Source organism: Physella acuta, unplaced genomic scaffold (assembly GCF_028476545.2).
Source record: "Physella acuta isolate Inbredline_101_S28 unplaced genomic scaffold, ASM2847654v3 ptg001463l, whole genome shotgun sequence".
NCBI classification, from domain to species: domain Eukaryota; kingdom Metazoa; phylum Mollusca; class Gastropoda; family Physidae; genus Physella; species Physella acuta.
The window spans coordinates 1-52424 of NW_026732978.1; the positions used below are offsets into that span (position 1 = coordinate 1).

Consider the following 52424-nt stretch of genomic DNA (forward strand, 5'->3'; position numbering starts at 1 on the left):
CACGAGCCGACTCGCGGCGTATCATATGCCGCTATTTAGTTGTTTTATTTTTTACTTTTCAGTAATTCATAATTTGTGAATTCGACAGTAGCACTGCTGTCACTGAAAATATTTTCTTTAAAACACCATCCGATACCACCCCACCCTCCTTTCCCCCAACCAGAGTTTCTTCCAGGCATTTCCCCCAACCAGAGTTTCTTCCAGGCATCTCCCCCGTGAAAGCAGCCTCCTCTTAGTTACCTCCCCTAAGTTTAAAATAGTTTCAAACTAAATTATCTGCCCCTAATAGCCGTCACTAAACCCGGCTCTACGATTGTAAACATTTAGCGTGAACCACAGCTCACCAGACCATGTGGGGGTGGGGGTGGTAGGGATATGCCTAGAGAGGAAGAGAGGGGACTGCAAGGCGCGCTTACAGCTTGGTGTTTTCTAGGGTATCCAAGAAGAGAATTATATATATATATATATATATATATATATATATATATATATATATATATATATATATATATATATATATATATATATATACTATAGGCAGAGTTTCTTCCAGGCATCTCTTCGGGGGGGGGGGGGCGAAAACATTCTACCGCCCCCCCCCCCCCTGAACGAAATGAAATTTATATAATTTATATAGAAAATATATACTTTTAACAGTGTCCGCCCCCCCCCCGAAGAAAGTCTGCCCCCCCCCCCCCCGAAACAGTCAAGTGCCCCCCCCCCCCCCCCGGAGAAAAAAGTCTGGAAGAAACACTGATAGGGCCGACTAAACTGAAAAAAAAATAATAAAGTTTGCCTTTCTTATCTCCGATTCCTTTTGATGTGTAAATTATAATACGAATTATGGATCGTCCATAAATGACGTCACACTTTTTGTCAATTTATAAATTTTTCTCCGGAGGGGGGGGGGGGGGGGAAGCACTTAAAACTTTCTGGGGGGGGGGATATTCAAATAAATAATATATTTGTTTCTATTTCGCACGGAGAAATGCCCGAAGAAATTCTGACCAAAACAAATAAGCCTATATGTGCGAGAATCCCAACACCCACATAAACTGCCATTTTATTTTTTTTAAATGTTACTTGAATACACGTTGAGCTATTTCCATTTAGATCTATATATTATAAAGTACAGTACACTGAACATGTAAATGTTTTTATTTTTTATTTTACAGAAGTGTCTTTTTATAAACGCTAAATTTTAATTAAATAATTGTATTCTAAAAAGTATAAATTTGCCGTCACAATTTGACGACCTTTCACTTATTAGATAAGTCCACTGCTCCCCTAATAGTGTGATAATATTTAGCTTATAGATTCTTGTTTCCAAATAGTCCTAACTATAGACTGTGGTCCTGCTATAAACCTTTTGTCTTATTAGACCTAATTTAAAGATAATAATCCTATTTTTTTTTAAATATGGGATTTTGGGTATATGTTACTATTATTACAGATATATTAACTTTTTGTGAAGGGGGGTGGTAAATCACCAAAACAGCGTGACTTCATCTATGTCCAATTAGTTCACACATGTCGATTTTTTCTCCCCCCCCCCCCCCCCCACACTCTATTGTTTTAGTATATATACGTCATTAAAGGATGATATCTAAATAATCGTAAATATGCTATCGATCTACAAATAGAAATATAATATAAATGGCATAGACTATTTTTAAGCTCTATGATTACATGTTATACGCGTCAGCTGTCCTGCGCCACCTGAAGAGATGGTTGAAAGAAACTATGTGTTTCCACGACTTTTATAATGTAACAAATTATATTACTACTTTTATTATTAGGTAATTAGTTAGATCTCTGGTTAATTAGGCTAGATTCTTAAAACAACAATTCAACCCTTCTTCATTAGCATATTGTGTACCTTATTTTAACTAGTATAATTAATTATACAGCTCACACTACCTAAATATTTCAAATAAGGTCTCTTGAGTGGATGAATACTTGTGTATAAAATATAAAAGCTATATAATATATCATATATATATATATATATATATATATATATATATATATATATATATATATATATATATATATATATATATATATATATACACTATATATTTATATCTTTTATATATTTATTATATAGAATAGAGGCTAAAATAGAATCAAATCCTTACTTCTTGACATATCAAAACTGAAACACATTACTTAATGAAGCTATAAAAACATTTTTAAAAACAACTTTGAGGGTAATATCTATTACCTAACCATGTTGGTTTGTGCTCATTAATAAGAAATAAAAGTTAATATGAGTGGAACATTTTAATTTTAACAGATTAACCAGTAAAGAAGACCACACCAATATGGCCAGTGAAGAGCTAGAAGAGGGTGGATATAGTTTAAATAACCACAGCGCAGCCAGTGAAGAAATTTCTAAATATTTTACAGGTATGATGTCATTTATTTTCTTATCATGTTGAAAATAAAAACTATACCTGTTTAAAATAAATTCTGGCACTAATAAGAGCAAGCATGCTCAATGGTTGATGCTGAATTTGTGTTGTAGCATTTATTTTTTACTGGTTGAGGTGACTATAGGAAGGTTTAATTATTTTTTTTTGTATTAAGTTGATCAAAGTTTAACAAATAGTGATATGGTTGAATTACTGAAACTTTCTTATCATCCTGTACAGGCACACATGAAGTACAGGAATGCATTGAAGGTCAAGGTGAGGTAGATCTACACACCCACCTGGCAAACTGTAAGAAAAACCCTGGCCATAAAAATTTTGTCCCTGTAAATGAGTTAACCATTGAACATTTTCCTCCTAGTTTCCATGACGACCTCCTGCTAGGCCTCACAAAAGTTGTAGCTGACCTAACTGTCAGGATAGCGGTTCAGTTCACCAGTCTAGGCAGACCTGAGTTCTTACCGGGCACTTCAGATCCATATCCTTGCTACAACAACAGGGGAAAGAACTCGATGAGAACAGGAACGGGGAAGGTGTGGCAGGTGATCAAACACACACAAGAAAGAAAGGACAGGACTTGCCCATGTCCTGAATGTGTTAACTCGGACACACCCAGTAAAGTCTGGTGGGGGGTTCACGTGCAAACGGCCAAACATGTAGTTTATGATTCAAGTGAGGTGATACAGTCAAGCTGTAGATTATGGTTTGATGATGATACAAGTCCAGTGGTCAACATATATGGGTGGAAGATGGAGGATGGGGTCACTGCATGGGACTTGAGTCTTTTAACTTATGTGACACATGACTTAGAGGTAGGTGACAAGCTGGGGCTGATGAAGAGATGGCAAGTTGCTCTATGGAGGAAAGTAAATCTTCTTCTTCTTCGTTCTTAATTATTAGTGTTGAAGGGGATCGAGATTTATCTGCCAGTGGGTTTGAGGCTTTTTTGTTCGAATTTATCAACCATGAGCTTTTTGCCGACTCGACCACACCTCCAACACAATTAAGCGTTACGTGTCAACTGGTTATGCGCCATTGAGGCCATTGACTCCGATTTCAGCCTGCTTTTCTTTTTGGATTTGCTTCCATAGCCTTTGTCCAACCAAGAACAAACTACAAGGCAGCAGTTGTTTAATTTTGGAGTTGTCTCTCCTAGAAGAGTGGCTGTCCCCAGCTAACGAGCCTCATCTGCCCGAGGGTTCGAACTCGAGACTTTTCGGTTTAGCAACCATGAGCTTTACCGACTCGACCACGCCGTCCCCGGAAAGTAAATGACAAATACACAATTCATAGAGATGTACACAAGCTAACCATTATAGTGTCACATCCTCATGGCTGTTCAAAGCACGTCTCTGTAGGTCGCTGGGTCCATAGACAAGAGGTGGATGGTAACTGGACAAGGTACACATACACAACTTGTACCTGTCCAGGTAGCAGTGGGGCTCTGGTCTACAGAGTGGGGTGTTTTGTGTCTGAGCATCCTCACAGTGGAGTTAACTCTGATGGATTAAACTATAGTGGTGTGTGGACAGACTAAGAACACTTGTAGTGTTGTAGTGGTCATAGTTACTTTAGTTAATGCTATTAAAAAGTTTTAAATCTATTTTAACCCCTCAAATTCGGCATAATTTTTGTCAAAGTTTATGCATTATCTTACTTTTATGATTAAAAATCATCACAGCAATGACTTCATAGGCATTGTAACAATCCATTTTTACCCCTAAGCGATTTATTTTTTAATTATACAGCCTTTTTGAGTGGTTTCCTGTGTTTTTCAGTATAGAGTGTATTAATCCCAAACCCCAGTATGGTCATGGTTTGCTATCTAATCTTTTTAAGTCCTATGATATATTTAGTAACCGCAACTGATTGGCAGCCTAGTCCATTCCTTGATGTCCTGCATCCAATTTGTGTGTGCTTATATGTGCAGAAATAAATATCCTTTAATTTTTCATAATTAAAAATTTAATCTTCAAAAATATCAAAGGCCACCAAATTCTTCACAGCAAATGTCAACAATCCATGGATATTGTTATGTTCAATTTTTGAAAATGTGTTGTGAATGTAACTCAATATTTTTCAAGTGCAATCTTCTGATTATACTAGTGTGTTTTAAACAAGTTAATCAACAGGGTATTTAAATACATACAGTGAAGAAACTGATAAAATTATGTTTCTACATCTATACATTTTTTTTTAGCAATTATTCAATTTACATTTTGTCAATTCCCTACATAATTTTGTCAAAATGTGAGATTATTATAAATACCAGGTGGTGGTATTGACTTTTGCCTTTTTTATTCTGATAAAAATGAAACTGAATAATTTCTGTGATTTTATGTTAACATTATGTGTGTGAGCTGAAGTGAAATATTTGACAGAAATAAAATACTGTGTAACGTAACTTTCAACTGTTTGAGGTGTATGATCAATGTAGGTGTCTACAATCTTAGATTCTTGAGTTTCTGATTTAACAGCATTAAAAAAGACTTGTATAAAATCACTTTGAGTACAACATGCATTAGCCCTAGTAAAAGATGTAAAATAATTTGGCAGATATTGATATGTGGTAACAAGATATCTGTATCTTAAGCTTGCTTACAGTAGTTAACACATTCTACATTTTGGTACAGATGCCTTAAGCATTAACTAATTACTGAATAAGACTATAATTTTTTTCTGTTTAACTTCTGAAGAACAGAAATAAAAAGAATACAAATTGTATTCAGTTTTTCTTTTCATATTTACTGATATGAAAAGGCAGTCCTTCATGTAATGCATTTTAAAAACAAAGAACACAGAGAGAAAAAAGTTATTAACAAGAACAAGATCTATTCACATCCAACTTTATTAATCAGAACATTTCTAAAATGTTCTGTTAATATAAAATGCACAGTTAACAATGGTCTCATCTATATCACACTGATAACAACCACTCATACCTTCAACAGTGAAAGTCTACCACACATACATTTTAAAATAATCAAATTGAAAAAAATCTGGTATCAAAACATACAGGCTTATAACGGTAATTATATTAACATAAATAATATAATATTATTATATTATAAATCACCACGAGCTCCAGAAGTATGCACACTTCAAATACTTCCAATCATTCTTTTTAAAGTTACTTCAACCAATGCTATCACTTCCATTTAAATAATTAAATAATTAAAAAATTCTTAAAATCATAAATTATGGTCAGGTTCTATTTTTACCTATCAGCATTAACAAATGTCACACAGGACTATGCATAGCTGCAGTACTGAAAATGCATGCCATGAGTATTCTCACTAAGAACCAAATATAAAACAACTGCCTAACATATCTTTAAAACATCACACAATGTTTGAAAAATAAATTAAAACATCTGAAACTTCAGTTTGAAATTTGCAGCTCCAATATAAAAAAGCTCTAGTAATTAGTTTTGGAGATTCAAGATAAAGACTTGTGCTAATGGTAAAGCTGTCAATTTGATTTTACTTTAATCATGTAGAAGGTACTTCAAAAATATTACTGCACTGACAGAATGTCATAACGGCTTGCAATGTGGTATTGTAATAATAATATAATTGGTAGCAACTGTTCATAAACCACAGAATACTTATTTTCCTGATGGTTGGACTTGCTGTTGCATCTTTTTCATGGTTGCTTCATCTTGCTGGGAAAGTGCAGTTAGTTTTTTTCCTATCCTATCATGCACTTCAAGATATTTGGCTACACATCTGTCAATACAGACAGCTTCACCTTTTGAAAGCTCAGGATCTTTGTATTTAGCTGGTATACACTTCCTTTGGCATGCTTGTGTCATTCTGAAATAAAAAAAAAAAAAAATTTAAATACTGTACATAAAAAATAATAATAATTTAAATACTGTATAAATTCAAGTTATCTAAAACAATCAACAAGTAATAAAATAAACAGCAAATAGACAGCAAAAAAAATGTTTGATCTGTTAAAACACTGAACAGTCTTGATCGTGGTTGACAGTATCAAATGCTTTGTGATTCATTTAGACTCATTTATAGTATTACATTACACATAGGTTACACAGAATTTAAAAACATGATAATCCATTATAATTTATAGTAAAACTAGCGACGTTGAATCTAATTTCATCCAGCAGCCCTTCTTACTACATTAGTACTTGTCACAATTATACAACATGACATATTGAAATGAATAATAAGATAAAAAAAAATCTTTTTGGTTAAATATGGATAAGCAGCTAATTATTGCTAGATGTATTGACTACGTTGGCTCATTGATTATTATAGACTTATTCAGATCTCTTTCCGCTGAAATTAAAATCATTTCGATTAGACACAAACATTTAGAGTATATTTAAACACCTATACATGTTCAATGGAAGAATTAGCTTCTATACATTTTCAACGACATTTTTATCATGTTAATATTGAATATTGTATTTCTTGTAATAACAGCCAGCAATCTCTTACATAGAGATCTAAAGTTTAAGAACAAAGCAAGAAGATAGATGTACACAATTTGATAGTTGCTGCAGGCAGGAAAAGAAATTCAGTAGAACGTCCCTTAGTCCACTCAGCTCTATTGGACGTTAGAGAAAGTAAAGGCTGCTGATCACATGATCCCTTCAAAACACTACTTCACTGTCCCCATCCAATGGACCGTCAAGTTTGAAAAGGGAACTTTTTTCACATTCACATTGTGCGCTGCTGCGAGCTCAAAAGAAAGGAAACTAACTTGTCCTTTTTAATATGGCAAATATTTCAGTGTCAATACAATTTTATTAATTTATACAAGTGTTTGTGGATACCCTACCATATACAGTTGTCAAAGGCGAAGTATCATCCAAATCTAGACATGCATGCCAAATTGACACTACTTTTGAGGTGGATTTCCTAAACAGGACACAATTCAAATAATAAATGACATCATACTTTTCCAGACGAATTCCCTTTCCCCCAATCGTCACTAAAAGCAAGATGATGATTTAATATCATATCGCAGTTCTACTATACCCGAACGCGTAATCACAATTTCCAACAAAAACGAATAAATTGTTCATCATTTTAAAAAATTTTTTTACCCCGTCTCATATTTTGAGTTCAATGTCATTTATGAAGAATATGGACGACCTAATAATAGACAAGTTCATCAGTACAAAAGGGATTAATAAATGTTGGACCTCCCAAAAGTTTGTGAGATCTTGGACTTGGATGTAGGCCTACATACATAGCCTTTATTTCAATTGAAATTAAAGATAAGAAGACAGCCCTCTACTACTTACATTAAACAAGACAGCTATGTATATTAAACAACAAAGTCAACACAATATACATACGAATAGGAAAACTACTCTAAATTTTATTTGGAAAGATGGCCGCTGTTTTTATCTACTAATATTTATCTCAAACACCTAGTTTAAAGTTAGATTCATGTAGGCCGTTCGATTCACAGCTTCCGGGTTTGTTGTTTTGACGCCATCTCACGGCTCATGCGCTTACCAAAAATGGCGACCAGTTTCGCTTTCACTAATGGGTAGAGGGATAAAACTAATGATTACGAAGCCATCATTAATTTAAGAAATCGGAACTATCCGTTTCTATTTAAGTCTGTTTAAGAATTTGGCCAAATTTCTTTGTCTCGCAAGCGGCGCCTTAGTGAAAGTAGCTCTATATAATTCTTATCTTTCGAATCAAATAACTATAAAATACCGCTGCTATTTTTAACCAGACTATTGCTATTTTTTACTTGAAAGCATTAATTTTACACACATTACAATAAACTGGTAATAATTTATTGTAGGCATGAGATAAGCTCTGTAAGAATAATAATGCCATTTTATTATAATCTTTTTTGGTGAACACGAAGCGCGGGAAAATGTGTGATGCGCAAGAATCCAATCATTTGGCTAGATTTATGACTTTTTTTTGTGTCACACCTAAAAATAGAATGTTTACTCTTTCTTCATTGATGATCGTTTTCGTTATTTTTTAAACTGAACAGGTTTTGTAACTTGATATACTTACCCTTTATCAAAACTAAAAGCATAGCATGCTGATTGTGAACAAATATAGTCATAAAACACAGAAATATAAAGTTACAAACAATGCGATGTCAGGATGTGCCACACCCGGGCCACACCCCCTCAAGAAAACACGTGTTTATTAAACTGTTTATCTCACTTTACACCAGTAATTAAAATTAATTTTCAAATTTTTATCACTTATTGGGTAAGATTAAGCACATGTTTACTAAAAATTAAAAAAAAAAAAAACAAAAGCAAATTCTGTTTTAATGAAGGTCACGGGTCAAGTTTTTTTTCCTTCTGTCAAGTTCAGTGGAGGGTGCCACAGGCTGACCTGACTTTGGAATTTTTTTCAGTAATAATGACTTTGCACAGAAAGTTAAAATATGCTAAATTGGCTAAGTTTACTAGTGTGCAAGCTATTATTGATACATTTTTAATACAAAAAATCATTCTGTAATTCTCATCAAAAAGCCTAGTTTCATATAGGTTGAATTATGGATTTTTTAAAATAAAATATTCTGTTATTTCAAATACACCATTAACTTCCTTACCCCTTAAGAGAACATTTGACACCACATTTAAATATCTAGCTTACTCGGTTGATGAGAAAAAAGAGAATTTGAAAATTAATCAAAAGTGGAAAATGAATGACAAAACAGTGTTCTTGGCCCTCGACCGGCATAACATGATGTCGTGGACTTGTGTACACGAGCTTTTAATTCCCGCCATGGTAATTGCGTCAGCTTAGGTAATTTACTCACCGGAAAATAACAAAAAGCAACTCGTTGATAATCAAACTAGATCTAGTTATTTTATTATTTATTAAATTCTACTCCACATGATATTCATACCAATTTAAGAAGTAATGAACACCTGCATAAATCAAATGACCATAATAAATATTTTTATATCAAATTCTAATTTTAAATAATAAATATGCTTAAAATAATATGATAGTAATAGTTATGATAGTTTATAAATACAAATACATTTTACACTCAATTCACATTATATTGAGTCAACAGCGTGGCAGCTGAGGTTCATACATGGTATTAGTGTCTTTTTTTTTTTTACATTACATTTTTTTTTCATCTTGAAAACATGACGTATGTGATTATTTTTTTAAAATAAAATCTCCAAACATCGTCACTCGCGTGATTGCTTGCTTACATTTACTATACTGTAGATGAAAAATCCCACCACGGTCGCGGGTCACAGTGAGTTCAGCAGGCCCATAGTACACGTCATAGATTGAACACGCGTACACGAGATGGTCGGTGTCTTCACTTCTCTCTCTCTTCTCCCCCCCCCCTTCTTCAATCAAATTGAAAAACAGACCTACTTCCCTACTTCTTGTCATTTTTTTTTAAAGTTCGGTAATTTTTTTAAAAGTTCACATATCAGGTATGCTAGACGGCCAGCTGTATAAAAAAAAAATTTAACTAGATCTACGTCTAGCTTAAAAAAATAAATAAATAAACGCTTAAAATGCACGTAAACAGATTATTTAGCGCCAAAAAAAAAAAAAGGCCGCTGAACGAGCATTTTTTAAAAATACGCAGCAATGAAAAAGGCTAACGGCCGATCAATTAAGTCTAAAAATCGCCCGTAATTAGGCCTAGCTCTGAAAAAGCCCACTGAACGAGCATCATTGATTATATAAACGAATATGCCACGCAGCGTTGACGAGGTTAACCACCGGTCACGAATTAAATTCAATGCAGCTACTGTCGGCCCACAGTGAAGAAAAAAAATCAATATACTAATAAAATTACTAATACAATAATAATGTCCATAATTTTACTTTTTCCGCACATGCTACAATTGAATTATAATTAAAATACTAGATTTAACAGTTCATTCCGCAAAAAACAAAAACTAGTTTCTGTGAGGTAACTAGCGTAACAATGACGTCATGATACTAAAAATAGCGGATAGAAATGTCAGCGTGGGTACCTCATCCTCGAGTGAGATTTTGGAAAAAGTAATCAAAAATACTGTAAATATACATGATAAATATATCAATTATATATTAATGTACAGTTAGTCGAGCCGTTTTCCCCGTTAGTCGGTCGTTTTTGGCGGCGGTTCAGTTTTTACGGAGAGTGCTCCACTAGAAATCCTCTCATTATTTACAACCACGAATCTTGCGATTTTTTCTGGCATTCTAAGGCATATTATCCATTTTATTAGCAATTTGCATTAAAATAATGATGAGAATTTGCGATATAAACAGTTTTTTCATTTGTCGTGGATGGGACCCCTAAAATAAACGTAAAAACCGTCAGAAAACGACGTGTGACGTTTCAGGGTCAGAGGTCAATCCTACCATCTAAGCAACGCGCCAGACTAATATTATCCATATTATTAGCATCTTGTGTTAAAATAATGATAAGAATTTGCGAGATTAACAGCTTTTTCATCTGTCGTGGATAGGACCGGACCCCTAAAATAAACGTAAAAACCGTCAGAAAACGACGCGTGACGTTTCAGGGTCAGAGGTCAATCCAGCCATCTAAGCAATGAGGCGGCCTATTATATAGCAAATCTTGCTCTCAGACACTGCTGTTTAAAGTTAATTTCTGGCCTATATCGATATATTTAGCCATTGATTTAGGTTTATTATTCATTTATCTATAATATTTGACACAAACATATCACAATATACTTCTATTAAAGCCTTGACAATGAGGTAACGTTTTCGTACATAAATAGCCGCGGGCGATTTTACGTACCCAAAACGATAGATTACCCACTTCTTCACTATTTTAAAATTATTTTTATTATTTTACCCTCATCCGCTTTCGTAGCCTACCTGTTGTACATATCAACCATCATTTCCATTTCTAATTCATTGACAAATTTTAATGCGGCATCGCTCAGTTCAGGTTGGCTCATTTTTAAAGTTTTATTCTATCCGACGATACAGCAACAGTAAAACGACTTGCGTTACAAAGATTTGTTGTTATGAGTGTTCCACGTGCAGGAAGTAAACAAGGTGACCTCCCTTGAAATACACAACTCTAAGAATCGAAAAACAAATTAATCTTATAAAACATTTAATCAATGAAATAGTTAAGAAATGCATCCCATATAGATCTAGATGTATTTGTAACTTTTTATTTATCATTTAGACATTGCTAATTTATTAAACGGATGTGTTTTAAAAAATGTAAATGTAGAAGGAGTCAGTAATTATTTTTTTTTTTTTTTACATTTTAGACATATTTGAGAAAACAAACTGAACGCATCGAATTGTGGGTATAAATAATGAAATACTTAATTAAGTCAATAAGTGGTTCTTAAAAACAATTTTTCAGGAAATTAAACTTAGCAAATTTTTTTACATCCCCTATTTAGAATTAAATTGGGGGGGGGGGGAAGGAGAGGTGCTTAGCGAAAAAGCATGACATCATTAATTTTTTTTTTGGATGGCGCTTTTAGTAAACATCGATACTGACCTAAAAGTTTAAAAGGGAGGTAACTCTTCCATTTTAAATGTGTCTGAACTTAAGAATTGTTATTTTAAAAATGTTCTAAACGTTGAATATTAAGTGAAATATTTTAAAAACTAATCTATTCATAATTATTAATTACTAACGTTTTTCTTATTAGTATGAATGACATATAAAGTTTAGACGGGTTTTATATTTTCTAAGCAATATTACTTCTGTCAAAACCTTAAAAATGTTACAACTAGTATTTACTTATAAAATTAAAATCGGCTCATTTCATTGTCTATCAGTTAGGGATAATTCTGATCTGTAAGGTTCCGTTTACGGGCCTACAGTTTAGAAAAGTGATGATAGCGGTTGATGACCCATGTGAGTTAAATCCGCGGAAATCAGGAGTAACGACCCTGATTTCTAATCTGACCCTCTGATAGACAAACGTTCAAAAAAATCTATAATCTAGTTTGAGAGAATAATTATAATAAGTAAATGATATGCCAATAATTATAAACAACATTTATGCTACTTGAAAAAAGACTTGTTAAACTATATAAATGAACTAACGCTCTAGTCATATAGCCGTTGACATTAGTTGTCACTTCATTTATAAATAAGGAAGCGAGGTCTAGCAACTGGGGGGGGGGGGGGGGGGGGGGGGGGTGTTAAGAAAAAATATAGCTTTTTGTTGACATATAATAAAATGTTTTACACATACAGTGTCGTAAAATTGTAGGCCAATATTGTTTAATGTGGTATATATAACACGCTGATTTAATGGAGAGTGGAGATTTTCTAATTGTGGTGTTACGTACTATGGGCATTAAACTATTTAAACATTGGCGTAATTTTTTTTCGACATTACCAAATGTAGGTTTCCTGATGTAACTCATACTACCCACTTAGTTACCCCTCCCTCCATACTATAAGTCTTGACGTCCCCTGTTTTGAATTATAATGTTGCATACAGAGTTTCTTCCAGCCCCCCCCCCCCCCCGAACGAAATGGAATTTATATAGAAAATATATACTTTTGACAGTGTCCGCCCCCCCCCCCCCCCCCGAAAATTGTTGTCCGCATCCCCCCCCCCCCCAAAAAAAATTTCAAGTGCACCACCGGAGAAAAAAGTCTGGAAGAAACACTGGTTGCATACACCCCACGACTAGGCTACATTTGGAAAACTTTTCTTTAATTTAAACATAGATCTACATCGATTGATGAAGGCTATTTAATTTTAAATGAAAAAAGTATATTGTATACACAATTATGTTTATTCTACTATTTATTCAACTTTGGGGTCGTCCGTAGAAGGCGGCACACTCTTTTTTAGGGGGCTGGAATTTTGTGATGATATGTGAGGATGAGGAGGAGTGGGTCAGAAAGATTGACGTTTGTTTATAAAATGAATTCAGCCGTTATTTCCCGTTTTAGAAAACTGTTTTGTAATTTGAAATAGAAACTGATTAATATAATCCGTGTTGACCGAGCTCAGTAAATATTTAAGAAAGTAAGTGATGTTAAAAAAAAGAACTGGAATGTTGGCTGGAGGGGGTGCTGACATCATTTTAGGAAGTGGGGTGTGAGGAGGAAAAAATAGTTTTAAAAGCCTGCCGTCGTTTATGGATATACCTTATAATAATAACATTTAGGCCTAATTAGGAATATTAACAACAAGAATAAATCACTTTAGGGCCTAAGATTAAGAAGTGTCATCCTTGCAAAGTTTTTGCTTGACAAATTGATATTATTTCATGCAAATACAGAAAATGCGAAACTATAATCATGATACAGTTCATAAGCGAATAGTAATCGTTTGGCTGGTTGTCAGGAAAATATGTCTTCCGTATTTACATCCGAAAATTAGTAATATTATTCATGTACATGATGCGATGGATACTGATTGTTGGATTAGCACTGATGGTAAACAACTAGAAGAGCCAATACGTGCTTATGGTTCAACTGGCTCCAATTTATCACCTGGTCCTAAAATACGGGAACATGAAGATCTTGATATCCAACTTCATGATTTCAAAGTGAGTACTTAGATAGATACACTGTACTCTCTCTCGAGTCTGTCTCTACACTCTACTGACTGAGACTCTACTCTCTACTGAGTCTCTCTTTCTCTACTCTCCGACCGACGTCTCCGTCTTGGAGATCTAGAATCTAGATATAGTATATGAACTCTACTTTACCTGCCCAATGGATTACTAGGTCAAACTAATATAAATCATTTCAACATCCCTTCATAATCATATTATACTATACCGAGATCAAGAAACATATGAACTCTACTTTACCTGCCCAATGGATTACTGGGTCTAACATAAATCATTATGTTTTTTTGCTTTTTCTTCTTCAGGGTACACATTTAAAAGAACCATTAATAGGGGACAATACTGCTACCGTTGTTACGTAAGTCATACAAAAATATTTTAGCTTCAGCAACATTGAATTTACTGCACTCCTTGTCTTTATCTTTTCCTCCACATCTCCCTTGGCCTTCCCTGTGTTCTTTTTCCATTTTAGTGCCATTCATGTGATGTCATATAGTCTCATCTTTAAAAAAATGGCCCATCCATTTCTTTTAATTCTGATTCTAGTTTAATATCAATAGTTAAATTTTAACTGTTTCCCTGTGCAGCGTAGACAGAAAAGTGGCAGTACGTCCCACATCCCTGCACTCTTTGTTAAGTAGCCACTCTAGTGATCGGCATAGCGGATACTCTGAAACATCTTTCAACCAACATGACAGGTCAGCACACTAAAAAGTTACAATATCTTTAAAAACTATAGTATTTTAGGAATAAATTGTCTATTATTTTGTTATTAAAATGGATTTGATTTTCCTTCATCATAAAGAAAAACTTTTTACAATTACTTTTACTATCTTTAGCCTGTTTAAATTATTTTTGTATTTTGTGTGTGTTGAAATTGAATTTATCAGCTTTTGTCTCTATGACCAAACACTTTATTATAACACTAATAATATAGCCCTATTTATTTGGTACATGTTACAAAGAACAGTAGAGTAGAATAGTGAAAAAACTGATTAAAACATGAGTTTAAGCTTCTTCAGCAAGTTTTAGTGACCTGTAACTGGTACTGTATATATTTTCTTAAACTTGATACAATTAGCATATTATATATTATTTTAAAATAAATAAAATAATTGCTTGTTTGATTGTGTGTAAAGCTGGATCAGACACCCAAAAGTGAAAGAAAACTGGAAGATAGTTCTAGCCTCAGCCTTCCTGTCACTACTAGGGATAGGTAAGTTCTGGCTTGTATGTTGTAGGAACACACATTTTTTAGAAAGGTGGTAGAACACAAGACTGCTAACCTGAAAGTCTCAGGGTCAGATCCTGGGCTCGAGTCAGTAGGGCATACTGTGAGTTCACCCATGTAAAGATGACTGGGCATACAATTGATCACACTATCCTTTTGTTTGAAATTCATCACACTATGCTTTGATTTGCTGAAGCCCCTGAAATAGGTCAACTCTACTTTACCTGCCCAATTGACCAAAAGCGTATCATTACTTATATAACATCCAGTAGGATTAGATATTCCACAGCACAGGGTTAGGTTTAAGGTTAGTTTGTATGGGTGATGCTTTAGATGCATAATAATGTGATCAATGGGGCGGTATTTTAGTTCTAATGATAAAGTGATTATAAATTTCTTTAAATGACAGCTAATTAATGAATACTTTTGTAACTTTTACCTTCTCAGCATTGATCTTTACTGGACTAGGTGTTGCGCTCACTCATGCTCGAGGTGAGTTTACAGGAAAATTTAATTTTTTTTCACATTGATTTCTCTGTCATCTAGAACTTCCTCTTTGACAGTCAACTTCTCTAATTTAAAAATGACCAACAGTGCGCCTTTCTACAAACATTTGATATTTAAATATGATTTTTTAAAAAATTGACTAAGTTAACAGACAGTTAATGTCACTAGCTTATAGTTTTCTTTTAATAAAACTACAGTTTCTATAATTTTGTTAATTAGTTTATTATATAACAAAGTTAAGCTAAATTTAAGGTTTATGTATATTTGTTGAACTTGTGGTCTGGCTAAACTCCTTGAACATTTTCTGAGGTTTATATTAGGAGATGGTAAATAAAAATGTGTAATTTGAAGATAGTAAGTTATCGTCTACTTATTTATGTAATTTAAATTTGAAGACAGTTTGGTATCGCCTACTTATTTATGTAGCTTAAAACATTGCCTACAAATAAATTCTATGTGAACGCAAAGTAACCATCCAGACTGATATTTGTTCAATGTTATCATAGAGCATGGATTCCCAGCATTTTAGAAATATGAAAGAGCTTTAACTGGAGTTAATGAGCTCAGTTTGTTGGAGTTCTTGAATGGAATTGCACACTGTCGCTCTTGTTTTAGTTTTTCAAACTAATTTTTTTTGTCAATGTTTTCCTATATGAACCTCAAAGGGTTGGTTAATATCCAGGGATAATTTTGTTCAGGATCCATAACTCAAGCTGTTATTGTTTTCAGGTTACCACTGCCTGATCTTTGGAATTATTGGATTACTCTGTGTTATTCCTGGGGGTAAGTCTGTTGGAACTCTTTAATGTTTAGTGTTTATCATTCTTTTTTAAAGAGGGAACTCTTGTGCGTTTAGTGTTTTTTTTTAAAGCTGGAAATTTTTTTTGGGTTAAATGTTTATTATTTCTTTATCAAAACTAGACTTTACATACTGAATACTATAGGCATGATCTTGGCACATGTGAATAATAACTTTAAATAACTTTAAATTTGTTTGCAATGTGCTCTGATATCTTTGGCAGATGAAGTAGAGTTTATCTGTAACCAAGGCAAATGTAGGAACGGGTGTGGTCAACACCACGGCCAGCCATTTTAAGTTGACCCTAGGAATTAAATTCTAGACAAAGAAATAGCCTGCCCAATCACTTAAACCATACCAGCCCATGGGCCTAACTTAAATAAACATAATGTTTTACATACATTTTTAATTTAGTATTTCTTTAATATGTAAGTAAATCTATTAACTTATTTTGTTTACAGGCTACCATTTTGTCTACATTTACTGTGCTGCTCTTGGCCGCCCGGGTTACGCTTTTGAAAATCTGCCAGTCCTGCGCTAAATCTATCAGATTTCAGCACTAGAATGAACATTTTTTTGGTCAGCACATTAGCATTACATGTAAATTAACTTATTGATAGAATGGTAAAAAGCTGCACAGGAAAAGGGAAAAACAAAAATAAAGTTGTTCAAGTAAATGTGGAAAGAACTGATTAAAAGGTAAATTTGTAATGTGGAATGAACTGGTAAATAGTTGCACTTGGAATACTAGAAAAGACTTGTTAAAAAGTTGCACAGGAAAAAAGGAAAAGGGCAGTTCAAAAGCTGTACAGGAAATATGAAAAGGATTGGTTAAGATGACACAGGCTGCGTTTTTCTTGTCTGTACGCAGCTAATGTATTTTCATGGGATGGTTTTTGAATAATTTGTATTGACTGAATAATACGAGCATTATGGATGTTCTTCCAGTCTCTCTATTCCACTAACTTATTGATGGCGCTTAAACAGTTGCTCAAGCAGAATTTGTGATTCACATCCCTCCCCTTTTTTTTGCACCTGTTATCAAGCATGCACCAAAGCATTTGACTTGTGCATTGTATACAGTAGGTGTCGTTTTATTAAACATTGTTGACATGCACATGAATAGCTTTACAATTTTCTATAGAGCTCACCTTTAGTTTTCTATGTGGAAACTAGATGTAGTCATTAAAAATATATCAGTTATTATTAAATAGATTTTGTTTTAAAAGCATTTTTTTACTCTGATTTACAATATTTGATAAAAACTAATCACAGGCTATTTTGCTACATATCAGCTATTTTATTAAATTGTTTTAAATTTAATTAGTAAAGCTTGAATGTACAAACTACTTAAAACGTTCCATTATAAAATCACTTTTTTGATAAAAAATGACTTACCTGAAATGTAATGAATCTAATACTTTATTGGATACTACAAGATCAAAATATTTTATCATTTCTTTGTCAGGGAAATTTTTTATCATGATTTTTTTCCATTATTTTAAAGATCTGCTATAATCATTAATCTTGGTATTTACAGTTTTTGCTGAAGTCAGCATGCACATCAGCACATTTGTTTTGTTAAATACTTTTTCTAAATTGTTTTTAAAAATCTCATTCCACAATAGTATTTATACAGCTTAGTTTGTGTAATAGAATTTTAGCTAGTTAAAAATGTTGATCACATTTGCTTGTACTTTAATGTGAGGACACAGACTTACTTTGAAACAATTCTTATACCTGTGTCAGTCAGTCATTATGGCATTTACCATGTAGACTTATATGTTAGGCTAAAAGAATGCCCTCATACTACTTAAATTATTTTTTTAAAAGACCTTTAAACAAAAACTTAATTGCACTCACTTGATTTCAGATGTGTTTAAAAAGTTTAATAACATTTTAATATTTATATACTTTACAAATTTCTTACATGCAGATGAATACATTTACTAGTATTTTGTTGCTTTAGGCTTTCTTGGCCAAGCCACATCATGTATTGTGCAATATTTCTTAAAATAAGATAGCATAGCAGTGAATAAATATCTAAAGTTACCCGTAGAAATGTTAGTCAACAAGAGTGGTTTATTTTTAAATAAATACTTAACAAACATTTTTAGAAAAAAAAATTACATTTAACAAAGCAAACTTTATTTTTTTTTAAATAACTCCACATTTCAGTATATTTATTTTACAAAAATATATTGTACTTAACAAACATTTTTAGAAAAAAAAAACTTTACATTTAACAAAGCAAACTTTATTTTTCAAATAACTCCACATATCAGTATATTTATTTTACAAAAATATATTGTATTTCTGTTTTTAAAACCATTTGTATGCTAAAGATTCTACAGTATTTGTTTTGGCATCATAATTTTTTGAGAAATGTTGTTTGAATTATAATACTGTTTTAATTATTTCTGCATTTAAAGTCCACATTCCTGCATATTGTTAAGGGTTGTAAGGTGAAAGACTCAAGTTTTTTTTTCACCCAGATTTTCTTTAATAAATTTTAAGTTGTGTAGCTTACATACATTTGGTCGCCCTAGTCTTCCTTGTATGGTGATCTTTGTCATTTTTTTTTTCACTTTTTTAAAACTCGAAAGACTTGGTAAGACTTGTTTTCATTACACGGTAGGAAATTGGTTTTCCTAATTGATTGTACTCACACTATAAAAAAAATTGTTTTTAATTAACCAGAATTTTTTTTCTTTATACACCTAATTAATTTTCAGACTTTTTTTTCTTTCTAAGAGTTTTTACAGACATTTTTACAGTTTAAGTTTATAAAAATACTGGGACGTGGTTTATTTATTTTTTCAGTAATGTAACACCAGTAATTGTCTTGTAAACCAAGATTTTAAAAAGTTAACTTACCCATCATGACCATGCAGTCAGTAGGCCAGATAAAGTTCACCTGTTTACAAAAGAATAGTGTGGTGAGTTCTATGTCCAGCCGCCTTTATTTTCTCTTATGTAAGTCAGATAACCATCAGAGCTGGATAGGCTGAGGAAAATCTACTGACTCTATAGACGTTCTGGATTGCACTTGTGCACTCTACCATGCATCCACTCAATCCCATATAAATTGTGATTATATTTTCTGATTTTGTAACAATTTTTTTCATATAATTTCTTCCGTTTTTTTAGACATTGGAAATTCTATGAATAAAGACTGTATATTATTTTAATTTTTTAAGATTGGTTGTGAGAGACAAACTGCCGTTTAATACATTATAATGTTTGCTTTTGAGACTAACCAAGTTTTTCCACTTCATTAACAGATTGTATTTCAACATTCCCGGGTGTGTTTTAAGAATGTATTTAAATGTTAAAAATGTGTTTACCTCTACATTTTGTTGTTGTTTTTAACATGTTTATCAGCTGTGGGTATGTAACAGAACAAACACTGGCACATTAGAAATACTACACAACTGCTTGCCTGTTTTAAATCTGTTGAACTTTCATTAAGCTTGTAACAATATAAAACCACTTTTAAATTTTGAAATTTAAAAAAAAAACTTTTTTTGTAATAATTTTTTATCTGTACATTTACAGTACAGGGTTAACATTGTGTTTTTAAAAAAAATTGTTCAAAATATTACATTAATATACCTAAATAATTAATAAGTTATGAAATAAGGAACATCCCAAAAGTGCCGAAATCTCCACACTAATTTGTTAATTCAAGACAAGAGCTGTATGGACAACTAAATTGACACCTAATATATGAAATCTATCTTTTAAAATTGTCCTTCCTGTCCATCGAAAAATTTCATTATAGAACTGTAGTGAGTTTAAAAACACATATCCTGTCATGATCCCAGATTCTGCATCAGGGGACACAATCTACTTGACTTTCTATAATCATCTGGAGTTAACCTTATAATGGTGTGTACTCAATGAATGTTCTCTCTTTGCACCCAGTAATGATAACCTGGGTCATGAAGCACACTTAATTTTGCATAGGCCGATTGATTTTTCAGTGTTTCTATAAGCTTTTTATTCCTAAAACTTTTTTTACATTAAAATTGTACTTTGCTTAGATGACTTAATTTTTTCAGCATAGATTTAAAATTCAAAATTTTTATTTGTTACATATTTGGCCTGAGAAAACACAGAGCATGCTTGTTATTATTAAAGGTTTTAGAAAAATAAAAGTTAACGCCTGAAGATTTGGGAATGAAAACTTCAATGTAATAATAAATCTAAGCATAATACAATTTTAAACTTTTGCTGTTGCTGTCATTTAAAGTGTTATTTTTACCAAGAAAGTTTGTATGTACTAAATTTATTTTTATACTTGGAATAATTGGCTAAGAAATGAGCTGGCATGACATTTATGACTTTTGAAGTGTGTTCACTTTACAAATTACTACTCCTGTTAATTGTTCCGTAGATTTTGTAGTTAATATTTTCAATTACTCAATAGTATTAAATTTTTGATATTAGACTTCTTGTTTGAATTTCAGCACCAAAGTTTTTAGCATAACTTACAATGATTGAAACACTTAATAATTTTAACTGAACATTTTCCTATTACATATGTTTGTTGTTGTAAGGTCTTTAATTTTGTTAAATTTAGACCTAGTAAATTTTTTTTTTAATTTTTAACTTTCCAATTTTCTCCCCACAGTATTTTTTTACACACACACACACAAATGTGTGATGTCACCCATCTAACACCTTTGAAGAGTTATTTTTGTTGTTTGATGTTATTAAACAAATTATTTTTTTATATTTGAAATTTAATTTGTTTTATAAAAAATAATAACTTAATTTGTTTTCAACTCATTAAATTTAAAAAATAAATTTTTAATACTCAGGTTTTCAAGTATTTGAGGGGAAAAAAATTCTTCTTTTATAAGTCCATCCATCCAATATCATTACTAAATTATTTTATTTGTTTAATATTATTATCCTTTTTTAAATTTCCTTATTTCCATGGATTTTTTTGAATCATAAATTTTAAAGTTATTTTTTTAAACCCAGAATTTCACACTCAAGTCTTCCTTCCTTCATTAATATCAGTTCTTGCCATTTTCTTGCACAAAGTTATGGCAGCCATATTTGTTTTCTGATCTTTTTTTTTCATTTTTATACCTAAGTTATTTTAACCTGTGTCCCTTTGGATTGATCTCTTGAGGTCAAATACATGGATTGTAGCTTACCACTACTGTAATTTATTCAGTCTCATCAAAACTTTCTCCAACACTGAAGAGGTCAAATCATATCCAGTTGAAAAGTTTAACCGATTTAATGTAAACCATTATAATTCTTGTCTGTCTTAAATTATTGTGAGATTTGATTTTTGTGTTTGTTGGTCAAAACAGTTGAATAATTTCCTTTTTATTTTCAATGTTTAAAAGAAATCTGTCCATCTTGTCAGACTTTAAAGGGTTAATGTAAACCATTGTTGATTCCTCTTTGAGTTGTAATAATGTCATTTTTTAAAATAGTATTTCTGTGACAGAAACAGTTTTAAAATGTCTTTTGTCCAGATTTTTTTTTACATATAAGTCTACCTTCAACTGTTCTTTCTGTGTGTTGCACCAAACTGGAGTTGACTCACCCAGCAGTAAACATGCACTAATTAACTAGCAAGTAAGAAACTTTTCCGCATGATTGTAGAATAACTCTCATGTTAACAGTTGTAGTAGTGTTTAAATTGAAGTTAAGTAAACCAAAAAAGTGTAATTTAAAATGCAAAATTGTTTTTTTTTGTCTTGATAAAAAAATTGACTAGTTTTGAAACTTTGATATAGGGCTGATGTTTAAATTCAAGTTAAGTAAACCAAAAAAGTGTAATTTAAAATGCAAAATTGTTTTTTTTTTCCTTCATAAAAAAAATTGACTAGTTTTGAAACTTTGATATAGGGCTAATTTTATATTTAATACACATTATTTGATATGGTTAAAGTAAAGTTCTGAAGTTGAATTTTTACTTTGTACAATGCACCTGTGTTCATGATATATTGATAGTTACTATACACATCAGTGTGAATAGTACAATTAATTTTTCGCAAATGTTTAGTTGGTTGACATTTTTCTAGAAATCTATTTGGTTGAATAGCAAGTTTCTTGTAGTGAATAGTTTAGCAATAACAAAAATAAGTAGTTGTGAAATGTATCACACACTGGTTTAACAGTTTCTTAGTGAATAGTCTTACAACTAGTGAAATGATGTATCACAGATTTGAACCAGTTAGCCTTAATGGTGCAAACTTTTGTCAAATTTTCTGTCTTCTTCGGTTTGTTAATATTTGGTAAATAAAAGTTTTAAAATAAACAGAAACTATTGCATTTTAATTTTTATATTTAATTTTTTTCAGCCTTCTTTATTTATAGCTTTGTGCTCTAATTTAGCGTAATCATTTTCAAACTAGTTGATTATTTAATATTTAATTAGTATGAGAATTAATGCTTATTTTACCTACTTACCATAAGGGTCATGTACTGCTATAACTACAATTTTAATAGGTGTTGGATTTGACACTACATTTATGTCAGTCATAAGTGAACATGTACACCTAGAACTCAAAGAATCTTTAGTGGTATTGGTGTGTATTTATCCCTTAAGTGTGTATATTTGGACTCTTCCAAAAATTGGGTTAAAACCAATCATCAGTTTGGTTTTAGGGATAGTGTTCGGAAATGAAAGGGCGTTTTTATTTTTGGTTAGGAAATTAATTGTATGGTAGAAGAATTTTCTGTAGAACATAGCAACCGTGAGTGAATGACATTACGAGTGGGACTGTAGGCAAAGAATACGCAAGTTTTATGTTAGTTTTCATCTGTAGTCCAGGGAAAAATAAGCCTTTGTTGTCTGAAGTGAACATATTGTGGGAATGCCTTATGTAGGGAAGTTCCATTTTCCAACCTGATGGGCAAGTGAAGTAGAGTTTGCCTGTTTCTGTGACCCCAGCATATGAAGGGATAATGTGATCAACATTATGCCAACCCGCCTTTACTTTCCCTTAAAAATGAATTCATACAAGGGAAATAAGATATTCTATTTAAACAAGAAGCTAAGAAGAATTGTGACAAAAAAAGTTGGCCAAATTTAACAAGTGAAATTTATTTCTCAACCATATGTTACATTTGAAGTATGAACATACAATATAGCTTCTAAAATAGAAGTAAACTTTTCTAAAAACGTACACCTTTTTAAAAAACAAACATTGAAAATGTTTTTTCAGGTGAAAATATTTTCTCTAAAAAAAAAAAACCCATTAAAAATATGATAATCTGCCTCCATTCTGAGAAATGTGAAACATTTTTTGTGTGGAAATTAGTGCTTTAAAAAAATGTAGCTACAAATCTTGATCCCTTATTTTCATTACATTATAAGCTTTTCATATGTGTTTATGTTGATGTCATTTTACATGACTATCAGCAGGAATTTGTGGACGGGATTTTCAAAAAAAAAAAACATAACTTAGCATTCTGCCATTCATGTATGCCTTCAGGCAACCTAACATATGTGACGATTTCAGCTATACACATCACAAATGACAAGTAGAGACATACACTTCACAAATGACAAGTTCAGCCATACACATCACAAATGACAAGCTCAGCCATCCACATCACAAGTGACAAGATCAGCCATACACACCACAAATGACAAGATCAGCCATACACATCACAAATGACAAGTTCAGCCATACACATCACAAATGACAAGTTCAGCCATACACATCACAAATGACAAGTTCAGCCATACACATCACAAATGACAAGTTCAGCCATACACATCACAAATGACAAGTTCAGCAATACACATCACAAATGACAAGTTCAGACATACACATCACAAATGACAAGATCAGCCATACACATCACAAATGACAAGATCAGCCATACACATCACAAATGACAAGTTCAGCCATACACATCACAAATGACAAGTTCAGCCATACACATCACAAATGACAAGTTCAGCCATACACATCACAAATGACAAGTTCAGCCATACAATACACATCACAAATGACAAGTTCAGCCATACAATACACATCACAAATGACAAGTTCAGCCATACACATCACAAATGACAAGTTCAGCCATACACATCACAAATGACAAGTTCAGCCATACACATCACAAATGACAAGTTCAGCCATACACATCACAAATGACAAGTTCAGCCATACACATCACAAATGACAAGTTCAGCCATACAATACACATCACAAATGACAAGTTCAGCCATACAATACACATCACAAATGACAAGTTCAGCCATACACATCACAAATGACAAGTTCAGCCATACACATCACAAATGACAAGTTCAGCCATACACATCACAAATGACAAGTTCAGCCATACACATCACAAATGACAAGATCAGCCATACACATCACAAATGACAAGTTCAGCCATACACATCACAAATGACAAGTTCAGCCATACACATCACAAATGACAAGTTCAGCCATACACATCACAAATGACAAGTTCAGCCATACACATCACAAATGACAAGTTCAGCCATACACATCACAAATGGCAAGATCAGCCATACACATCACAAATGACAAGTTCAGCCATACACATCACAAATGACAAGTTCAGACATACACATCACAAATGACAAGATCAGCCATACACATCACAAATGACAAGTTCAGCCATACAATACACATCACAAATGACAAGTTCAGCCATACACATCACAAATGACAAGTTCAGCCATACACATCACAAATGACAAGTTCAGCCATACAATACACATCACAAATGACAAGTTCAGCCATACAATACACATCACAAATGACAAGTTCAGCCATACACATCACAAATGACAAGTTCAGCCATACACATCACAAATGACAAGATCAGCCATACACATCACAAATGACAAGTTCAGACATACACATCACAAATGACAAGATCAGCCATACACATCACAAATGACAAGTTCAGCCATACACATCACAAATGACAAGTTCAGCCATACACATCACAAGTGACAAGTTGGCAACTCTGAAGAGATAGAAAATTTAGATGTTCTATCTCTGGCACACCAAATGACAGCTTTTTAAGTAACATAATCATATATCAAATTCTAAAAGAACTTAATAAAGTGAAAAAAATGTGTTATCCTCTTTAACATTTACTTATTTAAATTAAAAATATGATCTATTTTGATAAACCAATTAAACATAACAGTAAAGATGTATATTTATTCCTAAATAAATAACTTTATATTTAAAATATTATGTCCACAGATAATAACATTATTTTCAAACTAGCTTTATGCTATATTATAAATCTAAGCAGGAATACATCCCCCTTTTCTGCAGTAAAATATAAACAGACATTTAGTGATTAGAATTTTGCTTCAAGCAATAAATCTGCATATCAAGTTCATGTCTAAAGATCCGGTGGCATCAAGCCATAAATTAAACAACTTGTTAAAAGATGAGGAAACCTGTAAAGCATGAATTTAAAATTCAAAACCTAGCCCCACTGAAAAAAATTATACCCAGTATCATAGTCCCACTATGGCAGACCATAACAAGAAATATTACTTGTTAATGAAAAATTAATTTAATTAAGCAATCTTAAATTGAACAATTATTTTAATCATTATTTTTTTGTTGTAAAATATTGAAATGGAATGTTTATGAAAAAGTATCTGGCAATGAAAAGTTGCTAATATATTATATATTATAATGTTTCAAACACTTAATACAATTTTAAAAGTTTTACAGTACTCTTATACATACCAATACTATACATACAACTATCAATTTTGTTATTTGTAATGTAAACTTCTCAAAATATAAGCAGCCACTTTATCCTAAGCAAGCTGTGATCAAACAGTGAGATTTTGCTAACCCTGGCATCAAGCTAACCAGCAGTAAGGCAGAGCACTAGCATAGAAAGCACTTTATGTAGGTAGAAATAGTTAACAGCTAAGAAAAATTGTCCTTATGGGTAAAACAGTCCTAGCATTTCAAAAAAAAAAATTTCCTCTGAGATACATTTTTAACAACCGATTGAAGTAGGGAGAATCACTCAATGATTATACTGGCACGAATAAGTCATTATATCACAGATTCCTTGAGATTCTGATGAAACATGTAATTGTGATCATCGTTTCTGGGGGAAAAGATAATTACAGACCAGTTGAAAACAGTATAGAAATGCGTGTAATATTTCATGAATACATTTGTTTTTGAATAGTGAAAAAAACTGCCTTGTTATTCTTTACCAAAGAATTTTAATGCTATTAAAGCAAGGTCAATACAACAGTATTCTTGGATAAGATTCAGCAAGTATTTTTTTTTATTATTAAAGAGACTGTATTTAATTAAATGCAACCAATTCTGACAACACTAAAAGATAATCTCTAAAACCTTGGAGATTTGAAAAAAAAAAAAACTTGTGATTTTTTTTTTTTTTACCTTTAGAGGGGCATTACTGGGCTTGACACGTAGTTCTGGACTGAAGACATTGTCAGTTCTCTGCCGGCTTCTACCTGGTGCGCCTTGGTTTGTGTTTTCGTCAGATCTTTGAGGGTGGCGTGGTACTGCCGTCTGCCTGAAAACAAATGAAATTTTAATATTTAAAAATAAAATCAAACGTGTTATTTAAAGGTGTAGTAACTAAAAGTAAATACACATTTAAAACTAGTTAGGAAAAGTATTAAAAAGTACAACTATAAATCTAAGATTTTTTTATTATTGTTTTTTAATCAAATATTTAATTAACATGTATGTATTAATTTCGGAGCAGTAGCGTGCAGCATATTTTTAACAATACGAAAATCCATTGAAACCTCTTGTGTTTGATAGAAAAAAAAAAACAAGTCTTAGAAAAAAAATTATTACTTTTGGCAATAGGTTATAAATACCTCTAACAACAGAATACTTGCCAGCAAGACTACTCATCGCCACTCTTTTAATTCAATACATAATTTTTATCCAAATAATTATATTTATTAATCTAACCTTAACCTTTATTGGTCTACTGATCATGGTCATGCAGTTTTGATACTATGAAAGGAAATAATATTTGACAACTGAAAATTTTGAAACAAAACTACATTCTTCTAATTTTCTTTGCCAGTTGTGAAAAGGCAAGTCAAAGCTGTCACATAATAAATATTACTTTAGGGATAAATTCTACAGAGATTGCCTACCTGATGCTTGTCCTTTGGATAGGCTCATGCAACTGCCTCATGACAGTACGAGAATCAACATTAGCCCTAACTGGTCTAGTTTCTGAAGAAAATTAATGTTTAAGTTTATAAAAATGACAGAAACTTAATATACAAATACTGCACGTGGATCTGATGTACAATTAAAAACACGTTCAATAGTCATAAACAAATCTCAAGCTGAAGTCTGCTAACTCCTGCAAGTAGAAACAGGTCTAAGGAAGGCTAGAATTTTTCTAGTCTCATCCCTAACAAAATAAGGCTGCCTTTTGAAGCAAACTTTTAAATTTACAGTTTTATTATTAAGTCATCTTGGTAATAAAATAAAATTTCATAGTTATCTTCATACCAATGCTAGTTTTGTCTGCAGCTTTTAAGCCTCGTGTTTCTCTCTTCCTTTCCTGCCCACGGACTGGCTCTGTGTTGATGCCATCCTGAGTAAAAAAAAACACATGCCAAAGTTTTTAAAGATGCATTGCAGTTAATGTCCTAATTAATTCAGCATATTTCCGTTTCAATAAAATAAAATTTAATGAATATTTCCAGTAAAAAGCGAAGCACTATAACAAAGAAGAAATAAAAATTAACACAAGATCTAGCTTGAACATTAACAAACGCTTTAGTCATTAATGCACATCATGAGCCAAATGCAGATAAGTACCTGTAACAACGAGTTGAGAGTTGCCTTTGCCCTCTGGCTACTTTTGCTGGTCCTGGCCGCTGCCCCGGTCATGTCCATCAGGTCCTGGTGCTCCTCATCTTCAAAGCTGTGCTGTCTCGAGTGTCGACGAGGGGGGCGTGTCATGGCCTCATCAAAGCTTCGTTCATTAAAAATTTTATCAACACATTAAATGATAACACCATGAAACTAATAAGTACAAAAATATACACATTAAAAAATGTCGCAATCATGTTACATTTTTTCATGTGCTGTAAAAAAAACATTTTTTAATAAATTAGTAAAGATTTTAATAAAGAAAACTTAAGAGAGCTGTCACTCGTTTATTTTTATAAACAAGCACTGACCGATTAACTGCTGGACTGTATTTGTTTGCAGTAGACTCAAGAGTTTTTAAATATCTTGGGCCGTTCGGTTCTCTGTTTGTGTTTTCATCTGCGTCCCCGCCATCCTGTCCTAAGTAGTCCATAAAAGGGCGTGACTTTGTGGATGAGTTGATATACTTTGACTTGAGAGGGGGCTTTGACACATGCTTCATCTGGTTCATCGCAAGGTTTGGGTCGTCTCGAATTGATGCCAGATCAGCCGCCTGGCACACACTCTAAGATTTTAAAGATAAACCAGGTTAATGAGTAATGCATATTTAGTTGTCTGTACTAGTCCCCGAATTTTTTTTTAATAAGTTACACAATTAAAGCAGCTAAAATACATTACAGTCAGTAAAGTAACCATTTGAACCTGGTTGTCCATGGAACAGGTAGGGTTCACCTGTTGCAGTGACCTCAGCATATAAAGGGATAGTGTGGTCAGCACTATGCACATCCACCTTTACTTTCCCTAATGTGAGTTAGTTATCTAACAGAGCCAGGTGGAATCAGGAACATTCTATTGGCATGATTTGAACTCAAGACTTTCAGGTATCAGTCATTTGCTCTACCATCTGACCATGTCGTCCCACACAGTACATTTAATCAGGACTAAAGGTATCTTTCAGTTTAGAGACACACACGTACCTGATGTTGGATGATCACTTCAGAGGGAAACATGTCCTCACAGAACTCACAAGGCAACATGATGTCTCCATCTGGACCAGCTACATTCACAGGGCTGAAAACAAATATCACCCCGAATGAGTAACAACATCTGTAATTTAAGAGTTATGTCAGTCTCTGTGGAATTTCTACAAGGATATAATGATTGTGGTGGAAGGACTAGGTGCTACCTCTGGGAGGTTCTCAGGTTGTTGATAACAGGTATATTGGACATAATGATTGTGGTGGAAGGACAAGGGACTACCTCTGGGAGGTTCTCAGGTTGTTGATAACAGGTATATTAGTGCGACTGTAGCTAGGGTTGGTCATCTCATTATTCAGATCATAAGCGCTTGTCTCGCCAAAATGGTTCACAGATACTTCACACAACTCCTGAAATTATTTGCTGCTATTAAATATTTATTTTAAATCTTATACAGACTATTGTCTACTTAAATGCCTCTAAGGATTTAAACATTTAATATCTCTTTTAGAACAATTTCCAGTACATTTTTAAAAATATATTTATAAACCATTTAAAGTATCCTAAATTTTTCAAAGGATTTAACTTGGTTATTGTCAAAAAATTTACTCTTTATCAACTTTTTAAAAGTATTTTATAATGTTTTGATGAATTTCTATAAAATGAAAAATGAATTTTAGTACTTTTTTTCTGCCACAATTCTACTTCAAAGTAAAAAATGAAGATAAAAAAGAAGAATAAAATGGTTATATTATGTGCTGTTCTAGTATTTCAATTTCTTGTATTCTAATTAAAAAAAAACTAGCTATACAAACATATCAACAACATGTAAGGAATAACTTAAAAAGTGACCAAATCCTATTCAGAGTAAGGTACATTGATGAATATAAATTTATACTGCCATCAGATATTTGTTAATTTGCATTGAGTAATGCAAAGTAAAAGAGCACGTGTGCACCACATATTAGTGTCTATTTTATGTACTCAATCATCCAGGGGTTAGATAACTATTTCTCTGAAACACAAGTGACAAACATGATCTTACCACATGATCTAAGTACTGGCTGAGAGGAACTTCCACATTACAAATTTCACATGGGATACTCATGTCATCGTCTTTATTTAGTGCAAGGTGAGTTAAATTGGAAGGAGGCAAATCATAAAAGCATTAATAAAAAAATGTACTACACAAAAAGAATTATATTTTACCATATGAAATTAAATTTATATTTTTTTTTACATAAACAGCAGTTAAAAAATATAAACTACATATCTATTCCACCTGAAAACGGTTCCACACCAGTGTTAGAAGGCTGCACCTCGGTGCTGTTATTATTTGATAAAGAATTTTTTCTAGGACGAACTTCATCATCAAGAAAGTGATTGTGAGACATTGGCAGAAAGTCGTCCTCTGGTGGTAATGAGGGGTAAGGCACCTGAACACCATCCACGCGAATGTCTTCCTGGGAAAGCAATTCACGCGTCAGTGAAGTGGTTAAACAAAACGTGTTACCCTTTCAAACAAAAGGCAGGTGAATTAGGGTTCACCTGTTTCTGTGAACTCAGCATACGAAGAGATAGTGTGGTCAGCGTGACATTGACTAAGCTTGTCATTTTTAAACTACTTTCAAAACTTATAAAAAATAATTTACTAACATTTTGCAAATGAAGCAGCTGTGAATATAACAGACACAGGTAAGCACAAACTAAGAAATACTACAAACTAATAAAAAGGGATAAAGAGTGAACACTGTTAAAAAATAATTTGGACTAAATGAACATCAAACTAGGTTAAAAGGAAAGAATTGTGGTTTTTGTGTTTGTTTCACCTGTTCCCAGTCATCATGTGCTAACTGGATTGCAAGCATTGTGTCATAATCCATATCTGGGGGTATGGAGTTGCTGTCTTCTCTTGAAAGTTGACTAGTCAGATCTACATTGAGAATTAAAATCAATATATATAAAGTTATTAAAAAAGCATTCATAGGAGGGAAATAAAACAAGTTTTCATAAGCAATAATAGTATATGTGAGTTATAAAATAAAACTGGAGGTGATGGAAATATATAATGCACTGGGTATTTAATTTATTCACCCTTCAAGCAGTGGCAGAAAAATTAATAAAGATTGAAAAATTGAAAAAAAATAAGTAAAAATTGAATTCTTTTTAAAAGACACAGGTGAAATACATCACAAGGAATAAATTAAATTTAAAAAATAAAAATAACCATAAATTTACATACTTTTTTGCATTTGGATATTCACATCAGTTTTCTTATTCTCTGTTCTTTTCGTAGGCTGGTTTGTGTTATTGCTTAGTGGTGTGTACACTGGTGGTTTGCTGACAGTGTCCACTGGATGATAATATTGCACATCTCTGTTCAGGTTGGACCATAAACTCAATGCACCAAAATCTGGTTCATCTTTGTAAGAAAATAAGTATATACCATACTGTTAAAGCAAAAACTGAATCTAATCTGTGTCTAATCAGTTCATTTATTGCTTAGCTTTAATTTTTTTCTTTAAATTCAAAAACAGAGTTTTATGGGATAGTACTTAGTGTGTACAAAAAATAATGTAAAATGTCTAAAACATACAGATAGTAGTTTTTTTTTTAAACTTTAAAGGACTAGGTAGTGGTGAAGCAATCTACTGTAAGGTGTAAAGGAGTAGATCTATAACTACGCACTACCTAAATTACCAACCAAGTCAATAAAACTATTCAACATGTTAGGAACAGTACATGAACAACCGCACCTTTTCTAGCCATGCTGGTCATAAAATGTAAACAATGGACATCACTTACTCAGCAGCTGCTGCAAATCATCCATGCTGAACTGACCAGCATCAACCTGCCTAGGGGGTGGTTTAGGGTCAGGGTAGGTGCATCCAGAGCTTTCATGTCTCAGCATGTCCTTCAGCATCACATACTGCTTACAAAGGTGGCAGCACTCTGTGCGGCTCCCACAGTATTCCATGTGAGTGGCTAGCTCATCTTTTGAGACCGTCAGTTCACAGTACTGGCATAGGACAGGCTTTTTAGGGCAATCAGATTCCTGTACGCAAATAATTCAAACTTTGAAAAATTATCAATAAATTGCCATGCACTCACATTCTCCAACATAATAGTAAACATGAAGAGGGATTTGGAAACAGGCATTGTTAATAAAATAGCAAGATAGACATAGTGTTATCTCAATATCAAAGGTAGACATATAATAGTCAGTCTACAATCTGCCTTTTCTGTAACTTTAATACATACCTATAAGCCTAACTTTGGCATTGAGATATAACACTTTATGTCTAAATTGCTAAAACACAAAAGTGGAACCACATAGAATTACAAATTTCATAGCTATTTTGAATGTTGCTGGCTAAGAAACAAATACAGGATACTTTCAAGTTAATTTTAAAAAAAAACCACAAACACCCATATTCAGGGAGTGCACTGTTAAAAAAAAACTATTGACAGAAGAATTGTGTGTATAGCAAAAGATGAGCGCCTTACCATATGTTTTTCCATACAGTCCTTTGAGATTTTCTCTTGACATTTGTCACAAGGTACTTTGGCATGCAGCTCATTGAAATGTTGTTCCAGCTCTGTCTGGGGAATGGGTTCATCACAGTGCTCACACAAAACTATGTGCCGCCGACAGTGAATTTCATGCATCATGAAATTTGCAGAAGATATGTGTCGTTTGCTATTAGAAAGTTGAATAGTATATTTAAAGATGTATAAACCAATATATTTTATAATTTGAATAACAATAAACATACAGGACGAGTATCAAGAAATTACAAAAACAATTTAATTGAGCTCTTTTAATACCAATGAGATCCTTCTTGGTTCAATTTTTACTTATCATTTATTAATTTAACAACAAAGTTCTCTACAGTCAATCAATTACCAGTTTGAACATTGCTTTGTATCATCCTCCATTTTCAGTTACTCCTTGAAATTTGTCTTGGCCTAAAATGGTATAAAAATTGAAAATAATTATGAGTAAGCCATGTTGTAGAGTAAATTTGGTAATGTTGAACAGAAAACAAACCAAAATTATTAAGAATAAAAACTTAGTTCAGTAGTCTACAGCTGACAAGCATAAGAACTTAGAAAGGATAAAAAAAATTACAATTACAAAATAATTGTACCGGCTTATAATGCTAATATTCTTATAAACAAGTATTATGCTTCACTAGATCATTTAATTATCTGTAAAAAAAAGCATAAACTTTCTTAAAATGTGATATTGACACTGGCAGAGATGTAACCACCTGCTTAAGGGAGGGGGGGGGGGTGGTTAAATTTCTCAAACAATTTACGGTATCTCATTTTCAAGATTTCTTTTTTCCATAAATTAGAAAACCATGATTTCTAGGCCGTGTCAGATTGTGTAACCAAATCATATTAAGCCTACATCATTATTCTGAGCAAAAACCGAAGATGATGTAAATTGGATATTTAACTAATCGCGCTTGTAGAATGTGCTAGAGCAGTCTTGAGTTGTAAGCCTAATGGTCAGCATGACCACGAGAAACAGGTGAGTGTGGTGGGTATTATGGTGTCACGTGGTGCAGAAAGTGTCCGTAAAGTTGATTAAAAGTAATATAATGTGAACAGCACATTTCCCTGTACATTTGTTTCACATTTATAATAGTCTTTCAAATTAATTCGTCTTTTCTTTTTGGCAATATAAAATAGATTAGCGCAAAACCTTTTTATTTGGAAACCAAGAATCAGCAGAAATATATTGTTTTTGTTTTTGGCAGACACTTTTCCTATAATGAAAAAAAAAACTGGTTCAGTAAAAAACGGAAATATGTTAAATCTCTGCTTTATTAAAAAGCCACGATGATATTGTGATGTAGCTGATATTGCACAGCCTAGCGGCAATCTATAGATGATGACACGTTAAGTAGTAAAATTTAACCCACCAACACATATTGTCATTAACAGTCATCAAAGTCAGAACATACATCTCATAAAAAAATCACTCCCTCTCTACAATGAAAATTCTTTCCCATGCAACTTCTGACTAGCTTTATGAAAAAAGTGGGTAAAATAGAGTGGTAGTGTCAGTGTACGACCACACGGAACACATTCACACGGTCACAGTAAGTTTACATGTTGTAGACTAACAATCGCCTTTTCCTCTCCCCCAATAAGGTAGATGTAGTAACTGCGTAAATGTCCTCATGCAGTGTAGACATGTGTGTATAATAGTGCGGAATTTTAGTATTTATAAATTCATGTGCTTTTTGAGAAATCGTAAAGTACTACGGAAATCAATTTTTTTTTCAAAACTTGAAAGAAGGCAGAGAATTAGATCTTTTATTTATTTGTGAAATATTTTTTTTGTCTAGATCTATCTGAAACATTTCTCAAGTTATAGGCCTAGTCTTTTGAAAAACCAAAAGTAGAATAAGTTCCACTTCCAATTACTGGATATTGCTGAAAAGTAGAGACATAACTACAAATTTGATATAATAATACTTAGGCCTATATACTATATACTAGTTAGTTGCACAAACCAAGAAAATATGACGTCACAGTCTCAAAACCTTTCGTTTACAAAGAAAATAATTACGTCTACAGCCGTTTACGCATAGCGCATCAAACGGCTTTAAAATAGATATCACGTGATTCCGTAACCCGTTTTAACTTTAGACGGAACGACTTGATGCGGCCGCTTACGGCAGATTAATTTTTTCTTCAAGACCCCTTTTCTATATGTCAAAACAAAAGCCACTTTAAAAGGTAAGTTTTAAAAAATTGTATTAAAATATTTTAACACTCGGACTAGCTCTGTATTTGTTAGGATTATTTTAATAATCCATTTTTCTGCTTAAGTCTATTTTTTTGTAATATTTTAGTCTTTAGCAGACTACGAACTTCGTCTCACAAAGCAATCCTCCGAATGACACTATTTAAACGGTATCGATACTTTTTAAACACCTTTCCGCGCCGATTGATTTATTGTAAAATATAATAAATTTTATGACATTGACGCTTTTAAAAAAAAAGAATACTTACAAAATTGGAGTTTAAATGTTGCTAACGTAATTATCTTGTGTTAAATGTTAATAAAAAACACATTTATACAAATATGTAACGTTTTGAAGGCCCGCTCTAGTTGTAACTAATTCGCTGTAATCATGATCGAACTGGGAATCGAGCTATTAAAATAAAATACTGTAAAAAGATACACACTTAAACTAAACATGGATCGAGTGTAATATATTTATCTATTTAATTAAATGCACTAGTAGACTTCTTTTTGTTAATTATTAGCAATGTAGAAAATATTGAAAATGGTCTCACAAAGTAGACCAATACTAGTAATATCGATACCGCTTAACACGCATCTCCGTTCAGCCTTAAATCTAGTATTTAAGTATTTTAAGCCCCGAACTTACTAGTTAATTAATTAGCTCTAAAGGCTTTATACATGATTAATATTGATAAAATTAAAATTAGTGATTCAATTATTGTTTAAATTGTAAGGTTCTTGTTAATAAAACACCATATTGCAATGTCTGTCAACCTATTAAGTAGGCCAATTAAATATACTGTATATTTTAAAATAGGCATATCGTTGTTTTCGACTTACTAGCTTATTATTACTCAGTTGTTTTTTAAACACTCACAAACACACTAGCTTTTGTTTAACTAATAACTGTAATAAATATATTAATATGTTTAATATTATTAAAGTTTAATTAACTTTATTAAGCCTATAACTTGATATATTAGTAGTAACATATTTTTTGCGGACGTTACAAAAACACAAAAACCAGTCACTCTTTTAATTAGTGGTATCGATGCCCTTCTTCAAAAGGTCCGTGTATTTTTTTTTTAAATAATAAAATATATTATAAGTAGAACTATTAATTTTTTTAGCTATCCATTGTCAAAAATTAAATAATATAACTATAATTAACTACTTATGATTTCATTATTTATAGGCAAGACAGTATGGGGAAGAAGAATGCCTTGAATGTAGTAAATCTCTACCAAAGGTATTCTGGTGTAAGTGGTGAAGTGTGAATAGGCAATGTAGTTTATTTGTACTATATAAAAAATAAAAATATCTCCAAGGTACTTGATGAGATATTAGATAGAAACAGACATATAAAAACAACAACAAATTAGTCTGCTAACAGAAACTCTGTAAACAGAATCATAAAAAAATTCATGCTCTTAAAATCAAACCCTGAAAGAAATTGGCAACAGTTGGTTAGTTATTTCAATGAACCTTATGTAGGAATAAACACACAGGCAACACCACTATCTGTGAGAAAAGGTTAAAGCTAAATTAAATAAAACAATGAAGTGGCTTGATGCACAAAGTATCAATGAACAAAATCAGCTAATTGATTTTGGTATAACTGAAGGTGTTCGCAGGCGAAGATCACACAAAACCCAACAGCGAGAAATTGAAAGTGAAATCATACAAAGAAGAGAAGAATCAATTAAAAAGAAAGAAAATAAAGAAAGAAAGAAGTTAAAGATAGATGTTGATAAGTTGGCAAAATGTCAGTTATTTATAAATGATGAAATATTCTGCAATGTGGAGACCAGACAAAAACAAGTGTTAGCTAAAATTATCAATGGAGAAGATATGACTGGCCAACTGCTAAAACACAAGTGGTAATGTATAAATGACAATGACACCTTGTTTTTTGGTAGAATAGTCTTAAGACTCTCAGCTAGTGAGACAAAACTTGATAGATTTGTAATTGCTTTTATTGAAAGTTATTGGTCAATTGATGAGGAAAATAGTGAAGACTCAGAACTCAATGTAGCTACTTTAATAACTGATATGATCAGTAAGCATCTGTTGTTTGAGTTTTAATTTACAAGTTCCTTTAGAAGTTATATTGTACAATTTTTAATAAACTAAAGCTATATCCATTGCAATGTTCCTTTAGAAGTTATATTGTACAATTTTTAATAAATTAAAGCTATATCTATTGCAATGCACAAAGTTAGTCTCTTTATAAAACACAAGAATTTTTATATAAATTTGTGTGACTGCTCCTTGTTCAACAAAATACAATTCTAAGTTCATATTTGTCAATATCATAACTATAAAACTAATAATAATATATGCATCTGATTAGCAGGACTGACCAGATATGTAGTTATGATATGTCTGATTATTCCTGCAAATCAGATGCATATATTAATATATTCATAAATAATCAGCCTTTAGCTTATTCATTTGACTTTGAGACTACACATCCTACACTGTACACAAAACTAGCCAGATTATTGCTTCTATTAACACATGACTCTTAAAATTAAAAGCTTATAAACTTTGGGACTTTCCTATATAATATTAGATCTATATATTTAATAAAATAAACAGACACACTCTGTGAATTTGTTTTATTCTATTTTTTAATGTAGGCATAAGTTTTGTCATGATGCATATTTTTTTAAAAATGTCTCTCAATAGATCTAGAATCTAGAACGCGCCCTTAAAACCTCGATGCAGGTTGCATTCCACCAACCCGTAATAGATTTCACTTAAGGCCAGGGCTCATCGTAGATCATGAACAATCAGGGTTGAATTTTGGAGTAGAGCTAGATCTAGATCTTTGTTTTAAATTCATTTAATTTTAATGCACCATGCAGGTGTCCGTAAAAAATTCAATAATCGTGAATTTCATTTAAATCTAGATCTAGATCTAGTTAAACTTTAGAGTTTAGACATATGAATAATGGCGATGGGGGTTGAGTCTAGGTCTAGATTCTAGGGTAGAGTCTAGCTATTTAGTTTAGTACTAGATCTAGATCTCTAGATCTCTAGATCTAGATCTATTTACATTTAGTCTTAGTAATTACTAATTAGGCCTAGTGTTAAACGGCAAACCTACTTACTTAATTTTAGGCTTTTTTATTATTAAGCTTTCATTGACAGTTTAATCTAGCTTTGGTATTTCATTAAGCGTAAATATATTTAAAGCTAATAAACTAGATTGTTTAAAAACATGTTATTACAATTTATTTAGTCTTACGTAACCTACTCTCTTCGCACTAGCCTAGACGCGCGCAAAGTTAAACTGCGATAATGTAATAATTTTGAGAGATTATAATTATGCCTTTTATTAGAAGATTTTCCCATTCGCTTTTTTCGTACTCTCGACGTGACCAACTTTTGGTTTCATTCTCCATCTTAGTTGTCCCCGCAATTTTTACACTAAAACCGTCATATCTAGAGAACCGTTTATCCAATAAACATAAGTTTGGTATTGTTTTGCAGCATTTAGTCCCCTTTATACAACCCTGTCGTTATTTTTGTCATTTTCATCAATTGAAAAATTGAGTGCAACTAACTACTATATACTATATGAAATTTCATCAACCTAGTGTTCACAGAAATACATAGTTTTTACAGACACACATAGATATACATTACATTAATATACAATTGAATATGGACAAAATTGCAGCCTTCTTAAAGTCTTAAACTTAAACTTAATATAAAATTTGACTTCTTCACTTTAATTATTAATTATAGATCTAGAAATTCTATTAAATCTCTAGATCTAGATTCTAATCTAGACCTAGATCTACTAATCTAGATTCATTTTTTAGGCCTACACTACACACACACACAAAATGTAGTTGGCCTAATGTAGCGGATTTAATTTTAAAACAAAAAAAATTTAGTTGTTGTGTATCCTAATCAAAAGACAAGAACTCAACTGGTAGACTTAAAAAGTAAGTAGATTCTGGATCTAAACTAGATCTAGATATTCTATGGTTATTTTTAAATACACAGGGTATGTAAGTTAGAACTTACATTAAATAGATCTAGATCTAAGACAATCTAAGTTCTAGAATCTAGATCTAGATTCTAGGTAGGTTTTCTAAGTATTAAATAAAGAATTTGAAACCACCTATGTTGCTGGTCACTATTTTTATCACAAATACAATGACTAAGAAGCCTGATCAAATTATTTAAATATTGCCAGACTTGACAAGATTTATTGCCAAAACAAACATCTATTTACTACTATTTAGATCTAGATCTAGATCTAAATCTAGAATCTAGGTCTAAAATAATACTAAAATGAATTATATAATAGATCTGTAACAATTCACATTTTTAAAAAAAGTTATCTCTTTAAAAAAAAACTAAGCTCTATTTTTTTAAAAATGTAATCAAATAAAAAAAAAAACAGCTTTTTATTAAAACGTTTTTAAAATACACTGAGAATAAAAACAGTTTATTTTCTTTTTAATATATCTAGAGTGCCTTACCTTTAGCTGATAGTCTAGTAAAAAATAAAAGGGTTTTATTTTTTGTTTTATTTATCACTTTTAGTATAGTAATTGAATTTAAAAACGTAAAATAATAAATCGGTATATATGTTTCTCATAGCATTTATTAAAATAAGCTTTTTAATATTTATTTTGTGCATTCGTTTGTTATTTAATGAAGTCGAAATATCTGCTTTAAAACGTCTTCAAACGTAGTGACCTTTTAAATTAAAAGTTGTTTTTAATATTTTTTCAGTTTTTCCAGCTCCTAAAATTTGCATATATATATGGGGTAGGGGGCGGGCAATGGTTAAAGCATATACTTTGTATATAAATTCTATTTCGTTGGGGGGGGGGACGGGACGTGCACAACAAAACTGACGCAACTATGTGAGGTTTTCAGCAACTCATTATCAGAGTTTCTTCCAGGCATCTCTTCGGGGGGGCGAAGCCCCCCCGAAAAATTTTTACCGCCCCCCCCCCCGAACGAAATGAAATTTATATAATTTATATAGAAAATATATACTTTTAACAGTGTCCGCCCCCCCGAAGAAAGTTTACCGCCCCCCCGAAGATTTCAAGTGCCCCCCCGGAGAAAAAAGTCTGGAAGAAACACTGCTCATTATAACCCGTATCTACTATCTAGACGCGTGACCTTGTTTTTCTAAAAAATGAATTTGTTTAACTGTAAACAATGCCGGTACTATATATTACCCGAGTTTCTTCCAGGCATCTCTTCGGGGGGGGGGGGGGTCGTCCCCCCCCGAAGAAAGTCTACCCCCCCCCCCCCACGAACGAAATGGAATTTATATAGAAAATATATACCTTTGACAGTGTCCGGAAATTGTTGTCTGCCCCTACCCCCGAAAATTTCAAGTGCACCCCCGGAGAAAAAAGTCTGGAAGAAGCACTGTATATTACTGGATGTCCTCCAGATATCTGTCTTTCAGAGGCGTAGCGACCCCTCTTGGCGCCCGGGGACAAACTTTCAATTTGGCGCCCTCCCCCCATATATTTTTTTATATTTATAATTCAAAATAGCAGCTAAAATGAGCTTATTTTGACGCCCCTATGGTCGGCGCCCTGGGACATATGTACCCCCCACCCCAGTCGAAGCGCCTCTGCAGACTTCACCTTGGAGTTGATTCTGCGCACCTTGGTTTTCAGTTGGAATATCTCTAGAGGCTCATATCTTCTTAAGGTGGATGGAAACTGATATTACCTAGTCTATTTTTTCGTATATCTTCGTCTGTCATTTTCTTCACCCCCCCCCCCAACCTCCTTTTTTTGCTTTACTTCCTTGACATCCTCCATGGAGCGTGACTTCCGTTTACCATTACTGATTCTTTACTAATGGAATTTGTCTTCAATAACATATGTCTTTGTCAGCGGCCCATGTCACAGGAGGGGCGACAGGCAAACCTAACCTAACCTAACCTTCGTCTTTGGCTTGTTGATTTCTGGATCGCGTTTTTATGACATGACATCCACCCCATCCGTCTAGTCTTCTCTTGCATCTGCTGTGTGAGAGTAGTTAAAGCATCATAATCAAAATCCTGATTCTACAAGATCTACTAGAACTAGATTCATTTTCTCTTTTCTTTTCACTGAGGTTGCCCCCGACCCTCCTTACTGCTATTTACAAGTATGTGGCGTCAACAGACATTATCGTACAGGGGTTCCGTTGCATGCTTTTAAGCAATCCCAATTGAAGGGGATCCAAAATTTTAGATCTAGTATATAGATCTATATAGATTTATATTTAGCCTTAACTTTATCTAACATTTAGTGTTTATAGCCAAACTTACGTTATAATAAAGATAATGTGTTTGACTTTTAAACCGCACTTTAGTTTTCTGCTATTGCTTATAAAAATATAGTATTTGAGGAGTTTTAGAAATGTTTCTAATTAGACTACGTTTTTTGTAACAAAAACGTATTTCTAAATCTTAAATTGTGATAGCTGTTTTAGCTCATTTAGCCTATTTATATAAACTTGCTTCCCTTGAATTTTTATTTTTTAGCGCAATTTCCATTCTGGAGAATTGCGTTTATTAACTCATCTTTTCTGGGAATGAATGGATGAATGGATGGATGGATGTGTGTCCGCAGCTTTAAGTCGTATCTCCTCCTCAACGAAGCAATATCGAGGACTAGTTCCAAAAGCAATTATGTTAAGCAAGTTACGAGGATGAACATAGGCCATAAAAATTCCGGGTTTCTTTCATGGATTTCCCGGAAAAGCCAAAAAACCTCGAAAAAAGTAGTTTTTGGCCCATAACTCGGCAACCAGACCACTTAGCGACTTGAAACATGTACCAATCGATTCCTGCCATAATTTAGAACAATATTGCCGAAGAAAGTTTTCAAAAATATCCTTTCGTTTGGTCACAAAATTTTTTTTGAATTAATTAAAATTTGGACCGAATTAGTAGGCATTTTATGCAACCACACCACACGCGTCATCACGTTCAATAGCTGCGCCATCACGTTCAATGGCTGCGACGTCACGTTCCGTAGCTGGGCGCGCAATGGTTTTTAGTCATGTTACTCTATTGTCAATAAAACATGTAGGCCTAAAATACTGAATTTTTTTTAATAAAAAACGTTTTAATAACTAACCAATGGTTTTACTAACCCTGCTCTTGATTTACGCTACGACAGAGCTATTTTTAGATAACACAAGGACATTGCACTAAAATTGTCACTAGACTTTTTTTAATTACTTGTTTATTTATATATTCTAAATGGGAGGTAATTTATTACATCGGATGAGGTGAAATTATCATTTGCTATAAATTACTATAATTCCATATGCGACGGAGTGGTCTAGCGGTAGAGAGCTGGACTGCTAACCCGTAAGTCACGAGTTCGAATCCTGGTTCAAGTCAGTAGACCGTCCCTGAGTCCACCTAACTCACGTTAGGGAAAGTAAAGACTACTGGGCATGGGCATAGTGCTGACCACACTATTTCTTCATATGCCGAGGTCACCGAAACAAGTGAACACTACTTCCCTTTGAAAGGGAAAGTTGTAACTTTATAATTCCATACATACATTTTCCAAGTGATTTTGCTTTGTGAGCCTCAGATTTAATTTTTATAAGTTCATCTTTGACTTATATTATTGATATGTAAAAAAAATTAATTAGCGGCCTGGCGTCAAAATGTATGCATATAGAATATCAATCCGTTGCATGCTTTTTAAAAAAAAAATAACTAAACTTTCATCTTGGAAAATATGTCAAACTGGGCTTAAATTTGTAGATCTACACTTAGATCTAGTTAATTTTAGAAAGTTGTTTAATCAAATGTAAAATAAACAGTTTTCTGAGCGAGTAAAATTTTCAATATGGTGTCACCCCCACTTCGATCGAGAAATGACGTAGATCTAGGCCTATTTATATTATTTAACGATAATTCAGAAACTTGTCTACACAAGATCTAGATTAGTTCTGATTAGGCTAAGCCAGGGGTAGGCAACCTTTTGAAGCGGAAGAGCCAAATGTTACAATTTTTCAAAATTTCCCTGGTTTTAAATAGCCACTAACATTTTTTTTATTTCAAATATTTTTTTTATTAAGACTATTAGTATTTGTTCAAGGAGCTGGACAGCCGCATCTTGATATCAAAAGAGCCGCATGCGGCTCGCGAGCCGCAGGTTGCCAACCCCTGGGCTAGGCAGGAACGATGACTGATAGGCCTAATATAGTCTAATTATAATTTACTTTATCCAATCCATATTTTCAATAATAAATGAGTAAGGTGGCGGGAACAAACACACGCATTTTAACACAACTCTAGGCCTAGTAGATTTAAGTAGATCTAGATCTCTAGATCTAGATCTAGAAAAATCGAGGTCTAGTCTAGTCTAGAAATTTAATAATCAATAGATCTAGATAAAAATAGATTCTAGATATAGATATCTAGATTTTATTTATTTAAAACAATATTTAGTAGATTTAATTTATAATGCCTTAACTTTATACTTTATTATACCGCAACAAGCTCTAGACTCTACTCTAGAATAGGATCCGATTCTAAATCTATCAATTCTATGGATCTAGATTTTAGGCGGTTAGAATCTCGACAAATGAAAATATCATTATTTGTTCATCAGTTCATTTTCACATTCAACATTGCCAAAGACGGCTGGGCTAATGTTGCCACAGATAAAAATAAAGGGAGCAGCCCAAAGCAGAGTCCTGTGGAGAGGTGTAACTGCAGCCCTTTGCTCCCCAAGGGCCACAAAAAAAAAATGAATGAAATAAATTATTATAATTAGAATCTAGATCATCTAGGCCTAGATCTAGATCTATAATCTATAGGTCTAGGTCTAGAAATAGATCTATCTACTATCTAGACCTAGATTCTAGATCTAGACATCCTAATTAATTATAGATCAAGATTAGACTTTCTTCTATAAAGTATAACCTGGTCACCATGTCAATTGTCATTGGCTTTTTAATTTTATTCTTATCAAATCAATGCTATTACTCAGTAGTCAAAAGTACTCAATACTCAATAATAGGGCCTAGATTCTATAATAAAATCTAGAATCTAGATCTACTTGACATAAAGATCTAGAATAGAATCTAGATCTATATGGATCTTGCTATATATAATAATTATATATTATATATAGATCTATAATATATTATTAGAGATCTATAGATCTCTATATAGGCTACTATTATGTAACATTTTAATATATTAATATAATTTTCTTCTCAAAATTAGGTTTATTTTTGGACAAAGCAGTTTGGTTACTGAGCAACATTCAGAATGGAAAATGATGAAGATAACTTTTCAATAATTAGTGGAACAACAAATGGATCATCTCCATTGCTTGTCTCATCCATTTCAGGGTAAATATCAGAATAGTGAACAAGCCTCAGAATAAGTATAATAATAGATTACTGTGTAGGGCCTAGATTTAGGCATGTAGTCTTTGTAAGTAGTGAAGTATCCTTTCAGTGTCTTGAAATGATAGTGTGGTCAGAACTATGCCCTGACATATAATCATATATAGATCTATATACTTTCTGGATCTGCACTTCAGTAGGGAACCCATAAAAGCTGAGTGGACTTATTTCTAAGTCTGAATATAACATAACTTTTTAATTTTTTACAAAAGAAATCCACTGGTTTAAAATTTTCTGCCACAAATTTTGATGAGCAAATGTAAAGTGATATTTTCATCAAACCTCTATGCCACCTCGTGTTACCATTCATTTGTTGTTTGAAATGTGAATGTACAATTATTTGAAATGAACACTGATTTCTTTCAAGTTGATTAATTTGGTCAGTTAGAAGTGTATAAATCTATGAAGTATGTAAAGATAATTGAAAATTAAAGTCTTGGGTTAGATTCGTGGATAGGTTTAAATTTAATGCTAAGTTTTGTTGTTGGTGTCAGGTTATCCGTGGTATAAGACAATGATATTATAATTCATTGACAAAAAGGCCATTATATGAGTTATTGTTTCTTATACTTTCTAAAAATAGGAATTTGTTCAAGAAATTCCTTTCTCATAACAGAAATAATTTGAACACAGGCATTACAAGTAAGAAGCTATAATTATAACTTGCATCAATTCACAAAATCAATCTATCTAATTTGTCTTAAAATAATAATTTTTCTTCATTAAAAAACAAAAATTGTTACATGATTTAAATTTGTCCTGTAGTAATTTCAAAATTAAAGGAAAAGTAAATAGAGTACAAAATGACTTCAGTTTCTAAATTCTACAAAATGTAACTCAGTGGATCTTATTTCAGGTGGGATAGATGACAGTAATAGAACATTGTCTCCCGTGATCTCTATACAGAGTACAGAACACTTCAAATATCAGCGTGATGAAATGGTTAGATTATATATTTTTTACCAGCTTACCTGAAATAATGTAGAACTTAGTGATTTAGAAGAAAAAAATAGCGATAGATGAAAAGTTACATGTTTATTGGCTAGTTTCAACTCTAGAAATACTATAATAATTTATTTCTCTACATTTTTGCCTATTTTCATAATAAATTGAAATTCCTTTTTTTTGTAAAGAACATTTAAAAAATAATGGTGCACTTCTATTAGGGGATATTTTTTTGTTTTTTAAGCATAATCATCTCAAACTTGTTGACACTATTTTGCATCCACAAATGTGTGATCTGTCTAACCATCACATACCTCCTATAACAAAAAAAGATTTTAATGTATTTTAACTTTTTGAACATTATTAACAGGCATTCTCGCCTACTCAAGAAACGAGTGTCACAAAACTTGACCACGGTGAGCATCCAGTTCAAAGTCCAGATTTGGCAGACTCAAATGATTTATTTGTTTCAACCACAAATCCTGGTTTAGAAATGGACGGAAGTGAAAACAAATCAGTGATTGCTGATAGGACTGGTATATCTAACAACACAACTGTAAGCTCAACACTACATGATCTAGAAAAAGGTGGGAGTGAAGATTCAAAAATGTTCGACACAATGGATAACCCAAACCACAAAACGAGTCTCACATCGGATGAAGATAACCAGAGTGTTGCATCAATTAGCACTATCCCGCCCACCCCGCCTGATTTAAAGTCACATTTGACTTCACTTATACATTCACAAAAGAAAAAAAGAACACCTTCTGTTAATGCCATCTGTGTTGATGTTGCTGTGAGTAAACAAACTGACCAAGAACATCTTTCTTCAGAAGGAAGTGTCAAATCTTGCAACTTACTACAAACTACACTTACAAAAATATCACCTTGTACAACAAATGAAGACAAGAAAACAAATGTTGAGTTGCCATTAACTACTCAAATTGAATCTTACCTGACCGAAAACACACTTCAAGGGAGGCAATGCATTGAACAAGAGTTAACTAAACAAGTTATCTCCCTGAACAGTAAATTGTTATTGAATAATAAAGAATTTGAGGAAGTTAACACATCTAGTTATTCACACAACAAAACAGAAAAAAAGGAAATCAAAACAACCTGTACTAAACAACCTGAGGCACTGATGGATGTTAATGAAAAAATTACACTTAAAAAGACAAGCAGTGATTTGACTAACAATCCACTTAAGTTTGTATAAATTACTAATTTATTTCCATTTTTTATTGCAATTAACTATAGCACTCGATTTTAATTATAGGTTAGTTTAATGCTACAATTTTTAAAGAGTTTTAAAGTTAATAAGGAAGTATGGCATTTTTTTAGACTTAGATTTAACAGAAGATGTCCAATAGTAAAAAAAAATAACTTTCCTATAATATTTTAAAAATTAAGTACTATTAGGTGACTTCATTGAATTTGGAAAATGATGAATCTTATTATATAATTTTCCTCTCTATAATTATAACTTATTTATTGCTACATCTATTTTTAAAGTATTTAATTATTTATTTACCCAAACCAATTTAAAACATTAGAAGCAACTATACAGCTGATAGAGATGTTATGACACAGGCTTCTCAAACCCCTCTTTTCTGTGAAAGTCAAGAAAGTGAAAAATCTGCCCACAGTTTAAGTCTACAGGTAATAAAGATTCTCAGTTTATATTCAGCTGCTTTGCAAATCTTATTATTATACATACTAGATGACTCAGTGATTTTTAATTAACAGTCTGTGATCAAAAGGCCTATGAAATTTAAAAAAATAATATTTTTTATAACTTCAAATTTAAACCCAAATGTCAAGCTAAAAAAGTTTAAATGCTGTAACTACAAGTATTCTATTTGTGCTCCTCTGGAAATACAATTTAAGAAATTAACATAAACATATATTTCAGATTTTTACTCAGTTGTTATTAGTTAAGTTCTGATGAAGAACTCTATAAGAAGATATTTTTATGCTGAAACACATTTTTATTTTCCAGGTCCACAATAAAGAAATAGAATCAATAAAACGTCTGTTAGCTCTATGTGATAGACTTATTGCTAAACTAGATGTTTCAAAACCGGTTGATGTTTGTAAGTAAATTACTTTTATTTTCTTAAATACAGTAAGGTGCAATTTCTTGTTATTGCATTTTTTTCATGCCTTTGAAAGTTTAAAATTAATAAACAAAGCAGTTTAAAAAATCATCAAATATCTAAGCCCTGTTAGTTACAGTAGCCATAGTTCAGCTCATTATGATTTTAATTTGGCTACAGATCAATAAAAAGCATTTTACTGGATTCAATTGATTGTTCAGTGTTTAAATAAACTCCCATATTCTTTAGCTGCCCAGCTGTCGAAGTTTGAAACAATAACACAGAAATTAAACGCAGGTTTAGAGGAAGAAATGAAAAAAGTCTTTGCCCTGAAAAAATCCAAAAGAAAATCTGGCCAGTTTGAAACAGTCTCTAAACTGAAATGCAGACAGGAAATGCTTGAAGAGAAACGCTCACTCCTACAGATGGTGTTTCATAAACAGGAAATTATTAAGAAAAAGTAACCATAGTAATATTTTGATTAGTTTAATTTTCCATATTTAATTTCAACTCATTATTATTAACCATTAAAATAATATCACAAATTTACAAATCTAATACTGTTTCCAGCCCTTTGAAAATTTTCTTTCTAAGTTCTGGTGCTTGATAAAACATTTTAATTAACTAGATAAATGGTTGTTAAAGATTTTAACATTGTTTGTCAAAATTGTTTTATTTTTCTTTCAGAATTTTTGCAGCCCAAGCCAAATCTTCATCTATCAATGAAGACTCAAGTTCTGGTATTGAACAAGGAAATGAACCAAACCAAGCAAATATTTGTTCACAGACAAAACACAAAAATCTGGCCGCTGGGTTATCTCCTACTTGTGACACACAGACTACACTTTCACAAGAAATTGAATGCAACACAGTTACAGGTATGGCCTTAACTTTAGAACAAGATAGAAAACTTGGTCATAATGTTGCTGAAGTGGTCTCTGATAAAAAACTTAATGCAAATCCTGCATTACCTGAACTAGATAATAACAAAATAGTGAAGAAATCTGTTATGGGAAACTCACAGGATGTTGGTAGGAATAGCTCATCTTGTGAGGGTTCCTATGATTTACAGCTATCTAGAGATGAAATGGGAAGCAACTCTTCACCTGTTACATCTCACAAAGAACAACATATCCAGTTACCATCAGAAAAAGATGGAGGAAATGACACTAGTCATAAAGATGTCACATCACTCCCCCTGTCATCTGACATTGAGCTTGTGACTGATGATAAAGATAAACACAAATATAAATCACAGTGTTCAGAAGTGAATCTTGATCTTCATACAGGTCCTGGAGTGTTGATTTCTAACTCTAAAGAAAAAGAGTGTAGACCTGTTACAAAATATATATCACAAGACCGACCTGTTGATAATGCTGTAGGACAACAGAGCACTACAATTTCAAACAGGACAAATTTAGAAAAAAATGTGAATAATTCAAAACAAGATTCTTCAAGCAAACACGAATTGATTGATTTAGAATGTGATGCTTCTCACGATGTCAGTAGTCCCTTAAGGGTAGAGGTCAAGGAACAGGCTAAAGTTCCGATGAATGGAGAAAATTTAAATACAGATCCATGTGAGGATGTAGACAGTAAAGGTTCTGCCTTATTAAAACTAGGTGTAGTGTGTGACAATACAGATAAAATACGTAATCAACCACATGGGAGTGAGACCCGTATCTGTACACAGCATCAATTAGTGGAGGGCGTAAATGAGAAGGAAACCAAAGTTCAGAGTCATCACTCACAAACTCAGAGCGCACCAAAAAGTACAACTCCTGCAGATGATATTCCAATGTCATCATCTACGCTGATTTCCTCGCAGAGATCCACACAAGTAGTTCCTAGTGCACTTGTAACTCCTTCGTTTTCTGACTCAACCAAGCCCGGAGTCACAACAAAATCTCCATCATCTGACTCAACCAAGGCTGGAGTCACAACAAAATCCCCTCCATTGTCTGACTCAACCAACCCTGGAGTCACAACAAAATCTCCATCATCTGACTCAACCAAGGCTGGAGTCACAACAAAACCTCCATCATCTGACTCAACCAAGGCTGGAGTCACAACAAAATCCCCATCATCTGACTCAACCAAGCCTGGAGTCGCAATAAAATCCCCATCATCTGACTCAACCAACCCTGGAGTCACAATAAAATCCCCATCATCACCTGACTCACCCCAGCCCAGCGTCACAACCAAGCAACAGACCTCTCCCTGCTCTACAGCCAGCAGCAGCCTATTCCCTGTGTCGTCCATGGAGATAGTCAGACGGCTGGAGAACAGATTCACCTTGCAGGGTCTTTCAGCTGTGGCAGCTAGGGACCATAACCTACCTCAGCCATACACAACAAGGTACACAACTCTTGCTGAACCGAACAAAGGGAATACAACTCCATCTAAACAAAACCAGGGGTGCGCAACCCCGCTTGACGTAAACAAAGGAAACAAAGCTCTACCTGAATCAAACAAGGGGCAAACAACTTGCCCCTTATCTAACTCAGAAACTCCCACCTCCTGCAGAACTTTACCCCCCAAACCACCAACTGACACCCACATTTTCTCTAACCCAGCCCACACTGAGTTAAGTGAAAATATTAGCCATCACCATGGCAACATGGATGAGCCCAACAGTAACACCCCCTACTTGAAAACTCCATACAAGAAGAAAACAGTTTCTGCTGAACCTATTAAAAAAGCTGAAAATTCTGGTAAACCCAGAGGCAGGCCCAGGAAAAGAAAATCTCCCATAGAAGATGAGGAGAGTCCACATGAGAAGAAAGGCAAGCAGGGAGATATTGCAAATTACTTTTCTAAACTCACATCTCAAGGAGAGAGTTCAAAACCCACTCAGGCAACTGGAAGTAGCATGGATGCTTTGGTGTCAAATCCCTCTGAAACTTTTTTCCCTCAGGTGGAAGACTCATCACAGTTCAGGAAGTTCAATGAAGGCATGGAGACCACTTCAAGTGCAGTGGGACCCCTACCTGGAAGTATGGGACCCACAACTAGCTGGATGGGCCCCTCAACGAGCTGGGTGGGCCCCACAGCCAGCATGATGGAACAAGACCGAGTGGACGTTCTCACACTGTTGAAAAGTTTAAAGACGGTGGAGCTGATAGCGGACCAGGAAGTGACCGGGACCTCAGAGGATTTCCCTACAGACTTCTGGACTGAGAACTTTTCCGATATTAAAATGTCGAAAGCATTATGGGATAGTGTTGACAGCTGGTGACTTGATATAGCCTGGGTGAAGGCTTTGTTTCTTGTTTTATTTTAGGTTCAGTGCTTTGTAAGTTTTAAACCTTTAAGTTTTGTGTAGTACCAAAATTTTGGTATTCCTAATCGTTAATAAGTTTTAATCATAAAGGTTAATTATTAAGATAAAGTGACCCTACTAGTCTCATTAACTTTAAGATAAATGACCTTAAATTTTAATGAGAGATACTAAGTAATTATGTGTAATTTTTATGCGAGAATTTTTAAGGTTAACAGTATTAACATCTTACAAAGCATTTTTTTTGTCCAAAGTTTACCTAAGATTAAATCATTGTGGTAAGGCAATGTTCACAAATTTATTATTAGTTGAAGGGGATCGTTTTTTAAATGTATTTTAACTAATTTTAAGGCACTGAATTTTGTCAAAAACTAACAAAAGTAACAGAATGGTGTATATTATTATGTTCATGTTTTATATCATTAAAAACAAAATGAAAAAATAGTTTGTCTTATGACATATTTATTATGTATTAATTACCTGTTGGACTTTAGTTTACAAAACGTTAAATAAAGGGCTTTAACTGGAGTATTAATAAGGAATTACACATTTTTGTGAACAACTTTTTAAAATTTAAAATCACTATGGTTTGATTACAATAAAAAAAATATAACAGTTCCACAACATAAATATCATCAGCTAAATCAGCTATTTAAAAAGATATTAATCAAATAGTGTTTACACAACATCACTAGTCTGGAATACCCAAATTAAGAAGAAAGTAGGTTGGGTAAACAAACATGAAGAGGTCAGCTGTTAGTGAAGTGGACCCAACTTAGATGAATTGCCCAGTAATGAGTTCGATGGAGAGCAATGGTTGCGTCCCTTGGGGCGCACACGAACGATGTTGATAATACATAATTTTAATTTTTAAATATAAGACAATGAATAACAAGCGGATATTCTTATTTAATCTACATTGTCTCTTATTGCTTCTGAGTAGTCTAGTAGTACATTGTTTCTTGTTTATCATAAAAAGCGGTTGCTGAGTAAACTGCAACATCGACAAGTTAATTTTTTTCCTGATTTTATTCCAATGTTTTTTTAAGCCAGTATGACTTGTTTTTTTTTTTTTTTTTTATTAATGCGAATAATTGTGCTGCTTGCAATATATTTTTATTTGGATACTGGCGCCAGTAGAGGTCTCTTCCACTTTTAACAAATAATTAACCAGAAAAAAAGATGGTATATGGGTTAATGAACCAGTTAATTGTAATAATTGTTTAGTTGTTCAATCTGTCATTATGAAAAAAAAGTACTTTAGGAAGTTCTGTATAAGAAAAAAAAAGCACTTTCGGACTGGCTGGTTTGGGTAAATAAATAATTAAATACTTTAAAAATAGATGTAGCAATAAATAAGTTATAATTATAGAGAGGAAAATTATATAATAAGATTCATCATTTTCCAAATTCAATGAAGTCACCTAATAGTACTTAATTTTTAAAATATTATAGGAAAGTTATTTTTTTTTGACTATTGGACATCTTCTGTTAAATCTAAGTCTAAAAAAATGCCATACTTCCTTATTAACTTTAAAACT

The 52424-nt window shown here is 32.8% G+C and overlaps 5 protein-coding genes and 1 non-coding gene across 7 annotated transcripts; 4 read left to right on the forward strand and 2 right to left on the reverse strand.

The window, feature by feature from the left end:
* Positions 1–2250: 2250 nt before the first annotated feature.
* On the forward strand, positions 2251–5096 carry LOC131928097 (uncharacterized). Its single transcript, XM_059284014.1, has 2 exons — positions 2251–2412; positions 2658–5096. Exons 1-2 carry the CDS (start codon positions 2328–2330, stop codon positions 3326–3328), a joined length of 756 nt encoding a protein of 251 aa, XP_059139997.1. The 5' UTR covers positions 2251–2327; the 3' UTR covers positions 3329–5096.
* Positions 5097–5267: 171 nt separating this feature from the next.
* On the reverse strand, positions 5268–11466 carry LOC131928111 (mitochondrial import inner membrane translocase subunit Tim10). The gene is made up of 2 exons (XM_059284038.1): positions 11270–11466; positions 5268–6250 (listed from the first exon to the last, which is right to left on the reverse strand). The coding sequence occupies exons 1-2, from the start codon at positions 11350–11352 to the stop codon at positions 6043–6045; spliced, it is 291 nt and encodes a 96-aa protein (XP_059140021.1). The 5' UTR covers positions 11353–11466; the 3' UTR covers positions 5268–6042.
* Positions 11467–12192: 726 nt separating this feature from the next.
* On the forward strand, positions 12193–12330 carry LOC131928112 (U8 small nucleolar RNA). Its single transcript, XR_009383730.1, has one exon. It is a non-coding gene; the product is annotated as a U8 small nucleolar RNA (small nucleolar RNA).
* A 1389-nt stretch (positions 12331–13719) lies between these two features.
* On the forward strand, positions 13720–18037 carry LOC131928107 (transmembrane protein 134). Its single transcript, XM_059284035.1, has 7 exons — positions 13720–13936; positions 14266–14318; positions 14548–14658; positions 15100–15176; positions 15639–15683; positions 16428–16481; positions 16959–18037. Exons 1-7 carry the CDS (start codon positions 13793–13795, stop codon positions 17036–17038), a joined length of 564 nt encoding a protein of 187 aa, XP_059140018.1. The 5' UTR covers positions 13720–13792; the 3' UTR covers positions 17039–18037.
* Positions 18038–25064: 7027 nt separating this feature from the next.
* On the reverse strand, positions 25065–39369 carry LOC131928106 (TRAF-type zinc finger domain-containing protein 1). 2 transcript variants are annotated; one of them, XM_059284033.1, is made up of 16 exons: positions 39272–39369; positions 33271–33332; positions 32871–33063; positions 32169–32418; positions 31606–31785; positions 31193–31296; positions 30646–30826; positions 30409–30479; positions 29646–29773; positions 29363–29456; positions 28697–28950; positions 28332–28488; positions 28020–28104; positions 27653–27734; positions 26916–27051; positions 25065–26610 (listed from the first exon to the last, which is right to left on the reverse strand). In XM_059284033.1, the coding sequence occupies exons 2-16, from the start codon at positions 33300–33302 to the stop codon at positions 26602–26604; spliced, it is 1956 nt and encodes a 651-aa protein (XP_059140016.1). In that variant the 5' UTR covers positions 33303–33332; positions 39272–39369; the 3' UTR covers positions 25065–26601. The 2 variants fall into 2 exon arrangements, with proteins under 2 accessions (XP_059140016.1, XP_059140017.1); XM_059284034.1 differs by lacking the exon at positions 39272–39369 and adding an exon at positions 39175–39251.
* Positions 39370–43427: 4058 nt separating this feature from the next.
* Positions 43428–50841, forward strand: LOC131928098 (dentin sialophosphoprotein-like). The gene is made up of 9 exons (XM_059284016.1): positions 43428–43493; positions 44375–44502; positions 45143–45201; positions 45416–45501; positions 45875–46713; positions 47061–47166; positions 47507–47600; positions 47853–48063; positions 48291–50841. Exons 2-9 carry the CDS (start codon positions 44420–44422, stop codon positions 50839–50841), a joined length of 4029 nt encoding a protein of 1342 aa, XP_059139999.1. The 5' UTR covers positions 43428–43493; positions 44375–44419.
* The last annotated feature ends 1583 nt before the right edge of the window (positions 50842–52424 follow it).

What these genes read in the sequence shown, in the direction of transcription:
- LOC131928097 (XM_059284014.1), top strand. Translation starts at nt 2,328, where the DNA reads ATGGCCAGTGAAGAGCTAGAAGAGGGTGGATATAGTTTAAATAACCAC. An exon ending in AATTTCTAAATATTTTACAG is followed by an intron (nt 2,413 to 2,657) that starts GTATGATGTCAT and finishes CATCCTGTACAG; the next exon opens with GCACACATGAAGTACAGGAA.
- LOC131928111 (XM_059284038.1), bottom strand. Translation starts at nt 11,352, where the DNA reads ATGAGCCAACCTGAACTGAGCGATGCCGCATTAAAATTTGTCAATGAA. An exon ending in ATGGTTGATATGTACAACAG is followed by an intron (nt 6,251 to 11,269) that starts GTAGGCTACGAA and finishes TTTTTATTTCAG; the next exon opens with AATGACACAAGCATGCCAAA.
- LOC131928107 (XM_059284035.1), top strand. Translation starts at nt 13,793, where the DNA reads ATGGATACTGATTGTTGGATTAGCACTGATGGTAAACAACTAGAAGAG. An exon ending in TCTTTCAACCAACATGACAG is followed by an intron (nt 14,659 to 15,099) that starts GTCAGCACACTA and finishes TTGTGTGTAAAG; the next exon opens with CTGGATCAGACACCCAAAAG. An exon ending in ACTCTGTGTTATTCCTGGGG is followed by an intron (nt 16,482 to 16,958) that starts GTAAGTCTGTTG and finishes TTTTGTTTACAG; the next exon opens with GCTACCATTTTGTCTACATT.
- LOC131928106 (XM_059284033.1), bottom strand. Translation starts at nt 33,302, where the DNA reads ATGGAGGATGATACAAAGCAATGTTCAAACTG. An exon ending in TGGTGTGGAACCGTTTTCAG is followed by an intron (nt 30,480 to 30,645) that starts GTGGAATAGATA and finishes CACTAAATAAAG; the next exon opens with ACGATGACATGAGTATCCCA. An exon ending in ATCCAAAGGACAAGCATCAG is followed by an intron (nt 27,052 to 27,652) that starts GTAGGCAATCTC and finishes ATTTGTTTTCAG; the next exon opens with GCAGACGGCAGTACCACGCC.
- LOC131928098 (XM_059284016.1), top strand. Translation starts at nt 44,420, where the DNA reads ATGGAAAATGATGAAGATAACTTTTCAATAATTAGTGGAACAACAAAT. An exon ending in CTTGTCTCATCCATTTCAGG is followed by an intron (nt 44,503 to 45,142) that starts GTAAATATCAGA and finishes TTCTAAAAATAG; the next exon opens with GAATTTGTTCAAGAAATTCC. An exon ending in CCCACAGTTTAAGTCTACAG is followed by an intron (nt 47,167 to 47,506) that starts GTAATAAAGATT and finishes TTTATTTTCCAG; the next exon opens with GTCCACAATAAAGAAATAGA.